The sequence below is a fragment of the Theropithecus gelada genome, chromosome 9 (assembly GCF_003255815.1).
Source record: "Theropithecus gelada isolate Dixy chromosome 9, Tgel_1.0, whole genome shotgun sequence".
NCBI classification, from domain to species: domain Eukaryota; kingdom Metazoa; phylum Chordata; class Mammalia; order Primates; family Cercopithecidae; genus Theropithecus; species Theropithecus gelada.
The window spans coordinates 77,478,663-77,550,751 of NC_037677.1; positions in this window are offsets into that span (position 1 = coordinate 77,478,663).

The following is a 72,089-nucleotide window of genomic DNA, read 5'->3' on the forward strand; positions in this document are numbered from 1 at the left end:
ATTACCTTCAGGCTATGTGTATAAGCTATATATAAAACATAAATAATTTTTTTGTTTAGAATTGGTTGACATGCCCAATATAGCTCATTATATATATTCTAAAATCTGAAAAAAGAATGGAAATTCAAAACATTTCTGATTTTGGATAAGGAATGCTCAATCTGTATTAAAATAATTTTTCTTGTAGAAAGAATGCTAATATTTACATGTTTACTTACTTGGGCATTTTAATTAAGCAGTTAAATTTATGCATTTGTTCATAAAAATTAAGACCACATAAAATGTTTAAGGAAAAAGCTATTAGTATTTATACTGCAGGATAATGACAGAGGATGACTAGATAGGTTATACATAGGTAAAGATTAAGATAGCAATATAATAGATCTCCATATAGCTAGACATATTTAGATGTGGAAGAGTGGTAAAAAAAGAAAACAAACAATCTAGACTTAATAAGTTAAAACTCTGCTTCAAGTATTTTGCAAGGAGTCCACTGCTTCTGCACTCATTTAATTCTCACACCTCTCATGTCAGAAATTAATGAACTTAATTTAAGGAAAATAGTAGTAAGAAGCTAAATGAACTTCTCAATTGCCAGAGGTTTTACTGGTATGTAGCAGTCTTAATAATAGATACTGTTAGGACCTCATGGCATTAGATACTGATTAAAGCTTTCAAAAGGAATAAATGACTACTCAAATATATTTAAAGAGCAAAATCCTCTAGAGAAAAAAATAAATGACGTTCCTTAATAGTCACAAATTTCTATCTAATTTTAAAATTAAAATTCCAATCTGCAATGTAAGATTTTTCTCTTTTCTAATTTTTATGAATAAATAACGATTATACATACGTATGGGGTACATGTGATATTTTGATACATGCAAACAACTTTTAATGGTCAAATCTTTATAATAACTCAAAAATAGCAAATTCTGAGGAGAATATACTAGAAAAAAAAATGAACCTAAATCAGTGCCTCTGCAGGAATAATTCATTAACCACTTACACTTATTATTAGCTCTTATAGCAAGCTGTAAACTAGAACACTGAAAAATAAAAGATTGACACGGAAAGGACTGGTGAAGTGAGAAGAACCATTTTTCTGGTAACTTGCCTGCTCACATGGAGAAACCAAAGTTGTAGGAACTGAAACAGTTTGTAACAGTTCTGAATTCCATCTCTGATGCTGGAATCATAGAAGTAGGTTCTAAGAATTTTTTTTCAATATCCCTCCTAGTATCTTTCCCCAACATCTATGTTTTCAAAAACTAACATTCATAGCATTGTTTCTCCACTATAGAAACGGCTCATGACCTTTTTCTCACTGAAGTTGTCTGGGTAAGAAGTCTGGGGACAATGAGCTATCGTGGGAATGATCTCTTCTGTAGCAAAATTGATGAATTCATTATAGTTCTTGAAATGACTGTTCATCCAGGGTTCCATGTGACAATGGTAACTGTCTTAAAGAAGTCTAGCAGTCATAACACAGCCATGTTTTCCCTACTCCAAACCCATATAGGAGAGGAGAATCATTTATTATGGCAAATGCTTTTGTCTTAACTGCTTAATATTTTATATTACAATTGTTACTAAATATTAATACATCAGTAGGCCAGAATAAATGAAAAAGAGGTATTCTGTTGTGTTCACATTAGCCACAGTTCACATGTTAGTTAGGTATATCTTATGGACAATAATTTAATGTGGCCAAATACAATTCCAAGAGTTAGGTGTTAACCATACTTCAATAAAATACTCTGTCTTTTTGTAGGTATGAGGAACTTCCTATTAGAAAAGTGATTTATTTTGAGATATAATCCATACTATAATAGCTACATGGAAAAAGAACTAAAAGTATATTGGACAAAATGAATAAAGAGCAAAACACATGTTGACTCTGATGAAAATAATGTCTGAGTGATAAGAGCTGCTTATGCAAGTTAGGCTTCATTTTTGTATGAATTGATTAAATTCTTATCACTGGAGGCAGCGAAAGGGAAGGGGACTTTTAAAGGATTCTGTATAGGGAACAGCTTTGAGCTCTTCAGCAATCTTAGAGTAACTAAATCACATGTAATATAAAATTTTCTCTCCAAATATTTTGAAGGTAAAAAGTCAATAAATATTAAGTTATAAAATATACCTGCGGGATCATACTTTCTGTAGCAAATATTTGAGAAACAGTCAGAGACTTAATTTATATGCAAGACAATGATTTAAATACTGACAGCACTTTATGGTGTCTAATAAGTTTTCTGTTTTCCAAATCAATTTGACTTATATTACCACAACTAATCATTACTTTGTGAAACCAAGATAAATGTGTTGGCATAATTATCATCTCATTTATGTGGACTAAGAAATTTGAACAAAGAGAAATTATGTGACTTACCTGACATTACACAAATGATAGAGTTGATACCACCATCCTAAAATCTCTGCCTTTTAGTTGTGTTTTTCTCCTGGTATAAAATGCTGCTCTCCTTTTTAATTATTAGGAATATTGAGTGAGACTGACTTGTTGTTATTTGCATCAGATGTATTAGAAATCAGTTTCATTATTATTTGCTTTGGACAAATTTGTGTAGGGAATTTTCTTTATAAATAAAAGTAAGAGTTTATAAACATGTAAAAATTTCATGACTTTTTAATCATGTTTTTAAAATTAAGAACTATAACATAAAAAACTTGTATAAATATGAAATATTTGTTAATATGTATTTTGCAAATAATTTTATGTATTATATCTATCCATATTAAGAGATTTATTTCAACAATGTTTATTATAAAAATGATACTTACATTTTGTTAATCCAAACAAGAGCTTTTAAAAAATTACTTTCCAACTGCCCCATTCTCTTCTCTGCTACTTTCTAAAGGCATTCATTAATTCCTACAAAGTTTTCTAGAATTTTCTGATGTACATGAAAACATTTATGGAAATGTGCTATTGATTTAATATTATGTCTATTTAATACCCAGTTTTTTACATAGTGTTATATCATAAGTCTTTTGGTTTTCTAAATTAGATATAGAATATATTTCATTATATGACTTTTTCGTTTGGCTCCTCCAACTCTTCTTTCTTTAGTTTTTCTTCTACTTCATTTGGTGTTCCATTTCAGATTATTTTATTTATTTCTTCCTAGCTTCTAAATTTTGGAGTTTGTATTGAATTGATGCTGGGTTTAGATTCTTAAATCACTTCCTGCCTTTATCTAAACTCATTGCCTAGGTAATATTATTTGTATCTTGGATTTGAAAGTCATTTGTAAAATTATAATAATATAATCAAAATATAATCATTACATAATCAAAATGTAATATATAATAATTTCTAAAACTTCCAAATCAATATCTTCAGATCTGATATGTCTACTGAATTCTAGATTCACAGATACCATGAACTAGTTAAGGTTGCCTCTTAGATATTTAAGTAGGCTCTCTAATGGAACACAATCAAAATAGAATTATTGATTCCCACTCCCAAATTTGTTCATGTTAGAACTTACACCATTCAATAAATGGAACCTCCAGTTTTTCAGTAGCTCAAGCAAAAATCTTATGTATTAATAACACGTTTAGCTCCTCTATTTCTTTTTTTTTTTTTTTGAGACGGAGTCTCGCTCTGTCGCCCAGGCTGGAGTGCAGTGGCCGGATCTCAGCTCACTGCAAGCTCCGCCTCCCGGGTTCACGCCATTCTCCTGCCTCAGCCTCCAGAGTAGCTGGGACTACAGGCGCCCGCCACCTCGCCCGGCTAGTTTTTTGTATTTTTTAGTAGAGACGGGGTTTCACCGGGTTAGCCAGGATGGTCTCGATCTCCTGACCTTGTGATCCGCCCGTCTCGGCCTCCCAAAGTGCTGGGATTACAGGCTTGAGCCACCGCGCCCGGCCTCCTCTATTTCTTACACTTTATATTCAATTAATTAGTGAATTCCTTCCATTCTATTTTAAATATAGGATTTAACATCTTTTAACTCTTTCTGCTTCCTTTGCTTTGGTTCAAGAGAATATCCTAGCTCTCACTTTTATTAGGTTATAAGTTTCTGTTTTTCATGATTTTACCCTGGATTTTACTGAGAATTATTTCCTGGCAGAGCATTGTAGCTTGATTTTTGAACTCACTGTTGCATGGAGCGTAAGAAAAATTAGGCCACAGTGAAGATGAAGATGCAGCTTTTTCTACCTTCAGTGGGCTTCACTAAAAAGACAGGAGAAGTGACAAGAAACACGAGGAAGGCTATGGATCTAATAAACAAATTTGAGGCTCCTCCTGTGTCCGTGGTTAGACTTTAGCTGTTTCTAAGAAGGGGTATCCCCTAATAGCCTTTAACAGAGTAATCTGCAAAAAGCATTATCTCCTCCCTGTAAAATTGGAATCTTTAAGGAAAAATAATTCTAGTTTTGGACTTACAGGTTTATTGGACTGGCTTGAGTGTAAAGTCTGAGAACATAAAGCACTTAAGCCACTTATTCATGCAGAATCATTGAAGTTAACTAAGTAAAACTTCTTCACATGAGGTTTCTATTAGTGATGTAGGATTTTTTGCTTCTTAGTTCAGCTAAAATCTGGGTTCTTATCACAGAACTAGGAATAATTAGGCACGCGGACACATTGAAAGGCGAGAAGAGCGGTATTTATTAAAGGAAAGCTCTTGGGGAATAAAAAGGGGTCCTGCCAACAGGCTCTCACCTCACAGACTGAATACCAGGCCACCACACAGGAGCTGAAGAGGCCCAGCTCCTCCCCTCTGCATAAGGCCGGGAATCCCTGGTGGCTCCACACCATTCTCCCAGTTCACAGGCGGGCCCCCAGTCCATTGTGGGCATGCCCAGACAAGGCCCTAGGCAGGTTCCCTTATCTTCTTCCTGAATCTATCATTAAGAAATGTTTCCAGTAGGCTACATTGCAGTAAACTTAAAAAACGTGTGTCTCAGCTCTAAGTTGCCTTTATAGAGTACTTATAGGTTGCAGAACTTTTTCACATATTTTAACATTTTTTATTTTACTTATTAGTTCTTTTAATTATATTTACTTATTGATTACCTGAGATCTCTCAGGAAAATTTGCTTGTTTCTTTAGATAAGTTACTAATGAGACAGATGCAGCCTCTTTCTTCATTGACCTCACACTTTCACTTGCTTAACCTGCTTTTACTTTTTCCACATTACACACCCACTTAGTGGGCCACATTTTGCATTGTTCTGTATTTTTCTCCTTGTATTATTTTCCTATTGATATTTTCTCTTCTTAGAATATATTACCTAATCCTTGCAAATGATATCTTACCTATCCTCAAAGGACAAGTTTAGTCTCTGTTTGGAATCCTTTTGTGGTTTTCCTGGCTAGAAATATGTTCTTCCTCTTGTGAACTCAAACGTGCCAAATATATACATCTTTATTTAGACACTTCACTTTTTATCCAGTTAAAATGATGGTAAGAGTTTATTTCCAATCTGCCTTATTCTTTTGTTTGCCTCTTAATGGCATGAAATTTATCTTGTTGATCATTGTACCTCATTACCACTACTGTTATGATGCCTGGAATAGTATTAAAAAGTTAACTAATGAATGCCCTTCCTCAGTTTCCCATCTCTGTGCAGCCTGGAAATTCTCTCATAAGTAAGTGAGGGAAATCATATGCTCTTCTCACTTACCTTGGTTCTCAGGAATTTTTGTGATCCATTGCCTGATGGTTAGTATTTAAAAAAAAAAACAACATTCTTTCATTTATTTATTTTGTTTTTATTTGGTTGTTTTTACTTGGAAAGGTAAATTTAGTCTTGGTTGCTCCATCTTTTCCAGATGCAAGTCTCACAATCAGTTACATTTAAGGCAAGAAAGGGGAGACTTGAATTTAGTCATCTCCCTTATTATGAAGATGACTGATAAACTGTTAACCTACCAAGAATTGAAACAGAGAGAACTGCGGAAAGCTGAGATGAAGTTGGTGCAAAGACAGACAGCTCACATGGTGTAATCCATGCCCCAGTGAGTATTATCTTTTATTCTGTATATATTATACTGCATGTTTTATCTGGGGGATTTGTTGATCCCCAAACATACTTAGTTATTCCCCTTTTGTGTCTAATGAAAGACAGTAAGTCTAATTTATAATGTCAAGTGCAAGGTGGGCCCTCTCTTCCCCTGACAGCTCTGAAGATTTTTGAATGCTTTTCTCTGTGAACGAGAACAAGGTGCACAAAGAAAATTTCCTTATTGGTCCACATGTAGCTATGTATGTTTTCTCTTAATCTCAAAGAACAACCTAATCCTGAAGAGGAGATGTATCTACAAGTGTTTATTAATTAACACTCACTTTTTTATTTATATTATATAAGAGGAAGATATAGTCACTTTTCTCAAAATATGATTGTTGTTACTAACATTGGTGGTAACTTTCCCACGTGCTACACTGGATCCACTACAAAGTTGTATAGATATACATATTTAGTGATCTTTTTATAGACCAATTAAAGGAAAAACAAAAGCAAGTTAGTTACATCATTACTCTCCTAACCCCAAATCAACCAGTAAACAAACACTGGTATCCTTACCCCCATTTCATCCAGCTCTATGAACTGCCAGGGTGAGCTGATCCACTTATCTCTGAACCTAACAATTTCCTTACATTAGTCCACTTTGTATTCTTTTAATTGAGAGCAAAGTTTCCTTCTCAAGAGCACTTTCTTCTCCCTCATTTTCCAAGACTGAAATTATCCAAAGTTTTTCCTATTCCTTTTTCTCCTCCTGGGAAAAGTTGGTATTTGTATAGAGCTGCTAAATTTTCGACTGAAAACTTTTTCTTCTAAGTAAAGAGGGAAACTCTAAAATCAGGAATACAGGTTGCCAGGAGTCAGGGATTCTATACAAGCAAGTAAATAAACTGTAACTTATGCTATTTAAAAAATACATTCTGACAATGGCACACCTGTCATTATCACATTTGAGAGCAATTATCACAAAATGTATGACAAATTATATCATTTCACCCACTTTACCCATCCTTTTAGAGGATATTCTACTATTAATAGATAGTTTACTATTTTACTACTTTAAGGGAGATTACACTATAAATAATTCCCAGTTTAGGTGCTGCCAATGTTAAGAAGGCACATTGTTGCAGCTGATTTACTTAATATTCTGCACGTGTGTTATACAATGTAATATTAACAAGAAAATAATTATACTATATAAAATGCATCAGTAATTATTCCTGTAAATATAAATCTGTTTACAACCCTTGTAAATAAGTCAATTAGAGGATAATTATGTGTAACATTAATTCTAATTACAACAACAACAAAAATTTTCATAGATAGGTGAAATCAATTATAAACTCTGGCAATTAAAGAAGAATTAACTTAGAAGCAGGAGTCTTATGTGAGTTTTGAGGGATAACTAATAATTTGACAAATGGAGGAAAAGTAGAAAATGAAATTTTCTTGCATACAGGACAAAAGTGAGAAGCAGTAGTCCCTTCTCCAGTGCTAAGGCCAATTTTCATATTTAGTTAACTTATGCTATTCTTTGAATTATGCCCTCCACTGCCAAATTCATATGTTGAAGTCCCAACTACCAATGTGACAGTATTTGGAGTTTCACTCTTTGGGAAATAATTAACTTTAGATGATGTCATGAGGGTAAGGCTCTCATGATGAGATTAGTATTCCTGTAAAAGATATCAAAGAGCTTACCCTCTTCCTCTTGTCACCATGTGAGGACATAGTGAGAAAACAAGTCAGGAAGAGTCTTCAACAGACCTCAACAAAGCCGGCACCCTGAACTCAGACTTCTGGCTTGCAAAGTTGTGAGAAAATAAATTTCTGTTGTTTAAGCTACCCAGTTTATGGTGTTTTGTTATGGGAAACCTAGCTGATTAGTAGAACATACATACACAATCATTACTGGCTCCATAGAGCAGAATCAGTTTGAAGATCCTGCTGTTTTAGAACCTACCCAAACACTGGATGGCAACAGAAGGCAACCAATTCATTTGATTTTTTTACTTCTGAGCAAAAAATCAGAGACGGGGAAATCTCATTTCCGCTTAGTTTAGCTTAGCTTATCGAATAAGCAGCCCATTCTATACTTGATGTGTTATCCTCCTACCTCTCAATGCCATGCGGCCACATGTACACACACATACACACACACACACACAGTTCATTAGAAAATTTTTTGGATTATGGAACTTTGGGCTCAGATTCATTAATGTCTTTCAGTTTTTTTAAAACATAAATTCAATTCTCATTTTGATTTTCAAAATCCTTACTATTTTCCCCTCAAAAATATGTTCATTCTTAGGACTATTACTCTATTTTAGAACTACAAGAATACAAAACTTATCGTACATATACCTATAAATTACAGATAAAGGTATTGCTCCTGAGATGTCTATAGACTTTTTCCCAGCCTCACTCACATTTGGGTTGAAAATATGTGACTAGCTCTGGTCTGCTGGCTATGAGCAAAATGGCATGCATATAACTATGGAGTATGGCAATTAAAAGCCCGTGTGCTTCCTCCATCTCTCTCTTTCCCAGTGTGATGAACATGGAAAGAAACGTGTTTCCGATGGCATAACCACATATGGAGAAAGGATGCTTAACCTGCATTTAAACTTTACCTGAATGACAAATAAGTTTATTGCATTAAGCCATTAATAATCTTGGGTTTGTTTGTTATAGCAGTTAACAGTATTTACCTTATCTTTTACAACATCTATATTCAAGATTCAGGTACAATCTGGAGTTTCTGCCTCCCCATTTCTCTGCCTTTAGGAAGCCTACATATTCTTCACTGTCCAAAACTAATCTCACATGTCTTACATGTCTTCCTAATCTTGTCACATCAGATGGGAAGATTATTCTGTTTTCCCTTTCATAGTCCATTGCATTTTCTGTCTGCAACACTTACAGTTGACCCTTGAACAATGTGGGTGTTAAGGGTACTGACAACCCATGCAGTTTGACTTCTATAAAACTTAACTATTAATAGTCTGTGGTTGACCAGAAGTCTTACCAGTAATATAAAGAGTTTATTAATACATATTATGTATTTTATATGGATCATATACTTTATTCTTACAATAAGTAAGCTAGAGAAAAAATATTAGTAAGGAAATAATAAAAAAAATATATTTACTATTGATTAAATGGAAGTGGATTATCTTAAAAGTCTTCATCCTTATAATCTTCACGTTGAGTAGGCTGAGAAGGGGGAGAAAGAGAACATCTTGGTCCTACTGTCTTAGACGTGGTAGAGGCAGAAGAAAATCTGTGCATAGGTGGACCTGTCAAGTCCAAATCCATGTTGTTCCAGGCTCTACTGTAATTGACATTTACTGTCAATATCCCAGATTATGGTTGGTAATATTTACTCCTTTGAATGTGTATGCTTGCCTTTCCCCGACATGTTATAGATAGATTTTTTTCACTCAGATAATTTTTTTAAATGGCATTTTTTTCTAATGTTATCTGGAATGTACCTTCAGTCTCCCAGTTCAAGTAAATTGAAATTGATGCAAGAAAATAGGCTAAATGGTTATAAATAATAATAAGCCAGTGCTTTTCCTTTGTGTGATTAAGAGGAAATTTAAATAATAATCTAGTGATAATATCTAGGGAAAATGATTAATTATTCACAGTTGTACTCAAGATTGGAAAAATAAACAATATATCTCATTAATCGTGGTTAAGTATTTGGCTGACAATCTCTCATTCACCATTGTGAATGTGAAGACATTTTGCCTGCAAACAATCGACTTGGGGTTGTGGTGACCGTAAAATAACTTCCAAAATTACCTTTAAATATCTTTACCTCAAAAATTATTCTGTAATTATTCCACAGCCACTGCTCAAGGCTTTGTAAAGAACAGGATTATCCAGAAACATAGGGCAAGTTTGTCTTTTAAGTCACAGGTATTATCATAACAGATGAATAGTTTTAAAATTACTGACATTAAAGTGAGTGATTTGCCCTAGATTCAAATATGGGGATATTAAATCCCTTTAAACATAATAGTTTCTATTTATGAGATCAGTGTGTTTTCTCTGTCTAATCTATGTTTTTTAAGCTTATTGAGATGATTATTTTTATTAAATCTTCTCTTTTGAATAGATCAAAATCCTTTTATTTGACCCAAAAGGGAGACTCTCTATCTTGTCCTACATATAGGTGGCCATTTGAAAGGGAAGAGGGCTGCTTCTTTCCAGATCTGTGATTTCGCCTCTGGGTTGTAAGCTTCTGAGTATCAAATAATGTTTTACTCATACTCATTACATTTTGTTTTCTGCTATAAGGAAGCAGAAAGAACACCCAAGGAATTCTGTGATAGCCTTTCCAAGGTGATTTGGTCTGATGTTGACCAATAAGGAGCTTCACCCAGAGAATATTAGAAAACATGAATCATTTTCCAAACTGAATTGTAGAAACTAAGTTAACAGGAGGCCTACCTTGTTTTATTCCCTTTCTCTGAAAGGTCAAAATATATTTGAAGTGCACTAGGGAAGTCAGCTGTGCAAAGAGATCCTGAGCTAATGCTTTCATAGAGTGGATAATCACTATCATTGCCAAATGGGAATTTTGTAAACTGGCTTTTCAGAGAGCAAGGACTCTCCGGAGTGCACTGCCAGTAACTTTGGAGCAATTGCAATTCTTTCTGGTACATATTCTAGCATGCATGTGCAATTTTAAAATACATCAAATCTTAATATTCAAAAAAAGAAAGAAACAAACAAACAGTTCTTCCAGCTCATTCCCATTTATGCTCTCTTATCCCATGTCCAGTTCCTGAAAGCTTGCTCTTCTTCCTACCATTCTCCCTATTCCCAGTCTCCTTTCTTCTTTTGCTCAAACCTCCCCTGAGGACATTTAAAAAAAATTAGAAAAAAAATATGTGTGAAAATATAAGTACAATGAATTGTGTGAAAATATGCTTTGATTTGTCGTATGGTAAAGGAATTGGGATTTAAGGTACTAAATTACATTTATTATACTAAGATACTCAAATCATTATTAAAAAGATAATGTTATTTTAGATTAAAATGACACTTTAAAATTTAATTATTTTAAAAGTCAGCTCATTATTATTTAGAAAAAAACAGTATATCAACACCAATAAATAAATACATTTCCTTTTATAATTTCTAGGCCTAAGAATTATTATCATTATCCAGCCAAAAAAAAAAAAATAGGTTGTGTTCATAATGTTATTCAAGATTGAGAAGAATTTTGATATTCTGAATCAATTACAAAGGATTTTTAACCAAAATGCTGGGTCCTAGTCATGAACCCTAGTGACAGTTTTGCCATGGTACTCTAAATATATTTCCATTTAATCGGATATTTTTAAATGAGCTACCAATTATTCTCAGATTATGTTCTTAATCAGTTGCAATTATTTAGTAGAGGTAAACTGATTTCAGCTTCTTTGTCTCTGTGGCTTCTGTGAATTGATTCCAGGCAACATTTTTTCTTCACTCTACTTAAATCTGTAAATCTGTGTTATGTCACTCTCCCAGGGCATTATAATTTTTTCCCTTGAAAGAGAGAAGCATTTTGAACTGAATGGTTGTCCTTACTTATAATGGCAGCAAAGCTGTTTGGGAAGACATTGAATCACTTCTCTATGCTTTTCAGTTTTGTATTTATTATTATTATTATTATTATTATTTAGACGGAGTCTCTGTCGCCGGCTGGAGTGCAGTGCCGCGATCTCGGCTCACTGCAAGCTCCGCCTCCCGGGTTCAAGCCATTTTCCTGCCTCAGGTTCCCTAGAAGCTGGGACTACAGGCGCCTGCCTACACGCCCGGCTAATTTTTTGTATTTTTAGTAGAGTCGGGGTTTCACTGTGTTAACCAGGATGGTCTCGATTTCCTGACCTCGTGATCTGCCCATCTCGGCCTCCCAAAGTGCTGGGATTACAGGTGTGAGTCACCGCACCCGGCCTGCTTTTCAGTTTTTAATTGGACAAACTCAATGATGCGCCAGTTAAAGAATAGTTCACATTGCTGCAGCTATCAAAGAACCCAAAGCCTCGATATAAAAAATATCTCATCTCCTATCTTGTAATATTTGTTTCATCACCAAGCATCATCCTTCCATGGCAACATGGAAGAATGGGATATATTTATGTGGCAAATTGATCACAAAATTTATCATCCACACTGGGATACTTTTGTGAGTTAAAGAGGGAATTATTAATAATCATTACAGAAAGAAAACTGGTGGAAATTGGAATTGTTAAGGTGATCAGGCCATAGGCTACCTTAATTTGGGGGAAAAGCCTCTCTTTGATTTTCGTTTATGTTGTGGTCTCTAATCTCTAGCAATGCCCTGGTCTGTTTCTTTCTGCCTTGGTTCTTCTGCTTTCTCTTTGCTAAAGTAGACTCAGTTATATCCCCTTTCTACTGCTCTAATGAAAGTGAACAGTTGAGGCTGTTCTTTATATGATAATGGTGAAGATTAAGTGAGTTAATACCTTAAAGTCTTAGGAACTGTGACTATCACATAGTAAGTATTAAATAATTCATCACTATTATGAGGAGTGATATGACATTATTTAATAACTATTGTGCTATGCTAACTGAACTTCAGTGTGCATCATTTATTAGTGATACATACAGTTGTAATATGTCTGATGTTGAATTTTCTTATAACCACACTCTCAGACAAGAAAGTACAAATATTTTATTTGGGAGATGATCAAGGAAGCACAGGTGTTAGATAAAATAAAGTAATATGGAGATTGGAAAAAGGCCAATAACGTGTGTTAATGAGTATTTATCACTCTATGCTCAGTCCTGCTTGGGATCCTCTGGGAATCAAAGTAGAATATATCTCAAAATTGCCACCCACACCCACCTATAACTGGAAGGCTGGGACATTTGTCCATTAACTTTTACTCCACTGTGGTTCAAGGTTGCCTCTAGGAGCATTATACCTCCCTTCATTTCTACAATGCCAGTGATCAACTTTTTTGAATTAGACTTAACTGGAGTCAAGAAAAAGCTCATCCAATTTATCCAGAATGCCTGAGAAATTGAAATTTTTTTTTCACACTGTAAAGGAGTTACATAAAGAACGTTTGAAATGCAAGCAATTCCGGCCGGGCGCGGTGGCTCAACCCTGTAATCCCAGCACTTTGGGAGGCCAAGACGGGCGGATCACGAGGTCAGGAGATCGAGACCATGCTGGCTAACACGGTGAAACCCCGTCTCTACTAAAAAATACAAAAAATTAGCCGGGCGAGGTGGCGGGCGCCTGTGGTCCCAGCTACTCGGGAGGCTGAGGCGGAAGAATGGCGTGAACCCAGGAGGCGGAGCTTGCAGTGAGCTGAGATCCGGCCACTGCACTCCAGTCTGGGCGACAGAGCGAGACTCCGTCTCAAAAAAAAAAAAAAAAAAAAAAGAAAGAAATGCAAGCAATTCCAAATATATATTTTAACCAAATTACTTTGCCCATGAAGCAGTTCCACATAGGTATAATACTGACTGTGTACATAGAAAATGTTAGTAATCGCTGGTGCTAAAGAAGAGAATAGATATGGAGATAGTCCTTCTATAGTAATATACTTTTTTTTTTCTAAAATGTATAAGGCTGCATAAGCCTTTGTCTGCAACAAATACTAAAACTCTTTTAAAGTACTGGCTATTTTTATTTAGGCCTCATCTATTTATGTTTTGGGTTTGTCTGTTTTGTCTTTTCTAATAGATGGTAAGCTACTTTAGTGAAAAAAATGAGATTTCTTTCACTGTGTCATGGTAGAAATTAGCAAGTGCCTAGCAAGCTGTATTTAAGTCAGTGAGTAAAGAAGGGTGGAAATAGCATAGAATGCAAAAACAAACAAAATCTAGCATTTAAAAATAATACTTTACATTTATTGAGTGCCTTATATATGTTATATATTTTATTTTTATTTTCTAATTTCATCATATTAATCTTTGGTAAGCATTATTAGCTCTATTTTATAGGTGAGATAATTGAGGCTTGAATTGGGTAACGTGCTCAAGTTTTCATAGCTAGAAAATATCAAAGCCTACACATGAAAATGTATATTTTTTAAAAGTCCAAACATATATATAATACTTCATGTTGTCTTACACAAAAGGAAGGAATGGGGGAAAACAAAATAAGGGTAAAGCAGTGAATGAAGCAAGTAAAGGAAGGAAAGAGAAAAGGAAAGAGGAATGGAAGGAAAGACAGAAGAAGGGAGAGATTACATGGTTTGTTCTTATGTGAGTAGCTATCATATTCTTTATTGATGCTGATATGGTTTGGCTGCGTCCCCACCCAAATCTCATCTTGAATTGTAACTCCCACAATTCCCACATGTTGTGAGAGGAACCTAGTGGGAGGTGATGGAATTATGGGGGCAGATCTTTCCTACGCTGTTCTTGTAATAGTGAATGAGTCCCACAAGTTCTGATGGTATTAAAAACAGGAGTTTCTCTGCACAAGCTCTCTTTTTTTGCCTGCTGCCATCTGTGTAATACGTGATTTGCTCCTTCTTGCCTTCCACCGTGATTTTGAGAGCTCTTCAGTGACAAAGAACTGTGATTCCAATTAAACCTCTTTTGCATATTGCCAGTCTCATGTTTGTCATAGTCACTTGCATGAAAATGGACTAATACAGCAAATTGGTTCCAGTAGAGTGGGGCATTGCTGAAAAGATACTCAAAAATGTGGAAGCGACTTTGGAACTGAATAACAAGCAGATGTTGGAACAGTTTGGAGGGCTCAAAAGAAGACAGGAAAATGTGGAAACATTTAGAACTTTCTTGAGAATGGCTTTGCCCAAAATGCTGATAGTGACATGGAAAGAGAAAGTCCAGGCTGAGGTGGTCTCAGATGGAAATGAGAAGTTGTTGGAAACTGGAGCAAAGGTGATTCTTGTTATGTTTTTTAGCAAAGAGACTGGCAGCATTTTGCCCCTGCCCTAGACATTTGTGGAACTTCGAACTTGGGGGAGATGATTTAGGGTATCTAGCAAAAGAAATTTCTAAGCAGCAAAGCATTCAAGAGGTGACTTGGGTACTATTAAAGGAATTCAGTTTTATAAGGGAAGCAGAGCATACAAGTTTGGAAAATTTGCAGCCTGGCAATGTGACAGAAAAGAAAATCCCATTTCCTGAGAAGAAATTCAAACCCACTGAAGAAATTTGCATAAGTAACAAGGAGACAAATGTTAATCCCCAAGACAGTGGGCAAAGTATCTCCAGGTCATGTTAGAAGTCTTCACAGCAGCTCCTCCCATCACAGGCCCAAGGCCTAGGAGGAAAAAGTGGTTTTGTGGGCCGTTCCCAGGATCCCTGTGCTGTGTGCAGCATAGAGACTTGGTGCCCTGCATCATAGCAGCTCCACCCATGGGTGAAAGGGGCCAACATAGAGATTGGGCTTAAGAGGGTGCAAGCCTCAAGCCTTGGCAGCTTCCATGTGGTGTTGAGCCTGCAAGTGCACAGAGGTCAAAACCTGGGGTTTGGGAACCTCTGCCTAGATTTCAGAGGATATATGGAAATGTCTGTATGTCCAGGCAGAAATATGCTGCAGGGGCAGGGCTCTCATGGATAACCTCTGCTACGGCAGTGTGGAAGGGAAATGTGGGGTCCCCAAAGAGAGTCCCTACTGGGGCACTGCCTAGTGGAGCTGTGACAAGGGAGCCACCATTCTCCAGATGCCAGAATGGTAGACCCACTGAGAGCTTGCACCATGTGCCTGGAAAAGCCACAGACACTCGATGTTGGCCCATAGAAGTGGCTGGGAGGGAGGCTATACCCTGCAAAGCCACAGGGGTGGAGTTGCCCGAGACCATGGGAATCCCCTTCTTGCATCAGGGTGACCTGGATGTGAGACATAGAGTCTAGGGAGATACTTTTGCAGCATTAAGATTTGACTGCCCCACTGGATTTCAAACTTGCATGGGGCCTGTAGCCCCTTTATTTTGACCAATTTCTCCCATTTTGTACAGCTCTATTTATCCAGTGCTTATATTCCTATTGTATCTAGGAAATAACTAACTTGCTTTTGATTTTACAGGTTTGTAGGCAGAAAGGACTTGCTTTGTCTCAGGTGATGTTGGATTGTGGACTTTTGAGTTAATGCTGAAATGAGTTAAGACTTTGGGGGACTGTTGGGAAGGCATGACTGGTTTTGAAATGTCAGGACATGAGATTTGGGAGGAGGGGCCAAGGCTAAATGATATGGCTTGCCTGTGTTCCCACCCAAATCTTATCTTGAATTGTAACTCCCACAATTCCCACATGTTGTGAGAGGAACCTGGCGGGAGATGATTGAATTATGGGGGTGGGTCTTTCTTGTGCTGTTCTCATGATAGTGAATGAGTCTCACAAGATCTCATGGGACTGTAAACTAATTCAACCATTGTGTAAAACAGTGTGGCGATTCCTCAAGGATCTAGAACTAGAAATATCATTTGACCCACCCATCCCACTACTGGGGATATACCCAAAGGATTATAAGTCATGCTGCTATAAAGACACATGCACATGTGTGTTTATTGTGGCACTATTCACAATAGCAAAGACATGGAATCAACCCAAATGTCCATCAGTGACAGACTGGATTAAGAAAATGTGGCACATATACACCATGGAATACTATGCAGCCATAAAAAAGGATGAGTTGATGTCCTTTGTAGGGACATGGATGCAGCTGGAAACTATCATTCTCAGCAAACTATCGAAAGAACAGAAAACCAAATTCCGCATGTTCTCACTCATAGGTGGGAATTGAACAACGAGACCACCTGGACACAGAAAGCGGATCATCACACACCAGGTCCTATTGTGCGGGGGCGGGGGGAGGGAGCGATAGCATTAGGAGATATACCTAATGTAAATGACAAGTTATTGGGTGTGGCACACCAACATGGCACATGTATACTTATGTAACAAACCTGCATGTTGTGCATATGTACCACAGAACTTAAAGTATAATTTAAAAAAAAAAAACAAGAGTTTCTCTGCACAAGCTCTCTTTTTTTACCTACAGCCGTCCATGTAAGATGTGACTTGCTCCTCCTTGCCTTCCACCATGATTGTGAAGCCTCCTCAGCCATGTGGAGCTGCAAATGGTGGTTTTTGCATATGAAAATAAAATGTCTCAGAAGAAGTCATACAGAAATGAGACACAGTTTCCCAAAGAGGAGTTTTGTGACATATCTCTGTGATAGAATATGATTTCCATATTTAACATAATTAAAATTAGAATACATGGTCAATTAATTGGGCAAGGATCATGACTTTGGGAAAAAAGTAAACTATATCAATCAAAGTATCAACATAAAAATAATTTCAGATTTTTGTTTTACTAATAGACCAGCTCCAGGATCATTTTGGTAAATTTCTGCACAAAAGGGAAAGATGTATTTCCAAGTGCTCAATTCTTTACTAAGAGTCTAAACCTGCACGTTTCAGTTTTCTGTCATAGTATGATTTATTGCTTTAATTTTCAACTCAAATTTTAGGATTTTCAGGAAAGGATCTTCAGCAAGACCTTCATTTGGTATTTGTTTTCCTTCAAACCTCATTATGGCTTGAGGATATTTACTTTATCAGAGAGATAAAGCAAAGCCAATGTTTGTCGGAGTCGATAAGTGTCAAATGTCATCACATCTTTAATACTCCATGATAAGTGCACATGTTCACTGTCTAGATAATTTGGAGAGCTTAAGACCTTTACTTTTTAAAAATTGTTCTGACTTAAGGGTCAGATTCTTGTAGAGTCTGGATATATTTGCAAATAATTATTTGGAAATTGGATTCTCTCTGTAATGAAGAGAAGGCATTAAGATAAGTTTTCTACTGACTTACATGAATTCTTAGTTGAAAGAAAGGAAAACAAAAGTAAAAAGAAGTGGCAAAAAAAATAGAGAATATACAGGTAAAGATAATATGACCTTTTATAAATAGCTTCACTATCTTCCAAAAAGGCAAAAATGGCTTTATGGATACAACTTCACTCACTGAGAGGAAAAAAAAAAAAAGACCAAAATTTCCCAAAAGTGTTCATGAATACAGCTCCCTCTCCTTTGATATTACCATACATCTTTTCTTTGAATAATGATACAGGGAATCTGGATGAGGCTTTCTCAGTATTTATGCAAGTTCTTTACATCTATTCATTTTATAAACATTTATTGGGTACCTACTAGAGACCAAAGAATGAAGGCAAAGGATACTCACCATCCTATAAGGTAGATAATCTGTACTTTGATCTGGAAAATGGGTATTGAAAGTCCTGAAACTTTCTTAAAAGCCTGTATTAAGTGATCGATGAATGAGGTTCAGATGATTTCTTGTATGTTTACTTGTCTGACCTCGCTTTCACAATTTTTAATAGAGATATTTCACGGATTTTCTTCTATTCATCCAAGGAATATCCCTCTCCACAGCACTGTAGCTGCAACTACAGGTGATGAAGATGCTTTAAGTTTACGTTCATCTGCAGATAGTCTGTATCCACTTGATTCCTCTCAGTCTTAGTAGTGTTCATAAGACAACATGACAGCTTAGACAATAGTTAATTGTTACTCCCTACAAGTTTCCTTGGAATCTTATTGAGGTGACTCAATGGCATTAACAGAAAAGAAAGCAACAAGAATTTAAAAACTTAAAATATAATGCAAAAACTGCGGACAAAATTTTCTCTACTGTTAGCCTTAGTAAGAACACTGATGTGAAAATGGCGTAGTAAAAAAGTGAGTGTTTGGTGGCAATGGAGAAAAGGACAATTTTCGCTACTTAACACTTGTAAAGTTATTGCAGTGCCACTAGGCACAAACTATACAAGAAATGGCTTCCTGAGAGATTATTTAAAGGCATATATTATTGAGACTTAACAGAAAGAACAATATTTTAAATCTCTTCTTCGCCTGTGCCTCAGGAAGAAAAAAAAAATCAAAGCTAATATATAAAAGTGACATGAATTAGATCCATGGTCTATGTATCCTTGGGCACTTAATATCTTAATAAATTTCATGTCAGGAAGATTATGAATTTTTTGGTGTTATTATACAAGTATTTTTCCAATTATCTACTTAATGAAAAAGACAAATGTCAGGAAAACTACAAACACACAAAGCATTAAACACTATGTATTTGTGTTATACAAGTTGCATCTAAGAACAGTATCATATTAAAAAAGCTCTCATACCAATTTAAAATGGGATAAACTTCTCATGTAACAGGAAAAAGCCATATATTAATTTCAAGAAGAAAATAATTCAGAAAAAATCATGATATTAAAGTTTGTACTTCATAAATTTTGTTAGTTGACTGAGGAAAATAATTTCTGAGAGAATAGACTTTAGATTGGACAGAAGAACAATCTTAACGAAAATAAAGAGCATAAACTAAATTGATAACTGCTGGATCAGTAGCTGAAATGAATGATAAAGTTGCAGATGTTTATACAAGTTATAACACATGAACTCTGAAAGCAGGCTTTGTTGATTTCAGTACCAATTTTTCTAACTATGGGGTGTACGACTTTACTCAAGATACTAAATCTATTTACCTCATTGTACCACCTGTAAAAATAAAAACAATAACAGTATGGATTTTATATGGTGGTACTTAGGCACTTAGAACAGTGGTTAGCCTAAAGCAAGATGTAAATAAGTGGTAGTTGCTGTCGCTGCTGTTATTTTAAAAGAAGTAGGTTCAGAGTGGGCAACTAAGACAGATGCTGGAAGATGACTGATACATGGAAGCGTGAATGTAATAAGAGAGGAAATCAATTAAATATTTGCCTATCTCATAAGTAAGTGAAAAAAAAGCCATTGGCAAATTCAGGTCATTTGTCTCACACACACACACACACACACACACACACACACTTCTTCATAAATCAGGACATGTTTAAAACACGAGAAAAAATAGAGGTATATTTTAAAAGTATGTAGAATTATTTTAAGAAGTCAAAACAAATTTTTTAAAAAAGGAAAATATGAAATAAAGCTAAAAGCATCTAAAAGATTTAAAATACCTATGTTTTATAATACATAGATGTGCATGAAAATGTAATTCTCTATTGACTTTGATAAAGTATTTGTGTTTAAGGTACAAGATAGTTGCTGCTACTTTTTTTTAATTTTTCACTATCCTTTGTTGTTATCTTACTAAAAATGTAAGACTCAAGACAAGTCATTCTCAGACCCTCGCTCAAAATCACTCAAAAGAACATTTTCTCTTCCTTCCTTAAACAAAAACATTTGGCAAATCTTGTTACCAGAATAAGTGTGCAGAGAGGGAATGAGGAGAAAGTCGGTGGAGCGGTGGCAGGGGCGGGTTAGAGTATTGAGAGGCAAACAGAGGTGACTTTCAACAAATTTAGATTGAATCTGCACATAATACAATAGAAACATTTTCAATCCCTGGGAAGATTGCAAATGAATCCAGAACAGCGGACAATGAAGCACTTTGGGAGGCCGAGATGGGCGGATCACGAGGTCAGGAGATCGAGACCATCCTGGCTAACACGGTGAAACCCCGTCTCTACTAAGAAATACAAAAAATAGCCGGGCGAGGTGGCAGCGCCTGCAGTCCCAGCTACTCGGGAGGCTGAGGCCGGAGAATGGCGTGAACCCGGGAGGCGGAGCTTGCGTGAGCTGAGATCCGGCCACTGCACTCCAGCCAGGGCGACAGCGCGAGACTCCGTCTCAAAAAAAAAAAAAAAGAAAACAGCTTTGGAGTTAACAATGCACTGGGTAAAATAAATACTCATGTTATCAATCAAAGGGCAATAGAAAAAAAAATTATAAAGCAAATGAAACTTTGCTTGAAATGAAAGCTTTTCAAGATAATTAACATGAAATTAAAATGCTCTAAACAAGAGCAAGGCCTTTACCATTTCTGAAAAGTTAAATAAAGAGGTGTTTAAACAAGCACTTAATTTGAGATTTCAATTCCGTTTGAGCATGACCTTTGTTAGAAACATTTAAAATAGCATCGCATGGAGAAAGAGAGCCTTACATGAGAGCTGTATTGAGCTACAAAATGGGAGGAAGGCATAGGAAATGGTACACTCATAGCTAGAAATGTGATGCTGTGGTATTTTCATGTATGAATGGACAAGTACTGTTACATTCCTTGTAAAATATTATTGACTTATGGTTTTACCATTATCATAAACTCACATACATATATTCATAATGGTTATTTAGTGGATATTTAATTGTTTTTAACTAATTGTTATTTAACTAGAAATTTTGTGTGTGTGTGTGCGGAATTTCAGGTGGGTCTTCTGTATCTAAAGGAAACATGTTTGCTATTTGTCAAAAAAAAAGAAAAAAAAGAAAAGAAAAAAAAGCTTTGGGAAAAACATATGCATTTGAAAATTTGGGACTGTAGTGCTCCTAAAAAAAGCCAAATGATGAGTGTGATGTCTTAAAACACCACATCCAAGGTGAAATGACCAAAGACAGCTTAATTAAAATTCATGACAAAGCATAAAAGGCTTGCTTAAAAATAAATAACAATAAAAACAAGTTTTTTTTAAACTGTCACTTACATAGACCACTAGTTAGACTAATAAAGAAGATTCAAATAAACACTTTCAGAAATGATAACGAGGATACTATCACTGACCCTGCAAAAATACAAATGACCATCAGAGAATATTATAAACATCTTTATGCAAATAAACTAGAAAATCTAGAAAAAAATGGATAAATTCCTGGACATACACACCCTCCCAAAATTGAACCAGGAAGAAGCTGAATCCCTGAATAGACCAATAACAAGTTCTGAAATGGAGACAGTAATAAATAGTAAAGGTTTAATTCCAGAATGTGTAATGAACTTAAGCAAATTTACAAAAAAACTCAACCACATTAAAAAGTGGACAAAGGCCATAAACAGACACTACTCAAAAGAAGGCATACATATAGCCAACAAACATAAAAAAGCTCAATATCACTAATCATTAGAGAAATGCAAATGAAAGCCACAATGAGATACCATCTCACATCAGTCAAAATGACTACTATTTTTTTTTTTTTTTTTGTGAGACGGAGTCTCGCTTTGTCACCCAGGCTGTAGTGCAGTGGCCAGATCTCAGCTCACTGCAAGCTCCGCCTCCCAGGTTTATGCCATTCTCCTGCCTCAGCCTCCCGAGTAGCTGGGACTACAGGCGCCCGCCACCTCGCCCGGCTAAGTTTTTGTATTTTTAGTAGAGACGGGGTTTCACTGTGTTAGCCAGGATGGTCTCGATCTCCTGACCTCGTGATCCGCCCGTCTTGGCCTCCCAAAGTGCTGGGATTACAGGCTTGAGCCACCGCGCCCGGCTAATGACTACTATTAAGAAGTTAAAAAACAACAGATGCTGGCGAGGTTGCGGAGAAATAGAAACACTTTTACACTGTTGGTGGGAATATAAGTAAATCAGTTCGACCATTGTGGAGGACAGTGTGGGGGTTCCTTAAAGATTTATTACCAGAAATATCATTTGACCCAGCAATCCCATTAGTGGGTATATACCCAAAGGAATATAAATCATTCTGTTATAAAGATATATGCGCACGTATGTTCATTGCAGCACTATTCACAATGGCAAAGACATGGAATCAACCCAAATGCCCATTAATAATAGACTGGATTAAAAAATATGGCACATGTACACCATGGAATACTATGCAGCTATAAAAAGAAATGAATTCATGTCCTTTGCCGGGACATGGATTAAGCTGGAAGCCATTATCCTCAGCATCCTCATGCAGGATTAGAAAACCAAGCACCACATGTTCTCATGTATAAGTGGGAGCTGAACAATGAGAACAACTGGACACAGAAAGGGGAAAAACATACACTGGGTCCTGTTGGGGGAGGGTGGGATGGGAGAGAGCATCAAGAATAATAGCTATTGCATGCCAGGCTTAATACCTAGGTGATGGGTCGATAGGTGCAGCAAACCACCATGGAACAGGTTTACCTATGCAACAAACCTGAACATCCTGCACATGTACTCAATAAGTTAAAAAAAAAAAAAAAGTCACTTACATACACCACCAACCAGCTCTATAATAGAAAGTACATACATGTATTAATATATGTATCGGTCTGTCACATATATTAAATTATGTCATGGAAGGTACACTAATCCTTATTAAAATGATGGTGCTCTGTATTACTATTATTCTATTTGGATACTTTGAACATGTTAGAAAGGAAGTGTTATAACCTAAAACTCCCTGGACTTCAGGTTTTACAAAGTGAAGATAATATTAGTGTAAATTTCACAGGTTGTTTGAGAAAGGAAGTTATTTCTGTTTCAACCAATGCAGAGAAAAACCTATATTAAATATTTATTTCTTGTTTTCCTATTTTATTATCCCAGGATTATAGTTTAATCTGGAAGAAGGTTGGTCAAGTTTATGTAACTTCAATAGTACATATCAGGCAATTTTCTCAGTTATCTACATAAACTATAACTCACTATGATAATGGCAAGGTCTTCATGAATTGCAGTCCGCCTTGTAATTTGCATTTGCTGCTATTCTGGTTTGCCATACCACAGTGATTACAACATGTGTCCTGGGAAACTGTGTGAGATTCGGCAAATTTGTAACTGTATTATGGTTCAGTTTTCTCATCTCTTAAATGGAGATGAAAGAACATGCTCATGGGGTAGTAGGGAGGAATTAATGAAATCATTATGTAACACACCGTTGCTGGATTGTGTGTCCGGAATTGGTGGGTTCTTGGTCTCGCTGACTTCAATAATGAAGCTGTGGACCCTCATGGTGAGTGTTACAGTTCTTAAAGATGGTGTGTCCAGAGTTTGTTCCTTCAGATGTTCAGACGTGTCTGGACTTCCTTCCTTCTGGTGGGTTCATGGTCTTCCTGGCTTCAGGAGTGAAGCTGCAAAACTTCGCAGTGAGTGTTACAGCTCTTAAAGGTGGCACGTCTGGAGTTGTTAGTTGCTTCTGGCTGGAGTTTTTCATCCCTCCCGGTGGGTTCGTGGTCTCGTGGTCTCGCTGGCTTCAGGAGTGAAGCTGCAGACCTTCACGGTGAGTGTTACAGCTCATAAAGGAGGCACACCTGGAATTGTTCTTTCCTTCTGGTGGGTTCATGGTCTTGCTGACTTCAACAGTGAAGCTGCAGATCTTCATGGTGAGTTACAGCTCATAAAGGCAACCTGGACCCAAAGAGTAAGCAACAGCAAGATTTATTGAGAAGAGTGAAACAACAAACCTCCCACAGGGAGGAAAGAGACCCCCAAGGGCTCCTGCTCCTGGCTGGGCAGCCTGCTTTTATTCCCTTATCCGGTCCACTCACATCCTGATGATTGGTCCATTTTACAGAGAACTGATTGGTCCGTTTTACAGAGAGCTGATTGGTGCATTTACAAACCTTGAGCTAGACACAGAGTGCTGATTGGTGCATCTAAAATCCTTTAGCTAGACACAAAAGTTCTCCAAGTCCCCACTAGATTAGCTAGACAGGGAGCACTGATTGGTGCATTTACAAACCTTGAGCTAGACACAAAGTGCTGACTGGTTTATTTACAATTCTCCAGCTAGACATAAAAGTTCTCCAAGTTCCCACCAAAATAGCTGATTGGTGCAGCCACAAACCCCAAGCTAGACACAGAGTGCTGATTGGTGCATATACAATCCTCCAGCTACACATAAAAGTTCTCCAAGTCCCCACCCAACTCAGGAGCCCAGCTGACTTCCCCTAGTGGATCATGCGCCAGGGCCTCAGGCGAAGCTGCCCATCAGTCCAGTGTCATGCACCGGCACTCCTCAGCCCTTGGGCAGTTGATGGGACCGGGTGCCCCATGGAGCAAGGGACGGCGCCAGTTGGGGAGGCTGGGGCTGTGCAGGAGCCCATGGGGGGCGGGCGAGGGCGGGGAGGCTCGGGCACGGCGGGCTGCAGGTCTGGAGCCCTGCTGGGCAGGGAAGTGGCTAAGGCCTGGCGAGAATTCGAGCGCGCGGGCAGGCCAGCACTGGTGGGGTACCTGGCACACCCTCTGTAGCTGCTGGCCGGGTGCTAAGCCTCTCACTGGCTAGGGCCGGCGGTGCTGGCCAGCTGCTCTGAGTGCGGGCCGCCGAGCCTGCGCCCACCGGGAGCTCGCGCTGGCATGTGAGAGCCCCATGCAGCCCCGCCCCCTCGTGCCTCTCCCCCTACACCTCCCTGCAAGCAGAGGCAGGTGTCTCTGGCCGGCCAGCCCAGAAAGGGGCTCCCAGAGTGCAATGGCGGGCTGAAGGGCTCCTCAAGCACTGCCAGAGTGGACACCGAGGCTGAGGAGGTGCTGAGAGCTAGGGCTGCTAGCATGTTGTCACCTCTCAATAGGAGTATTTAATAAACAACTATCATTAGTAATTATATTTCTATTCTTTACTACTTTTTTTGTTTATAAGCAATATTTGATATATCAGATATCTATCTTTAATAGTATTTGTAGCATTGGATTTCTCCAGAAGTTGCCTCTTTCAGTCCTTGTCATTCACACTTTGAACAGACATAAAGCACTTACTGTGTTCTAGGCTTGTGTGCAAAGTGCTTGGTATACAAAAGTCTCACCTGGCTATCTTTTCTTTACTGTATTTGACTTACTGGTTATGATTCAGACTAGACTGATACATTACAGAGACTCTCAGAAAAAATGTTTTCTAGAAAATAAGAACAGGACATTCATCTTTTTTTTTTTTTTTTTTTGAGACGGAGTCTCGCTCTGTGGCCCAGGCTGGAGTGCGGTGGCGCGATCTCGGCTGACTGAAACCTCCGTCTCCCAGGTTCAAACAATTCTTCTGCCTCAGCCTCCTGATTAGCTGGGACTACATGTGCATGCCACTATGCCCGGCTAATTTTTTATATTTTTAGTAGAGACAGGGTTTCACCCTATTAGCCAGGATGGTCTCTATCTCCTGACCTCGTGCTCCGCCCACCTTAACCTCGCAAAGTGCTGGGATTACAAGCATGAGCTACAGTGCCCGGCCTCATCTTTCTTAATACATTTCATCTGAGGGGACAGTGGCAATCCATGTGACACAATACTGAATAATAAGATAAATTTACTAATACTCTCCTCTAGTTCTAATGATACAAATATGTAAACTATAGATTATTCTTAAATAAGTTTCCCTCTATACTGCTTCTCTGTCTTGTCTGAATTGGCCAGTTTTATGGGCTTCTCAGTTCCCTCTGATTCGGTCTTCTTGTTCCCCAAATAAACATAAAACCGCATGTAACAAAGCACAGGTGCAAACGATTTGAAAACTCATGAGATCTTGTTTTGATTAATTCAGTAGAAGGAAATCTTAAGTGTTGAATCTGGGAGATCGGACACTTGTATTTGTCACAGAAGGGAATAGCGTAACTTATAATTTATTTTACATAAACACACATACATGCAAACACATATACAAAGAGTCTTTTAAAGAGGAAGCTCTCTAGGTTGGGTAAGATAATTATTTTAGGCGAAGGAATTAAAAGTTTTATGACCATGGTTTGTTTGACTGATATATTTATTTGGTTGCTCATCAAGTTGGATATATGTTGGAATTTTAGAATTGAGAGAAATGACTATTTCAGCATTCCTAAACATAAGTGTATTCACAAGAGATGGTTGTGAAACTTCAAAACTGTGAGAGAAAAGTGTCTTTCTGGTGTGTTTCTTGAGAACTACAGTCATGCCGTGCATAATCACATTTCAGTCAATGATACACTGAATATATGATAGTGGTTCCATAAGAGTATAATACCATATTTTTACCCTACCTTTTCTATTGGTAGATGTGTTTAGATGCACAACTGTTGTTATGTTATAATTGCCTACAGTATTCAATATAGAAATGCACTATACACATTATTAGCCTTGAAGGCATACCATAAAGCCTGAGAGTGTAGTAACCTATATCAGCAGTCCTCAGCCTTGAAGGCATTCCATAAAGCCTGAGAGTGTAGTAACCTATATCAGCAGTCCTCAACCTTTTAGGCACCAGGGAACAGTTTTCCGGAAGACAGTTTTTCCATGGATGGGAAATGTAGGGGATGGTTTTGGGATGAAACTGCTTCACCTCAGATCATCAGGCCTTATTCGGATTCTCATAAGGAGCGTGCAACCTAAACCCATCGCATGCCCAGTTCACAATGGAGTTCCAACTCCTATGAGAATCTAATGCTTCCACTGATCTGACAGGAGGCGGATCTCAGGTGGAAATGCTCTCTTGCAAGCGGCTCGCCTCCTGCTGTGCAGCCAAATTCATAACAAGCCAGGGACATCAGCAGCCTGGGGATTGGGGACCCCTGGTCTACACCATCTAGATTTGTGAAAATAAACTCTATGATGAAGGCACAACAATGATACCATCTATTAGCATATTTCTCACAATGCATCCCTGTTGTTAAAGGAGGCATGATTGTGAACTTCTTTCCCATTTAAAATGTAGTGTGCCAAACAACCACTATGACACTTTCAATATCTGTTCCAGCCCTTCTTATCAAACATACTCATTTTCATTCTAACTATTTGGATTTTAGAATCACACTTGACTTTAGTCTTTTCTGATTTGTGAAGAAGAATGGACATGGAAGAATGCAGGTGGCCAAAAACTAGACAAAGCCATCAGAATACAAATTTTCATTCCAGAAATAAATTAGCTATTTGCAAACATATGAGTATATAGAGATCAGCTCAAAGCAAATGCTAAATATTAATAATTATTATAAAAACTCAGGTACCAGCCAGGATCCTCCCTGTTTCTTTTTTTTTTTTTTTTTGAGACGGAGTCTCGCGCTGTGTCACCCAGGCTGGAGTGCAGTGGCGCGATCTCGGCTCACTGCAAGCTCCGCCTCCCAGGTTCACGCCATTCTCCTGCCTCAGCCTCCGAGTAGCTGGGACTACAGGCGCCCGCCACCACGCCCGGCTAGTTTTTTGTATTTTTAGTAGAGACGGGGTTTCACCATGTTAGCCAGGATGGTCTCGATCTCCTGACCTCGTGATCCGCCCGCCTCGGCCTCCCAAAGTGCTGGGATTACAGGCTTGAGCCACCGCGCCCGGCCTCCTCCCTGTTTCTTGAAATACAATTAGAAATACATGGAATGGCCCCAATTTTATAGATTTTAGATGTCCAAAACCCTTACAAAGATTTTGAGTTTCACATGTGAATATATTATTAATTCACAATGGCTACAGGTATTTTAAGTCAAAGATTATATTTAATTTTTCACCTATATTCTGCATATTTAAGAACAGATAGGAAGGATTCAGTTAAGTTACACTAATGGTAACATCTAAGTTAAAGGAGTAATGTCTTGTGCATGCTAGCATTCAAACCAATAGTCTTTAAATTGAATTGAGTGAATTCCTAAAAATAGGAGACTTTGTTATTTGGAGCAATAAACTTAGTAAATAAATTGTAAATTAGGTATGCAAGATAAATCTAGTGATTTATTGTATGACAGAGGACTTATAATTGAAAATTCTGTATGGCTTACTTGATAATTTCCTATGGGGGTAAATTTTATGCTAAGGATTTTCACTGCAAAAGTAAAAACAAAACAGAAAAGCAAAACCAAAGGAGTTGGAGAGAACCTTTTAGAAGTGGTGGATACTTTTATAGCATTGAATGTGATGATGGCTTAACAAATGTATATTTATTGCCAAACACATCAAGTTGTATACACTAAATACCTACATCATTTTGTATTTCAATCATACCTTAATAAAGCAGTTTAAAAATTATTGATATATAACTATTGCTATAAACTAAGAATAACTAACATAAGAAAAAGAAACACACAAATTTAAGTTTGGTTTTGTATTTAATGTAAATCATATGAGAAATACCACAGAGTGGTAAGTCTGACTTACTCATCTAATTAAGTAATTAGAAAGTAGTAAAGTTTCAGGTTTTTAATGTCTAAGTACAGACAGCCAAGAAAGAAAGGTAAAACACAGAAGAATAGTTGAAGTTTAAAAAGGCACTTGGTAAACCTAAAATCTTCCACAGCATGCAAGTCAAATAAAATTGTTTCTTGATCTTAACATGAAGAGAAAATAACCAATATCTCCTACATTGGTCTGTGTACTACTCTGAATTATCTTGCAACATCAATAGTATATTTGGCAGTTGAGCACAAAGCATTGAGGCAGGTGGCCTTGTGGTCAGGATGTTAGTGACATCTCAGATTCTGAACTCCATTCCTATCCTGTCTTATTTATGTTGGAAAAGAATGACTTTCGTTAAGGGAAAGAAAAATGATACAGTACTAAAATTATTAACTTCATATATAAGAGAGTGAAAAAAACATAGCCAGTGAACTCCAGATCATCTGATCTTAGACAAGAACCAGAGGAAAAGGTGTCTTCTGGGTCAGCCTGCCTCAATACTGTGATATATTTTGAGAGTTTACTTTTGCATTTCTTAACCCTATTCCTGTCACTTTAGAGGAGAATATTTTGAACCTACCATCTGCATGTTGTAGGTAACATGTACTTCAGTGAATTCAATAAAATGTCACACTGGTGTATTTCTGACTCTGTCAGCAACCAAAATAAGCTATTTTTCTCTTTAAATGTGTTTCAGTTTTTCCAATGGTGAAATATATCAGCTTCTTACCAGCTGAGAAAGATGCTGTGAGTATAAAACATTTTGCTAAAGGTCAGAGAGTGGCTGAAATTTACATAGTTTGAATTTTAAAAATTTAGAAGAAATATATTTTAATTGGATCAAATAGGTTATGGTATTAGTAAATCCATTTCAGATCCTTTATTGACATGCTAATATAGTGACTTGTGTAATGTAACAGAAAAGACTATCATGTACAGGTTAACTTCAAAATCATTCCAGGATAAAAATAAAAGGTTTACTTATGACTGTTTATTTGTAGATCACATACTTAATTTTTTCTGCTGTTTCTGCTTTTACTTCATCATCATCATCACAAAATTCAGCCTTTACTAAAGTGAAAGCACTGAATAAAAAATAAATTATAACTTGGGAGAATCTGTCATATAATGATGTGCATAACATCCGTCCATTCACATTTTTGTATTTTATTGTAGTCCACTGCCAGGAGAATCTTTCAATTTGTGTTTGATTGGTACTTTAGGGAGAATAATAGCTCTCAAATCTTGACTCCCTGGAACTGATGAATATGTTACCTTATATGGCAAAAGGGGTTTGCAGATGTGATTATGTTATGGACCTTGAAATGGGAAAGTATTCCTGAATTAACTGGGTAGACTCAATGTGATAACAAGGGTCCTTATAAAGGAACGAAGGAGGCAGAGGGGTCAAAGATGTGACTACAAAAGAAGAGGTCAGTTGGAGTGGTACGATTGCTGGAAGTGAGCTATGAACCAAGGAATGTGGGCAGATTCTAGAAGATGGAAAAGGAAAGAAATGATTTCTCTCCTAGAGCCTCTACTCTACAAGGAAAGCAGCCTTTCCAGCACCTTGATTTTAGCCCTATAATATTCATTTCCCACTTTTGAGCTCCAAAGCAATAAGAAAATAAATTTGTGCTGTTTTAAAATATGGAATTTTTGGTAATTTATTTTTCAGCAGCAATAAGAATCTAACACAATTGGTGATTAATTTTGAGTTCTAGGAGAAGATCACATGTTACTCAGTAAAAAATTATGTAGCTCACATGAGAGTGTGTATATAACAGATAAACAGTATAGCAGGAGGAATACTTTTTCCCCTTGTAGAGAAAATCGAATACCATTCATATTCTTCCCAGGAAGGAATTGTTTACCCTTTGAATCAATATATCAGTCACTTTTCCCTACTCTTTAAACACTTTTTTTCTCACTTTTACAGCATGCAACAGAGGTCAGGCTGCTTTCAGAAATAGCAATAGGTGTATTAAAGACGGCAGTTAGCAGAAAGCTTATTAACATGGAGCAAGAAATCATTCTCAAATATACACTTAGTGACAGACATTTCGGAATCCTACTGGAGGATTAGGACCCTGAAATAAACTTAGTGGTTCTAGAATATGTGTTTAATATCTGAGTTTTGAGAAACAGATAGAAACTCTAATTCATATAGTCCTTTCATTAAAAAAAAAAAATTATTTTCACTGCTGATTGTAGTGGACCAGGGAGAGCGTGAGCCACTAAAGCAATCAGAATAACTTAACACAAGCAAAGAAGAAGAGATATCACATCAGATAGAACTCAGAAAATAGTCTCTCTCACACATGATTTAAAATTTTTACCATTTTCTTCATTGTGAAGTATTAGAGTTTAAAACCTGCGTTCTTATTTATTTACCATCTACATCAACGTGGGCTCTGGGATTCCTATTTTATTTCATGGGTCTTAATCCTTTACTATAATTATTTTGATATTGAAATTGTCCCAGACTTGGAAGAGGCCAAATCTGCTCTTAGAAACCTGCCATTTCCACAAACAAACAAACAAACAAACAAACAAAAAAACTGGCCTAGACTCTTTCAAAGCATCAACATCTTGAAAGAAAAAAATTGCAGCAACATTCTATATTTAAAAAAGAATAAAGACATGGCATATGAATATAATGCCTTTACAAGATTTTATTTTGTCATAAATAATATTATTGGGACAGACCATATCTGAATAAAATATATAAATTAGGAAATAGTGTTTTATTAATGTTAATTTTCTTATTTTCAAAATCTTATTTTGGGAATTTGAGATACAGGGGTTTTTTTTGTTTGTTTTAAAGAAATATGCACGAAAGTACTAAGAAAAAGAGACACAAAGACATAAGACTGAAATGTACTTATAGAAAGACTGTACTATAGAAAAATGTTATATTTGAGTAATGTTAATATTCTGTAATTACTTATGAGATTCTTGGAACTTGTCTGTCTGAAATTTAACCAGATTTAAAAAATAAAAACATGTAAGTGAATATATATCATTTATAGATTTGTATACAAAAATGAATTTCAGTAACTCATGGTGTTCATACATCAAAGTAAGATTTTAACCATTAAAAGCTACTTGTTTATGGCGTGTGTGTGCATGCGCGTGTGCAAGTTATCTTCCATAACAGTAAAGATTATGTTCATCTTTAAGTGATTGAAAACTCAAATAATAAAAACTAAATAAGACAGAAGAAGTTTTTTACTTGCCAAAATAGAATCTGGAAATAAGCAGTCCAGGACTGCATGTAGTCACTGTTACCATTGGGAATAAATGTTCCCCAAATATTTTCTCATGAGTTTTTGCCTTATGACCCAAGGTGGCTGCTCAGATTTTAGCCACGACACCACATTTGAGTGAGCATTAAAAATGAAGGAAAAACGAAGACACATATCCTGTCCCATTAAAGATAGTTCCCAAAGCAAAACAAGATGCCTCTGCTTGTATCCCTTTGACCAGAACGGAGTCACAATGCCACGGTGTTTGATTAGAAGCCTTTGGCATGAAGTTTTAAATCCTATATGACTACGTTTACAAATAAAAATTGGGGATTTTCTAAGGAAGAATGAAGGGAAAATTAGATGTCTAGAGACAGATCAGATATCTGATATACTGCTATAAATGGTGCGGTAAACAGCCTCACAGTCTCATAGTCAATTATGGACCTTACTGGAATGTTAAAAAGAATGCAGAGGTAAAATTAGGAAGCACTTAGATAATTATTGCTTTAGCAAAGATCAAGCCTGCCTATTTTTATACTAAAATTACACTAGTGTGTAAAGTTACTAGATGTAATAAATACAAGTACAAGAAGCCCAGTTAAATTTGAATTTCATTCAATCACAAAAAGGAGTAAAATTCTGATTCATGATACAAAATAGGTGAAACTTAGGCTAAGCAAAAGAAGCCAGTACATAGGTCACACACTGCATGATCCTATCTACATAAAATATCGAGAATGGGCAAATCTGTGAAGACAGACAGCTAATAAGTAGTTGCCAAGGAATGATGGTAAAGAAGGCATGGGTAGTGACTGCTAATTGGTACAAAGTTTCTTTTTGGAATGATAAAAGTGTGCTGGAATTAAATAGTGGAGACACTGGCACAAATTCAAAATATTATAAAATACCAGTAAATTAAACAGTTTGAGAATAAATTTCATGGTGTACAAATTTATAACAATACAAATTTATAATAAAAAGTTAAACAAAACCATACAAACAGTATGCTAGCCAAATTTAGTCTGTAGGCCATACACTGCCAACCCTTGCCCTGCACTAGTTGGGATCAACTTGGGAGACTTAAAAACCTGCAGATACTGGACCTTGCACCCTCTGATACTGATTCAGTTGGTCTAGGATGGTGTTTTTGTTTGACGCTTCCCAGAGGATTCTAGTGTGTATCCATGGCTAAGATAAACAAATTATCTACAGTAGTGTTTTCTAGCTTCAGGTTTAGCCTGGATCTTTTGCAAACCATTGTGGGAAGCAGAGTGTTGATTCCCCAAAGATGTTCAAATCCGAATTCCAGGAATATGTGAACAAGGTAACTTACATCAAAAAGGAACTTTGCATATGTGAATCAATTAAGTACCTAGGGATAAGAGAGTTATTCTGGATTACATGGGTAGGTTCAAGCTAAACTCACTGGGTCCTTAAAAGCAGAGAGCCTTTTGTGGCTATAATCCGAGGAAGAGTTGAATACAAGCGGTTGAAGAGATGCATCTTGTCTAGTTTTAAAATTCAGAAAGAAGGCCATAAGCCAAGGCCTATGGATGACTTTTAGAAGGTGGAAACCTCAAGACAATTAATGATTTCCTAGAGCCTCCAGAGAGGAACATAGCTTTGCTGACACCTTGATTTTAAACTACAAACTTCTAACCAGCAAGCAATAAGATAAATTCCTTTTGTTTTAAGCCAAAATAAAATTGAGTATTTTATCAACGGGTTTTTTGCTTTGTTTTGTTTTTTCTTTTTTTCAGTGTAAATATGTCACATAATATTTGGGGCATATTTATACTAAATATTTACAGGTTGTTTATTTGTAATTTAAATTTAGTTGAATCTCTTGTATTTTACCAGATGACACTACTGGTGTGCTTATTGAAAACAAATAAAAATCAGCTGAAAGGTTAAAGTTCCTGGAATCTGTGTTTGTAATAGACTTGTTGAATCTTATAATGGTGCACAAAAAATACACATATAAATACTGCAAATATTGGCCATCTTATGGTATTATAGAAAACCTTGTAGTACTTTGCTTAAGTGATAAATTTGAAAAACTTAATGCTCAGCTAATATTTAGTGTCAAAAATATTTTCCTGTGTAAATTTACATACTTGTAACCTCAAAATTTTATGAAAAAATAAATACTCTACTTTTTGTTGTAAGTACTAATAAAAATATATGGAAAATATATATCAAATTCGAATATGGTGATATCTTAGATTCCTAGCAGTCACTTTTGCCAATACAAAATTCCAAATCAAAGAGTAATTCATCATTAAATTTATTAACTTAAACTCAAATTTGTACTTTGTTTCTCAAAAATTTAATTCAGTGAAAAAATATTCAAGTACTATAGAATGTAAATGTGATGTAGATCTTTGGAGAGTTAAGCCAGTGAAATCTTTTTACTTTAGGGAAATGGCTGATGGAATTTTAAAAGTAAGAATATAAATCAACAGTGTCATCATTATTCTGAAAGACTACTATGGTAATGACAGCAATTATTTTTAAAGGACTATTTTGAAACATGTAGAACTGAACCTTAATAATTTAGCTGTCTCTGCATAAATGTGCTCTTTCATGCGTGAGAATTATGTTACTCATCTAGACTCATGAGTACTGATGTGTCTGCACTAATCCATCCCTGTTGATTTTCTCAGTTCTCCTTCTGATGAATGGTACATAGAGTGAGCAGGCTTATTTGGGGTTAGCTAAATATGATATGTTGCAATGCTTCCTGATAAGTAGAAGGAGGAGACTAAAACTTACCCTTTAGCATCACATTTCCCTCTCTTAAAAGTTTAATCAATTTCCTCCAAGTTGTCAGAAGTCTTGTATTTATAGATTTAATAAATAAATTTAAATGAAGAGTGTGTTGGTCATGTGATTCCAGAAGTAAAGTCAATACAAGTGGGTTATATATTTCTCTGTTTGCAAATATTGCTTATCTTTGACTTTGATTTGAATAACTGCATCTCACTTTTGCAAATTTGAGAGTGACTCTTGGACCAAAGCAGCAATATTTTATCTTGTCCCTTGGTGTGGTCTAAGGGGTATTCCTAAAAAATAATCTGTATTAAACGGAAAATCTGTGGTCCTGCTCCAGAACCTTTCAAATTACCATTATAATTTTATCCTATAGCAGGAGTTGGCAAAGTTTTTTTGAAAAAGAACGATAAGGTCTTCGTTACAACTATGTATCTTAGTTTTTATAGAACTAAAGAAGCCATAGAGAATGTGTAAATATGAATGGATGTGGCTGTGTTCCAGTAAACTTTATTTACAAATATAGGCAATAGAACAATTTTTTGTTTCCTGGGAACTGTAGTGTGCTTACACCGATTAAAAAAAAAAAAGGCTTCTTTAGGAAGCTTTGATAAATTTCAAACCCTTTGTAAAAGAACCATATTAAACTTCATCTATTTTTGATAGAACGTAAATTTAAGGGCAAAGCAATAATCAAAAATATGTTTTAGACAATGCAAATTATATAGGAAATGAACAGATATTATAAACCCAAAAGCTCAATTATGATTAGGAAACTCTAATTTTAAAAAGTTAATTAGCTTTCCTTGATCTAGGATTTCTGTTTCTAATATGCTAACATGTACTATAGAGCTCCAAGATTTAGTTATAATTTGAATTGTTTCTCGGGGTACCTTAGTTTTGCAGTGCACATGTGACATTTATAAACCGAGCAGTAGTAAAGAACATAGTCCACATGGGCAGCCATGCTAGGACATTGGTACAACACTATAGGAAGCCAGAGTTTAAAACATTCTTGAGATTGTGATCCAAAAGAGAAGGCAGAGCATAGAAGAGCCAAAGATGGAATGTAGATGACGAATTGCTCTTCTGCCTCAGACTGAAATTGAGCTTCCAATAGTGATAATATCCTGAGCAGTGAATGAAGATTAAAAGTTATAGAAAGATTTTTATATGGATGATAACTGAGAATTGATTTACAAATAAAGTATGCATTTGGTCAGAAAAAGTTAGTATCAGATACCAAAAACGGACACAACTCGAAAGAGTAAATCTTAAATGGGGCATTACATTTATTGCATAATGTTAATATTTAACCTTCATTAGAAATATGCTTTTTGATATATTGTTCATGAAATTATTTGCTTTTTGTCTGCCTCTAGCATCAGCCTCTTTCATTCTAGAAGAATTATTGCAGTGATATTTCCTTAGCAGGAGAATAAGCCCAGACTTTAATGAGAGAGAAATACTTTTTTACACGAATTTCAAAACAACATTTTTTTTCTAAATACCTTTCTGCTGTTTATAGAGAAATTCCATTGCACAGGTAAAAATATTCAGCCAGCTCTGAAAATACAATGCCTCATAAAGATGAATGATGTGGAAAAGTTGTTACACTTCTAGAGTGCTTATAATGATGAAAATTGTGATGTTGCAAAGGAGAAAATCATAACAGGCATTCATACTTTGGGAAGACTATTTTTAAAACCTACAAATAAACCATAGAATTCCTAAAACTACCTTTGGAAAATTAAAGTTATATAATTTAAGTATATATAATTTAAGTATCTAATTATCTATATGTAAATTATAATTTAATATTTTACTTTAAATTTTTATGATATTAATAAAAAATAATTGCCATTGTCTTGCCTACACCTTCGTTTACTTCTGCTATTTTCCTTATTCCCCATATGGCATATTCCAAGCACCAAGTAGTGCGTGAGATCCTGAACGCAGAACAGGACACACTGCCACTCTAAGTTCTTTTCCTGCTTTTCAGAAGCTTCCATTCTACACTGCAAAATTTTAGGCTTCTTATATTACTTCTAATTATCCCACATGCTTGATAAAGTCTAATTCTTCTTAAGTATTTTACGTTTCACTACCTCGTTTCTTCCACACCCCTGTGTAATTATTCATGCTATTCTCTAGAGCTTCAGGGGAAAATAACTTATCTAAGTCCTAGCAAAGTACACTAACTAATGTGAAACTCCTTGTTGGTATTTTTTTTAATTTAAAAGTTACACGGGTCATCTAAGTTCTTTGTCTCATTTTAACTTTAATAATTGCTTTTGTACCATATTCACAAACTATACATTTATCTTTATTTTCCTTCATTTATCTACTGTATTATTCTCCACGTCCTTACTGATTCTGTTGTTTTTCATGTTTTTATGTGTTTCCATACCTTGATAGAGATTCCAATGGCCTGGAATTCTTGTCATTTTGATTTTTTAGATGGACATTCTACATATTTAATCACAGAATGATAGTTTTTGGGTAATTCGTACAGCTGTGGGGATATTACCTGTACCTATTCATTTAACAAATGAACAACTTGAGTTTGAGAGAAAGAGTCACACAAATCCTCATAGAACTCAGATGTCAAGGCTCCATATTCACAATACTTTCCAATCTTTTATGGTAGAAGTACAATCATAGAATAATTTTTGGTAGTAGAAATAGTAGCAAAAAGCTACATTTGTGGAGTCACTGATATGTTTCAGATATACTTGTATTAATTCTAATTCTTGCACACATATTGCACAATTGAATTTCTCATACGTACTTAATGTGGGAAACTCAGAATCAGAGGAGATAAATATTCATGTGGACAATTCTACTTTATAGTTAGGTATGTCTGATTCAATAATCTTATATTTTTCAAAATAATTTACTACTTCTCTGAGATCAACTTTTGGAAGATATTTCAACAAGCAGTGTTTGAAATGTAATTCATGTGTCCAGAACTAGAATTCATAATTGCTGAGAAATTCTGAGGAAAGTGAGAAAATATACTTCATGTCAATATATTGCCCCCAATTCATTGATAATCAGTTGTCAGTTACTCTGGAGAAACTAGCTCAGTCGCCTTACTTTATATGCTGTCTCATCATCCAAGTTAAAAATGTGATATCCTCTAATCTAAAAGTTCTCTTTTTGAAAATCCCATGTGTATCTACTTATCACAAATAAAGAGCATATATCTCATATTTTTACAGAATGATAGAGTCCCAGATGGTGGTAATTGGAATGAAACAGCTACTCATCATGTCTCTCTGATGAACTATTCAGGATTAAGGATGATAACAAAACTTCAAAAGACTGACTGTAATAATAGATCCCAGTACTGTCTGTTATTGTTAATGATGACACTTGCTATTTTACTAGAATTAAGTTTTTGGGCTACTCTGAGGATGCTTAAGTCTTTAATGATCTTTTTATCATAGCAGAAAAAGTTGAAAACAACCAAATTCACCCAAATACATTGGATGCAGCGATCAAGACTAGAGAGGTGCATTGGTTTCGTTCTGAAGCATTAACTCTTTTGTCCCAGACTGATGTCTGATGGACTGCTGACAGGCTCAGGAGTAGGATTTTTTGCTCAACCAGGCAAGATTTACACTTGCTTCACTGAGATAATCCTTCAGCCTGGACCCATGTTAGGTTTATGGTTGGTAAATTGGAAAACATAGAAAAAGCACATTCTGAAATTTTCCACAATTCTGGAAAACACTCTTGTCCATTTAAGCACAATTCTAGGGAGAAATGTACACTTAAATGTCCTTTACCATCTCTCACAATACTGACTGCTTGAAGAAGGTGATGTGGCTGTGTATGCCCGATGAGAAGAATCCAGCATCTGGAATAAGCCAACCATGTTACTTAACTGCTCCAAGAGATTTTTCATAACCATGAATGATGATGAAAATGCTCATCTACATTCACCAGAAAATTATAAGGCCGGTGAATCTACCATTTATTTTGGAAATACCTATTCACGAGTTTGGTGTCACAGTACCACTTTTGGGAAAAAATATCTATATATATATTTATATAATTATATGTATAATCATAGGTATATATGAATTTTATAAACATAAACATCAAGCTCTCTTTTATCTTTAAATCTGGGTACAACAACTTGTAATTATGCCATCTCCTTACTGGATAAGCTCCAGGTAAATTACTTTATATTATTTAATTAAAATAATAAAAAATAACATATTTCTGACTATGTACATTTAGGGAGAATCCAATGGGAACAAGATGTAGGTCATTTGTAAACTGAGTATTTAAATAACATGACCTCTTACCCATAGTTTTCAATGAGGTCAAGATCAGTATATTTCATAAAGAGATTATGTCATCTAAATACTTAGTTCACAAATAAACATAGTACTAAGAAATTGAAAGATTAGAAGATAAAAATAATGACAATTTGTAAGTGTTTAACATAAGTTCACTTTCATATTTGGTCATCTCTCAAAATAAAATTAAGGGTTGCTTTTAGGGTAGGCCACTGTACTCTCGCTTGCCCAGTACAATTGTGATGTTTATTCATGCTGCTGCCTTTACTGGGAAATTTGTTGCCCTTTAGCTTCTACTCATCTGGTTGGTACACAATATTCAGGATCCTGATCAGTCCCCAGCTCCTGTAGGAAATAATTTCCTCTTACTAGTCCACATTAAGATGTTTTCACTCTAAATTCTTATTAACATGAGAATATGCCCCATGCTTTTCAGTCTTCAAATACATGTACTGCATTATATTTCTCCTGAAACAATATTTGAGCTGCAGGATCCAGACAAAGTTTGCACTTTGTAACTTGAAAAAGCCTGTAGAACACTCATAGGCATAGTATAAGGTTCAAAGATTAGTAGATTGACTGTAGTTTCGTAAAGCATACTTATTTAATGTTTCTTTGCAAAATTTACTGTGCAGGTACCGATTCCTTTTAGGATATAGGAGGTTGAAAAAAAAAGGTCACTGTCACATTTAAAACAAGAAAAAAGCAGAAAATAAACAAAATTATAATCTTTTCATCTGAAAACTGAGGGATCAAGGCAAGCAAGTAGACTAAACTACAAATGTCTACAACATACTTGAAGGGAAGAAGGAACACATGAGTAGGACACAGTCCATTTTATATATGACAGACACAGGAGAAAGAGTTGGAAGCTATAGAAGTGGATAAAAAAAGAAAATGACTGAAATACCACAAATTGTTAAGGGCCAAGAATGGACTTGCATTTAGAATTCTGTTCAAACTGGGTACATAAGAATTTCACACTTTTTGCCATCACTCTACCATGGACCTTCGCTGGGTAGGTATTGATAAGAAATATTTACAGTAGAAAACTGAGACTGTCCCCTTTGAGCTATGAATAGTTAAGGACTTGACAAGGTCTGAGGGAGTAACATATAATATTGGAAAAATTAACTTTTCATTTGGAAAGAAACTTCAAGAATTTCTTCCAAACCTACACAAAATGATCGTGAATTGGTTTGTCAGACAGGAAGTAAAACCTAAAACTATAAAAGTTTTAGAAAAAAAAATACATAGAAAGAAACATTTGAGACTTTGCAGGAGACAGAGAATTTTTAGGCTATAGGGAGCATTATCATAAAAGAAAATATTTGATAATTCAGAATCAATGAAACATAATTTTCTGCTTGTTGTAATACATTATTAAGAAAACCAAAAGACATGACACAGATTAAAATAAAATATTTTAAAAGATTTATGTAGAAGCATGATATGGGTTTCTCAACATAAAAAGATGAACTCAATAGTACAAATTATCTAATATCAAAAAGTGAGGGAATATTTGAAAAGTAACCTCAGAATAAATGCTCAACATCATTGGATATCAGGTAAAAGCAAATTAAAAACAAAATGATATACCAATATACATGCATAAGAATAGCAAAAAATAGAAGATGCTGCAAATATGAAATGTAGGCAAGGATATGGAAAGAGATTGAACAATAAGAAATGGCGTTCTTTTTATTCTCAAAAAGACAATAAAAATGGTACAGCCAGTTTTTTTTTTTTTAAAAAGAAGTGTTTGGAAGTATTTATTAAAGTTGACATTTTCTTCATACATAACTTATTTATTTATATATTCATTTATTCATTCATTTGTTTTAGGGACTGGTCTAGCTCTGTCATGCAGGCTGGAATGCAGAGGTGTGATCATTGCTCACTGTAGCCTCAAACTCCCTTGCTTAAGTAATCCTCCTGCCTCAGCTTCCCTAGAAGCTAGACCTACAGGCACATGCACCACACCTGGCTATTTTATCTTTAAAAAAAATTTTTAAAGACAGGTTCTTGCTATGTTGCCCCGGCTGGTCTCAAACACCTGGGCTCAACTCCTGCCTCGGCCTGAATTACAGATGTAAGCCACTGCATCTGGCACACATGACTAATTTATTCTACTACCAAGATAAGTGAAATCATATGCCTACCTAGATTTGTACACAAATATTCATAGCAGCAAAATTTATAATAGGTAATACTGCAAAGAATACATCTATTCACCAAGAGTTGTATAGGAAAGATGGTTTGTCCACGTAATGAAATATTACTCAGAAATAAAATGAAAGACATTAATGCTACATGAAACAACATGAATTAATCTCAAAACAGCATGCTAAGTGAAAGAAATGAGACACAAAATAATTAAATATCCTATTTACACAACAAATAGAAAATTAGATCAACAGAAAATAGACAAGTTGTTGCCTAAGGCCAGGAGTAGGGGCAGAAATTGACTGCCAAGAGACATACAAGAATATTATTGGAGTATAGAAATATTCTAAAATTTGGTTATGTTGATGGTTGCACATCTGCAAATATTTACCAAATATCATCAGACTTTATACTTAAAATAAGTGAAATTTATTGTGAATACATACCTCAAGAAAGCTGCAACAATACCATTTACTTTAGCATTAGGGACATGAAAATACACAAAGATTTTTAAAAATCTAAAATATTACTGAGAAATTTTAAAAATCTAAATCAATTTAGAGATGTGATGATTTCGTGGATGGAAGACTTAATATTGTTAATATGATAATTCTTCGCAGTTGCTTTATGGATTCAAAGATACTTGACAAACTAATAGTTTAATACATGTGGAGAAGCTAAGGACCTAGACTCATCAAACCATTTTCAATTAAACATATACAGATGGCAAACTTAAAATAGCTGATTTTAAGACTTACTATAAAGGGGCAATAATCAAAAGAGAGTAGAATCAGCCTAAGATGTACATTTAATCAATGGATTAGAATAGTTACGAGAAAAATGTGTTTGTGTGTTCAATTGATTTTCCAAAACTCATGTCAAGATAATCAAATGGGCAAAATAGTCTTGTCAGCAAAGATAATGGAAAAACTAAATACTCTATAAAAATAAAATCTGACACCATATACAAAGTCATAGATCTAAGTATAGAAACTAAAAATAATAACACTTGCAGAAGAATAGTTAGAAGACAGTATTTGGTGCCTTGGATTAAAGATTTTTTTTAAATAGGACAAAATAGTATGGACTACAAATGGGAAACAATGACCATCTGAGGTATATCAAAATTAGGAAATAGTGCTGTTTGTAAGATATTGTTAAGTGAATGTAAACGCCAGTCACAGACTGAGAGAAATATTCACGTAACAAATATCTAATAAAAGACTGCTATCTAGAAAATCTACAGAACACTTAATTTTAAAAAAAATAGATACCCAACGAAAGAAACTGGACAACAGATATGAATAGTCACTTAAAAAACATGTAGCAATGGCAAATAAGAACATGAAAATATGTTCAACATTATTAAACATCAGGGAAATGCAAATTAAATCCATGATAAAATTTCTACATTCTTACTAAAATTTCAAAAATTTAAAGGTTTCATTTTTAAATTTCTATCTAAATTATCATATAATCATGTTGTTTTTTTCTTTTCATGTTCAGTTTCATGAATTTTAACAATCTGTTTTTCTATCATTACAGTTTGTATATTCAGGGATAAATAAGTATATGTTCTATCAAACAGTATGCAATTGTTTTTATAATGGCTTATTTCACTCAATGTATAGAAAGTGCTTGAGATTCACCTGCCCACTTTCTGGCATTGTAACAACAATTCCTGTTACTGCTAAGAAGTATTCAAGAATTGATACAATTCAAAGGACAATACCAATGTATTGGGATCGTATGAATAAATTTGAACTGTTAACATTTTTATGGTGGGAATGTGAAATTATACAGCTACTTTAGAAATAACCTGGCAGTTTTTCAATAATACAATTTTGTACACACTTACCTGATGACCAGCACTTCCATTCTTAAGCATTTATCAAAAATAAATGAAAATATATATCAGCACAAAGACCTTTAATGAATATTGATAAGACCTTCATTTGTGATAATTAAAATGATAAAGATGTAAATGCTCCCCATTTGTGGTGCATTCATACAGTGGGACAACGTGTAGCAAGAAGAAGAAGATGACTACTGATAAATGCAACAACACGGATGCATCTCAAAAGCATTACGGTAAACGAAAGAAGCCATAAATAACTTACTGTACTTTGCATTTCTGAAAAAGCAAAATTACAGATATAAAAACACAAGAGCATTTACTAGGACCTGACAATGTAGGGAAGGGTCTATGGAGAAGAAGAGACTTACTACAAGGGAATGTATGGAAACTGCTAGGTATGGTGAAATATAAATCTTGATTAAAAATTAATAATTTTTTTCTGTATGGACAGGGTCTCACTATGTTGCCCAGGCTGTTCTCAGACTTCTGGCCTCAAGTGACCCTCCTAACTCCATCTCCCAAAGTACTAGGATTACAGACATGAGCCACTGTGCCCAGCCAAATCTTGATTTATGACTATATACATTTTTTGAAAATTTACCAAACTGTACACCTAATAATGGTGAAAGTTATTGTATGTAAATTTTACCATAATTTAACAAAATGTCTTCAACATAGCTTTGTTTTCCAGAATGATTTAGGTATAAGTCCTAAAAGAACTAGACAATTTTAATAAGACTACACTGAACACAAGGATTACAGTATCAGGGAAAGAGACTTTCTCTTGTAAGGAATATCTTTAAATGGGCTATAATCATATTTTAATTATGCCATAATTACATTATATATTTTCTATTTTTTACTGTCAAATGAGTTATGAAGGTAAATATGTAATTAGGTTTATCTGTTTTTTTTTTTTTTTACAAAAATAAGTCATAGTCTTATCTCGTGAAGTTGCTTTTTTTTTTCACACAAACAGGTCATAGTCTTCTTTTCAATAACTGTCATTCTCTAAAAAGAGGTAGTACATTTTAAATATATATGTCTTACAGAAGTCATATTCACAAAATATTATTTCCTTGTTATGTGAAGCAATGTAAGTTAATTTATCATATTTCTATAGGCTTCATGCTCATTCAATATTTGCAGGTTTTCTTAGTCTTTTTTTTAGTCTATTTCATACTGCTATAAAGAACTGTCTAAGACTGGGTAATTTATAAAGGAAAGAGGTTTAATTGACTCACAGTTCAGCATGACTGGGGAGGCCTCAGGAAATTTACACTCATGGCAGAAGGTGAAGGGGAAGCAAGACACCTTCTTCATAAGGCAGCACAATGGAGAAATGCCAAGCAAAGCAGGAAGAGCCCTCCTATAAAAACAAATTAACTTCATCAAAATTTATAATTTGATTTATAGCTGGACATAAAACCTAAAACTATAAAACGAAAACAAAAACAAAACAAAACAAAAAACCATCAGATCTCTTGAGAACTCACTCATTCTCACGAGAACAGCATGGAGGAAACCTCCCCCAGGGTTCAATTGCCTCCACTTAGTCTCTCTCTTGACACATGGAGATTAGGGAGATTATGGGGATTATAATTCAAGATGAGATTTGGGTGGGGACACAAACCTAAGCATATCATGCCTATATAGGTATTTGTGATTATTCAAGACATCTATGCTGCTGAGAATGGGTAAAAACACTAGCTATTTACAATTCACTACATGTAAAGAACTTGAATAGTTCTCAGATTTTTTTGTTTGTTTTATTTTTATAATTACACAATGTGGGAATGATAAGGTGCTTCATTTTGAGAATTTCCCTTTTCAACCATCAATGCATGAATTAATTAATGCAACACATTTGAATACATATTATGCCAGCTTCTGCCAACATAACGGGCTCTGACAATGTAACAGTAAGCAAAACAGAAAGGCTCTTTCCTTCATGTGGTTTACATTTTAGTGAGGGTAATAAGCAAATAAATAGGCACATGATCTAATTCTAAAATTTATTTTCTAAATTTCTAAAATCAAAAATCTTTGAAAACTGAAAGCCATTTTTCTAACTTATTATCTGGTAAAACTGAATCTAGACTGACACAAACCACTTTACATATATATCATTCTTAGTGTGCCTATGCATACATGTCATTACTGAGATGTCAATACGTTTGATTAGAGCTTGCTGTCGCAAACCTTATTGAATATCCCAGGTATAAAATCTACATCCCGTAACAATTTCAGATGAAGGTTGTGTCTAGTTTAACATCACATGCTGATCATTTCTATGAAGGAAAATAAAGCAGTGTAAGTTGATAGAAAGGGGTAAAGGCTGTCATTGTAGATCATTTTGACAGGCTGCCCTATTTATTGATGTGACATTTGAGCAAAGACCTGAAAATAAAGTGAGAGAATTAAATGAGAAAATTCTTCCAGGCAGAGAGAACTGTAATGTCATGGCAAGAGAGGTGGAGGTAAGCTTGATGCAGAAAAAGAAAGCAACAAGACCACGAACAGATGCTATGAGGTTGACTTTGAAAATGAAGGAAAATACTACGAGCCAAGGGATGCAGCTCTAGAAGCTGGAAAAAGCAAAGAAATACTGTTCCTTGGATAGAACCTCCAGAGGGTCACTGAAACTGACTTGGGACTTCTTCTCACCAGAACAGTAAGAGAATAAATGCATGTGATTTAAACCACATGCAGTAATTAGTCACAACAGGTATACAAAGCTAATACAATTTTTAAAAGAGCCACATAGCCCTGTCTTTTCATAAAAATCTGCAAGAAAGGATAGAAAAATAGAGACCATGGCCGGGCACAGTGGCTCACGCCTGTAATCCCAGCACTTTGGGAGGCCGAGGCCGGCGGATCACAAGGTCAGGAGATCGAGACCACGGTGAAACCACGTCTCTACTAAAAATACAAAAAAAAAAAAAAAAATTAGCTGGACGCCGTGGCGGGCGCCTGTAGTCCCAGCTACTCAGGAGGCTGAGGCAGGAGAATGGCGTGAACCTGGGAGGCGGAGCTTGCAGTGAGCCAATATCAGGCCACTGCACTCCAGCCTGGGCGACAGAGCAAGACTCCCTCTCAAAAAAAAAAAAAAAAAAGAAGAAGAAGAAGAAGAAGAATAGAGACCATTTTGAAATGTATTGTTGAAATCCAGGCAAAGAAACAGGATGTTGGCGATTGATATGCACTATTCAATTTTTGATAGATTTATTTTTATGTATTCTGTATTTTTTTAAAAAAATAGATTCTTACATTTTATTTTAAGATTTATTGAGGCTAACAGAATGAAATATACTTTTTAAAGTTGACTTTGCATCCTGCAATACTGTGAAATTGACATTCATTCTAATAGATTATTTGTAAATTATTTGATGCTGTTTATGTATGTTATGATGTTACCTGCAAATAATGGCAGATCTCACCATTTCACTGCAATATGTATAATTTTTATTTCTTTATCTTGTGTTGTTGCTTTAGCATTTCTATGACCATGTTAAAAAGTGACAATATTGGATATTTTTTCCTGTAACTTAAGGGGAAATATTTACTATTTCACCATTAAGAATTAATTTAGCTCTATTACTTATTATTGTATACAATAAATACAATACAATACTCACTTCAGTTATTAGTTTGTTGAGACTTTTTCATGAAAGACTTTGAATTTTATTAAATTTATCTAAAATTAATTTTCTTAAATTCATCTATACAATATATTAAATTTAGCTAGCATTTTTTATTCAACTAATGTGGTAAATTATGTTGAATAATTTTTAAATGTTAGACCAACTGTACACTCCTGGAATAAAATCCAGAATAAGGCTGTACTCACATTTTTCTTTATGTATATTGTGTCGTGATTTGCTTATGCTTAACTTATATGTTTATTTGCATCAATGTTCAGAAGAAGTACTGGCTTGTCATTTTCCTTTTTGGTAATATGCTTGTTCAGTTTATAATATCAAGATAATGTTCTCATAAAATAAGTTTAGATGTGTCCCTTTTCTTTCTATTCTCTGTTTTTTAATGTATTCTTTCTTCCCTAAGTGATTGACAATATTCACCAGTAGTTATCTTGTCATGGAGTTTTCTCTGTGGCACTTTTGTTATTTTGTCCTGTTTATTTTTTTGTTGTTGTTTTTAAAAATTTATTTTAAAAACATTGTATTTTAAAGTATCATTATTCTAAAAACAATTTACAAAACAAACCCTTAAGTTGTTTTATTGTCATAGAACTACAGGTGTCCATTTTAATATAAGGAAACAATCATTAGCACATGCTTTTAATGTGAATTAAAACTTGTATTATTTAAATTTTCAGATAGTGGCCATAGAAACAGACAAATGTATCTCCCATGTGTTTTTTTTCATATAGCTGCATTTGCACCAGCCTTGCTCATAAAACCATTTCAAAGCTATCAATAATTAATTTAAATAATTTATATACATGCTTCAAATTCACATTACATTTTATTTAACAACTACAAAAATATATCTATACACACTACTGGAAGCCCTGAAATCCTTTCACTCTACTTACGCTAAAATGTGAATTTGTATTTTGCTGTATCAGGTGCCAGCTTGGCTTCAGCATTCCATAGTAGAGAGCTGATATTTGGAATTTGTGGACTCTATGGATTCATATCAGCTTTTTCTAAAACAATGTACATGTTTCTACATCTTTGTACTTTTAGTTAATTAGGGTTTGATATTTAAAACATTTCTATCATAAGCTATATAACGCTGTTGCATTGTAATTTTTGTTTAAAAAATTCTGTCTTTATATACAGTAAAACTTTTAGAAAAGAATAGCTTTAATTTAGCCTCTGAACCTACATACACACACACACACACACACACACACATACACACACACATATATATAGTTTTGTAACAGGAAGACTTCAGAAACTATCAAAATTAGAATGACATAAAGTTCAAAGAGAAAACAAAAAGCAGAGCTCAAAAGATATTTTGCACATTTCCATGTCTTTGCTTCTTACAACAAAGAAGACAAAATTGTAACACAAGTCATAAGAAAAAAATGGCTTTTATTCCCTCTTGCCTGAAGCTATTGGTTTGAAAGTTGAGCTTTGAAGTAGATGCTTTCTAAAGCATTTATATTGAAAATAAAGAAAAATATATGTATTGTGCAGAATCTTTCTAATTGTAGTATATTTCTTTTATAAAAAAATGTCATACTACAGAAGACTTAAAAGTCAAATGAACTCCACATAAATTTGAGTTGAAGGCAGTGATTTTTTCACCTAATTTCAATACATAATATACAGGCAATAAAATCTTCAAAGGTGGTTTCTAAAGGAATAATTTCCTTTGAGTTGTGTTAATAATAAAAGTGGCCTTCATTTGCTTCCAGAAACCCAGAGGCAAAAGTTACTCCTAACACATAGCAATATTTGAATATCTCTTGAAGGCAAGAATGACACATTGTTAGTTCTCACCTGTCAAGCATACAACAAATTCATAAATGATTCTTTAATAATGATAAATTATTAAAAAGAGGTAAAGAGATACAGCAGAAAGAACTGGAAAGCAGGAAAAAGGACTGTGGTTCTGGATTTGCTGCTCGTTGCTTGGGTACTTACATTTCTGAGTCAATTAACGTCTCCCTGCCTCTTGATGTTGGTTAGAAATCAAGGTTGCATTGATGATTTGTAAGGTCCCTTCTAGTAAGAACACAGTTGACAAGGGACTCATTTACAAATTCAAGCATGCAAAAAGAAGTAACTTCTAATTTTTATATATTGAACTTAATACTTTAGGCCTATTCTGCCTGATTTAACGTAGGTTAATTCCAGGTAAAACATTTTAGGTTAGGTTTAAATGCAGTTCCTAGGGAATTTTTTTCCTCTTCATCATTGTTCCTTGGTTGACATCTACATTGTCATAAATTTAGCTGCATTGTCAGATCATTTGTTGGTGCCTCTCAGTGCTGTGAGCTGCAGAGGTATATACATCCTTCGGTATGGATGTTGCCACTGCCAGCCTTTATGCTGATATCCTCTGAAATACCTGCATCTTCATTTCCATAGCTCCCTCTTGTTACATTTCTATTCTACTAATACAGTATGTTCATAATATGTTCATGTCAAGTGGATTTTGTCTCTTCTAACACATGCAAATATGTTAGGGTGATAGGAAAATCCTGCTGCTCTCTCACGTCATTCTAGAAACTGGAGAAGCCTTGTTGGCTGCCTCAATTAACTTCATCTTAGATACAGCTCCCTTTTTTTTTTTTTTTTTTTTTTTTTTTTTAGTCTCTTTCTGTTTCTGTTGTCTCTTTCTGTTGCCCAGGCTGGAGTGCACTGTCATGATTTCGGCTCACTGCAACCTCCACCTTCCGGGTTCAAGCGATCTTCCTGCCTCAGCCTCTTGAGTAGCTGGGATTACAGGCACACACCACCATGCCCGGATAGTTTTTGTATTTTTAGTAGAGACAGGGTTTCACCACGTTGGTCAGGCTGATCTCGAACTCCTGACCTCGTGATCCGCCTGCCTCTGCCTCCCAAAATGTTGGGATTACAGGCATGAGCCACCACGCCCGGCCCATACAACTCACTTCTATACATCTCCCCATTGAATGTCCATGTAGCTGGACATTGTCAGATTATCTAACCTACCTGGAAATCGTTTTGTATCTCCTCACCAAGACAGGAATACAATCTAAGGAGTGGACAGGCTGAACATTTTCTTCAGAGAGACACCTCAGGGTCCTAATTTATTGCTTTATTTTCTTTTATTTTTTTAATTTAATTTTTCATTTTCACTTAGCTTATAGATTTTGTTTGTTTTATTTTGTTTTGTTTTGTTGTTTTGTTTGAGACAGAGTTTCACTCTTGTTTCTCAAGCTGGAGTGCAATGGCATGATCTCAACTCCTCCTCTTCCTGGGTTCAAGCGATTCTCCTGCCTCAGCCTCCCGAGTAACTAGGATTACAGGTGCATGCCACCGTTCCTGACTAATTTTTTTGTATTTTTAGTAGACACGGGGTTTCACCATGTTAACCAGGCTGGTCTCGAACTCCTGACCTCAGATAGTCCTCCTGGCTTGGCCTCCCAAAGTGCTGGGATTACAGGCGTGTGAGTCACCACAGGCATTCAGCTTCTAGAATTTTTTTTTTTTTTTTTTTTTTTTTTTGAGACGGTCTAGCTGGAGTGCAGTGGCGCGATTTCGGCTCACTGCAAGCTCCGCCTCTGGGTTCACCCCATTCTCCTGCCTCAGCCTCCTGAGTAGCTGGGACTACAGGCGCCCGCCACCATGCCCCACTAATTTTTTGTATTTTTAGTAGAGACGGGGTTTCACCGTGTTAGCCAGGATGGTCTCTATCTCCTGATCTCATGATCCGCCCACCTCTGCCTCCCAAAGTGCTGGGATTACAGGAGTGAGCCACCACGCCCAGTCTAGAATTTTTAAATTACAGTTGTTTGTGCTTAAGAAGGAGGAAGGTCAAAAAGATCATATCAGATATTCTTCTCTACATAATTATTAAGACAGAACTTTAGCACATGATGTTCAGGATTTGATTTTTTTTTTTTTTTTTCCTAATACTATTGACATATGCCAAAAAGTACTGCCATTTTGAATCTCAACCGTTTGTTGCATTTTTTTTTTTCCTACTTTGTCCTGAGAATATTAAAGATGGGTAGGTGGATTTGGCTTCTTGGGCCTGAGGAAGTCCAAATGCACAAAATGACCAGCATGTGCAAATGTGCTAGGTAATAGTAAAACTATTTTTCTTCAAATAACTTGCAATACAATTTATTTGCCTCAGTTTTTAAAGCATGATGCTTTTGGCTAGTGATTATTATTTACTTTATATACACACAAAGTTGACGAAAGTACAGAATTATACATATATATTTATATATTATTTTTAATTCTGGAAAATCCTGAGTGTATTTAGCTGGGAAATTCTGCATGTACTTGGCTGGGAAATTCTGTGTACTTAGCTCTTTCCAAAAAGAGAAGAGAACTGTGTGCATTATTTCATATTCCATTTCTGAAATATCCTGATTCATAGATGTGTGTTTCAGGAAAACATAGTAATGATTTGGGCTTAAAATGGTGCCTTTCCATGAACAATGTCAAAAGTAACTCACAACAACCCCCTAAAGCCCAGCATGTTATTAAAGTTTGTTCATAAGTCCATAAATATGGGCATTAATGAAAGTCTATACCAAACTATAATCAGAATTGTAAAATGCTGAGGAATCTTATTTATTAAAATGTTGTTGTCAAATAACAGAGTAAGCTATAAATTATTCAAAGACCATTGAGCATAACAAGTATTTGATATTATGTAATAACTAGGGACATTTTAATAAAGGGGAAGCTCCAATTATGTTTTGTAATTGAATATTTGTTTTATGATGTTTCATTATATTGGTTCATTGTTAATGCTACGAGATGACTATTCTCAGAAGAAATAAACTTTCACCGTGGATTGGGAATTAGAAACAACAGAAAGAATGATAAATAAATTCATCATAAGAATTGAAACGGATTTTGGTTTTCAAAAATCAAGCTTGATTTCTTGTCAAACCTTTGTGGGTTTCTTGTCATGATGTGTGAGAAAGTCCAGTAACATTTTCCAAATATTTCTGGAAACAACACTTTATACATCATCATTATCACTAGACATTAAGATTGACAGATTATAATATGGTAACCAATGAGTCAGATAAAATATACATGAACACTAATCAAAGAATCAATTTCATTATCATTTGAAACAACATAAATAAAAATGAATGAATATAATAATTTATACAAAGGAACCATACATGTAATTTTTAAAATAACTTAAAAGATTATTTAAATTTTTCTATTTAAATATATTTTCAAATGAGAATTTTTATTCCTAAAATAATGAAAAATGAGCTAGCTTCTATTTGCTTGCTCAATATTTTAAATGCAAACAAGTCCCCTACTTGAAAAAGAACTGAGTCTAAACACTCTTGGTATACGTGTGTGAGCTAATAACCCCAATCTATTTTACTACAAGCACAAAGGTTTGTTTAAATTTTCCTACTCACTGCCCATGTTTTCTCCATTTTTACAACTTTCTCCTTTGTAAGTACAAGCATGTTACATGATTGTGTATAAAAACTGAAAATATAAACTCAAATTCAAATTTAAATTAATTAAAATTATATAAAATTAATCTGTCACACTAGTCACATACCTAAGCCTCAATAACTGCATGTGACTATTGGCAACTATAACAGACAGTGCATATATAGAAACTTTCTTTATTGCTGATGGTTCTATTGTACGATGCTACCTTAAACAATTTTGAAACTATTTTTAATGATTGCATAACATCCCATTATGTTGTTGCATCCTAATTATTTAATTATTCCTACATTGCTGTATATTTTCCATGCTTGCATAGCGACATCTTTAGTTCTTTTTGTTGATATGGTAGTTGTGGTTGTGGTCGTGGTTTTGTTATTAGATATGATGCAATAGTAAATCATATATAACATTTTTACATTTTTATTTTAGAAATGTTCTTACATTAACATTTTTTTTCTTCTGCATTCATAACTGAAGTTTCTATAGCAGAAGTATTGGCTACGGTACAGAAGTCTAAAGAACTACAACTCTAAGTAATGGGGAAAGAGTGAATTATTTTGAGTTTTAAATAGAGTTGGTAGGAGACATTTAAGTAATTATACATTGGGGTTTGTTTAAGAGTATTTAAGTTTTGTGGCCCTAAGGTAATTGTGAGCTCACAGTACTAAGTGAGCTCAGTACTTGAATGGCTTGAATGGTGTTAGATGTGTGCGTTGAATACACTATCATACAGACCTTGGAGACAGAATGTTTCCTCAAATAATCAGCTTTTGTCTGGATCACTGTTCTGAACAAACATTTTGAAAAAATCTCGGAGGAGGTAATGGTTATAAGCTATAATTACGGGAGAGAAAACGTTGAATGGATTAGTTCATTACTACAAAGTTTCTATAAAGTTTCAAAAAGATTTTGATTTTTACAAAGAATCTCTAAAGCTCCTTTTTTTTCTTTTTAACTTGCATATTTTTTCTTTCCAACTTCTATTTTAGCTTTAAGGGGTACATGCACAGATTTCTTACATAGGTAAATTGCGTGTTGCAGGGATTTGGTGTACAGATAATTTTGTCATTCACGTAATCAGCATAATATCCAATAGGTAGTTTTCCAATCCTCACCCTTCTCCCAGCCTTCACCCTTAAGTAGAGTCCCGTGTCCACTGTTCCCATCTTTGTGCCCATGTGTACTCAATGTTTAGCTCCCACTTGCAAGTGAGAACATACGGTATTTGGTTTTCTGTTCCTGCATTAACCTTCTTAGGATAATGGTCTTTGGCTCCATTCATGTTGCTACAAAAGACACAATTTCATTCTTTTTTATGATTGCATAGTACCCCATGGTGTATATGTACCATATTCTCTTTATCCAGTCCACTGTTGATGGGCATCTCGGTTGATTCCATGCCTTTGCTATTGTGAATAGTGCTGCTATGAATATACATGTGCATGTGTCTTTATGGTAGAATGATGTATATTCCTTTGTGTATATATCCAGTAATAGGATAGCTGGGTTGAATGGTTTTCTATTTTAAGTTCTTTGAGAAATTTCCAAACTGCTTTCCTCAGTGTCTGAACTACATTCCCACAAGCAGTGTATAAGCATTCCTTTTACTGTGTAACCTTGTTAGCAACTGTTACTTTTTGACTTTTTGATAAAAAAGAATGCTACCAGCCATTATGATTGGTGTGAGATGATATTTCATCATGGTTTTAATTTACATTTCTCTAATAATCAGTGATACGAAGCATTTTTCATATGCTTATTGGCCATGTGCATATTTTCTTCTGAGAAATGTCTGTTTATGTTTTTTACCCATTCCTTAATGGGGTTGTTAGTTTGTTGTTTGTTGATTTATTTGAGTTCCTTATAGATTCTGGATATTAGACCTTTGCCAGATGCATAGTTTGCGAATATTTTCTCCCATTCTGTAGGTTGTCTGTTTACTCTATTGATAGTTTATTTTGCTGTTTAGCTTGCAATTTTTTAAATTACTTCTATTTTTCTTGATTTCTAAGTAACATATCTTGATTGTGAGAGATAAGTTGTCTAGATGACAAACTTTAGTGGCAACAAGAACTTCACTCAGTTATGGATTCTGAGTTATCCGAGACAGTTTTTGGCCCATCTCTGAATTTCAAACTCCAAACTCCTCAGCCTGGTTTAGTGCCATAAGCATTATTAGTTGCTTTAGAGTTAAGTAGTTTTAGTTTCAGATTCAAGCTTTAGCACATACTAACTGTGTGACTTTGGGCAAATTATGTAACTTATAGTGCTCCTCCTTCATGAGGTCTAAATGAGAAAATAAAAAATAAATACTTAGCATGGTGAAATGGTCAGTAATTATGAGCTGTTGTTGTCATTGAAGGGGCTGAATTCAATTAATCATTGAAGAAATATCTTCTATCTTTTAATTTTAACCTTGTCAGCAACTGTTATTTTTACATAGGTCCAGAGATAAAGTCACTTTTCTTAATTCTCACAATTAAAGTACAATAGACCAAGAATGTGTTTCTCTTATATTTTATAGCCTTTTTTTCCCTGAAGATTTTAAGTCTATATCTAGTTTACTTCCTAGTCATATGAATCCATGAATCCACTCTTTGTCACCCATTCCAAATACTTGTGAATTCACTAATAAGGAGGAAACCAGGTTGAATTACAAAGTACCCGCAGTCCTAGTTCATAAAAAAATTAACAAAAAACAGTGCTGAGAGCCCCTTTATATTCACTGGCTCTGGTGTTGTTGTAAATAAGTGCTTGAGATGGAGTACTTTATAGAGAAGAGAGGTTTAATTGCCTCACAGTTTTGGAGGCTGTATAAGAAGCATGATGCTGACATCTGCTCAGCTTCTGGAAAGGCCTCAGGAAACTTACAATCATTGCAGAAGGTGAAGGAGGAGCAGGGAAGTCATGTAGCCAGAGAATGAGCAAGACAGAGGGAAGGAGGTGCCACACACTTTTAAACAACCAGATCTCATGAAAGCTCACTATCACAAGAACAGCACCAAGAGATGCTACTAAACCATTCATGAGAAATCTACTCCTATGATCTATCCAATCACCTCCTCCAAGCCCCACTTTTAATATTGGAAATTATAATCCAACAAAAGATTTGGGTTGGCACACAGATCCAAACCATATCACCTTATCACATATATCTGTAGTCCAGCCAGGAATGAAACTATTACAAATACTGATGTCAGAATCTACTGAAAGTCATTGTACTAAAAAAAAAAAAAAAAAAAAAAAAAAAAAAACAAATCCTGTAGAAAGAATGGTACTAATGAGATTGGAAAAAGGGGAGATATGGGATTTAGTTACTACTTTTATTCAGGTTATATTATATTTAGGGAGTCAAGGAAAAAGTGGTTATTACTGGCACTCATTTTATGGTCCCAGCTGATTTTTAATGCCAAACAGTAAGTGGAGTCTAAAAAATTTAATTATTAAGTTAAAAAACAATACATAAAGTACATATGCCTTCATCCAAAGATAACCAGGCCACAATTTGCAAATATCAGTGTAGAGTGTAAGGTTTATAAAATAATACATTTTGTATCCAATTCATTCTTACTTAAACTTTCTTGAGGAATTAATCCTCAAAAAATCAAGGAAAATAGAAAAATAAATGTGAAAAATTTATTTTATCATAAAATTATAAAATTTTCATCTATGGCAAAGATTGAAAATAGGTATGAAACTTTCCAATCCTAGGTCAAAAAAAGGTGATGCACATATTTTCCATCCATTGTCTATTTTCTTACTGCCAAGTCACTCTTGCTATTGAACCCTTGCAGAATTCCAGTTTCAGATCCAGATGACATGAGACTAGACCATCAGACCTTATAAGACCTATTGCTTAATATGTGCCTTGCATATTGCATATGCTTTATTAAGCATTTCAATATATTACCAATTCTCATAATTACCCTAAGAACCAGGAACTATTATCACCACCTTTCTACATTTGACAAAACTGAGGGTTAGTTCACTTAGATGATGTGCCTGAGGGCATAGCTAATTAGTTTGTCGACATGCGTTCCAACAGAAAATTGCCACCATCAAAATTCAGGAAGGCTAGAAAGGCCTCAATGATTCAAGGTTTTAAAGGTTTGTTAAATTATTGGAGAGTGAGGGCACTCTAGTTTTCAACATTATCAAGGCCCAAGTAAGAAATAAGTGAGCATCCTGCATGTTGTCATGAATGGCAAGATCTCCTTTTCTAAGGCAGAATAATATCCTATTGTGTATTTATATATACATAGACCATAGTTTTTTATCTAGTCATCTTTTGACAGACACTTCAGTTGTTTCCATATTATGGTTATTGTGAATAATGCTGTAGTGAACATGGGAATGCAATATTTTTATAAAGTGGTGATTTAATTTCCTCTGTGTATATATGCAAAAGAGGGATTGCTAGATCATATGGTAGTTCAATTTTTAATTTCTTTAGAAACTTTCATACCATTTTCCTCAATAATTGGACCAGTTTACATTTCCACCAGCAGTGTGTAAGGGTTCTGCTTTCTCCACTGCCTTGCTGATACTGTTAGCTCTTGTCTTCTTGATAATAGCCATACCAACAGAAATTAGGTGATACCTTATTGTGGTTTTGATTTGTATCTTCCTGATGACTAATGAGGAAGCAGCATTTTTATATACCTGTCAACATAAAATGGATGACAGTTATAAAAAAGGAATGTGTGTTCAGGTCCTTTGTGTAGTTTTTATATTAGGTTGTTTGTTCTAAAAATATGCTCAACATCAGAGAATGATTATCACAGAAATGCAAATCAAAACTACAATGAGATATGATCTTACCCCAGTTAAAATGGTTTTTATCCAAATGACAGGCAATAACAAATGCTGATGAGGAGAGGGAGAAAAGAGAACTTTTGTACACTGTTGATGGGAATATAAATTAGTAAAACCATGATGGAGAACAGTTTAGAGGTTCCTCAAAAAACTAAAAATAGAGCTACAATTCACTAATCTCACTGTTGAGTATATATCCAAAAGAATGTAAATGAGTGTATTCAAGATATATCTGTACCCTCATGTTTGTTGCAGCACTACTCACAATAACCAATATTTGGAAGAAACCCAGGTGTCCATCATCAGATGAATGTAAAAAGAAAACGTACATGTACACAATGGAGTACTATGCAGCCATAAAAAATAATAAGGTACCATCATTTGCAACAACATGGATGGACCTTGAGGTCGTTATGTTAAGTGAAAAAAGCCAGTCACAGAAAGTCGACATTGCACCTTCTCATTTACTTGCGGGAGCTTAAAAATAAAACAATTAAACTCTTGGAAATAGAGAGCAGAAGGATGGTTACGAGAGTCTGCGAAGGATAGTGGCGGGGATGGGGGGATGTGGAGATGGTTAATGCGTACAAAAAATAATTAAAAAGAATGAATAGGACCTAGTATTTGCTAGCACAACAGTTTTACTGTAGTCAAAAACAATTTAATTGTACATTTAAATATAACTAAAATAGTATAATTGGATTGCTTGTAACAAAACAGATAAATGCTTTAGGGGACAGAACTCTGTTTACTCTGATGTGATTATCATGCATTGCATGCCTGATATCAAAATATCTCCTGTAACCCATAGATATATACACCTACTATGTAGCCATAAAAAATAAGAATAAAAGAAAAATTTTTTTAAAATCAAGTTATTTGGGGTTTTGTGTTTGTTTTCTATTGAGTTGTGTGAGTTCCTTATGTATTTTGGAAATTAACCCTTTATCAGATATATGGTTTGCAAATATTTTCTCCCATACCACAGGCTGACATTTCATTTTGTTTCCTTTGACGTACAGAGCGTTTCAGTTTGATATAATTTCATTTGTAATTTATCTTGTATTGCTTGTGCTTTGGTCATCCTATCTAAAAAACATTGCTAGGTCCAATATCAATAAGATTTTTTTTTCCTTTTTGTTATAAGATTTTATGGTTTCAGGACTCACATTTAGGTCTTTAATCAATTTGTGTTGATTATTTGAGTTGCTTGTATATAATGCAAGAAAAGGACCTAATTTCATTCTTTTGCTTGTGGAAATCCAGTTTTTCCAAGACTATTTATTTGAGAGCCTATCATTTCTCTATCATGCCTTCTGTGCATCCTTATTGAAAATTAGTTGACCAGTTGACTTCACATACTTTTGTGCTCTATCTTAAAAATGAGAGCTAAGATTTACTTTATTCTGAAATGTAACAGTAGAACCAATAAATGAAACCAAGAAGCAGATTTCCCAGTGTCAGAAAAAATTTACAACTGGAAGGAAAATAGAATGGAGCTTTTACTATTTCACAAAGTTCATGTCACCCTTAAACACAAAATTTTTAGGGTTTCATATTTTATTATTTAAATGAGCTAATAATCATTTTATCTACTTTGTGAAAAAATAGATCATTTACTAACAGAATGTGCTCAGTTAATGTTAAATATTTATTAAAATGTAAAAATGTTCCTAAGAGATTCTCTGGTACAAGAGCAAAACATTTCTGTTTAAACTTCAACACTGTTCCTCCAAGTTAATTAATTTACTTGCCAAATACATATATATCAAATATTATATACTTAAATATTTATATATGTATAAAACATTATATAGTATATGATAAAGTGTTATATATCATATTCTATATAAATATATACCACATAATAAATCTCTTCTGCTAAATGATAGAGCATACAATCTATTCATTCCCAGAAGAATTTTGTTGAAAAGTTATAATTTATGTTTAATATTTTGCTGATTTCTACTTTCTGAATCACATAATCAAGAGATGTCTTTTGTCTTTTTTTTTTTTTTTTTTTTTTCTAGACAGAGCATCACACTTTTCACCCAGGCTAGAGTGCAGTGGCACATTCTCAAGTACCTGCAACCTCCACTTCCAGGGTTCAAGCAATTCTCCTACCTCAGCCTCTAAGTAGCTGGGATTACAAACATGCACCACCATGCTCGGCTAATTTTTTACATTTTTAGTAGAGATGGGGATTCAGCATGTTGGCCAGGCTGGTCTCGAATTCCTGACCTCAAGTGTTCTACCCGCCTTGGCCTCCCAAAATGCTGGGATTACATGTGTGAGCCACTGCACCCAGCCAAGAGATGTCTTTAAATGATGTTCTTTCATAAGAATCTTCAAATGCAATTGTGAGGCTTAGAACACCAATAATTTCTCTGACCTGAAGATAGCAAAGCTATACAAAACAACAAACCATTATCATAAGTAAAGAAGATCACCAAAATTCTTTAAAAGATAGGGTGAAAAATGGTCAGAAAATTTTCAGGAAACTACTTTCCCTGTCACTGGGATAAATGTTACTCATTTTACTGTCTTTAGAAATAAATTTCAAGTTTTTTCTGAAAACTTTTAAAAGACATTTTAAAAAACCAAATTCTTGAGTATAGAGTCTATCTTCAAGCACAGTTGAGTATCTAAAGCACATCTGAGTAGCTTTCATTTAAAATATTCTAGATATAGTTTCATTGTTTTCAGCTGATCCTTGATCTTGTTGTATTCAAGTTAACCTAAGTTTGAAAAAAATTGGAAGAAATAATTGAAAGAAAAGGCAAGTAAAAATCAACCATTATGGAAAACAGTATGGCGATTCCTCAAGGATCTAGAACTAGATGTACCATATGACCCAGCCATCCCATTACTGGGTATATACCCAAAGGATTATAAATCATGCTGCTATAAAGACACATGCACATGTATGTTTATTGCGGCACTATTCACAATAGCAAAGACTTGGAATCAACCCAAATGTCCATCAGTGACAGACTGGATTAAGAAAATGTGGCACATATACACCATGGAATATTATGCAGCTATAAAAAAGGATGAGTTTGTGTCCTTTGTAGGGACATGGATGCAGCTGGAAACCATCATTCTTGGCAAACTATCACAAGAACAGAAAACCAAACACCGCATGTTCTCACTCATAGGTGGGAACTGAACAATGAGATCACTTGGACTCGGGAAGGGGAACATCACACACCGGGGCCTATCATGGGGAGGGGGGAGGGGGGAGGGATTGCACTGGGATTTATACCTGATGTAAATGACGAGTTGATGGGTGCTGATGAGTTGATGGGTGCAGCACAGCAACATGGCACAAGTACACATATGTAACAAACCTGCACATTATGCACATGTACCCTAGAACTTAAAGTATAGTAATAATAAAAAATTAATTAAAAAAAAAAAAGAAAAAGAAAATGGTGACACATCAAAGACCTCCAGTCAGGGTTACAAAGCAAGTTTCTAACGATAATTCTAAAAGATATTTGAAGATTGCAGACTTATCACAAAGTAATTTCTTATTTTATCCTGTATATGCCCTATAATAATCTCTTGATGCAATGGTGGGGTTGGGGGAGGGAATAAACAGATGCAAGAGGATTATCTTAACTCATACTTTTTATACAGATATGAAATATTTTGGATAATGTATCTGTCATAAAACACACTCAAATACCTAAGAGTTAATACTAAAATGAGAATTTATCACTCTACTTCAACTGCCATAAAACCATTGGTTAAATATTCTATTCTAATATTCTATTTCAATTCAACTCTTATATTCTTAGAGAATAATACTTCCGCCGGGCGCGGTGGCTCAAGCCTGTAATCCCAGCACTTTGGGAGGCCGAGACGGGCGGATCACGAGATCGGGAGATCGAGACCATTCTGGCTAACACGGTGAAACCTCGTGTCTACTAAAAAATACAAAAAACTAGCCGGGCGAGGTGGCGGGCGCCTGTAGTCCCAGCTACTCAGGAGGCTGAGGCAGGAGAATGGCGTAAACCCGGGAGGCGGAGCTTGCAGTGAGCTGAGATCCGGCCACTGCACTCCAGCCTGGGCGACAGAGCGAGACTCCGTCTCAGAAAAATAAAAAGAAAAAAAAAAAGAGAATAATACTTCCAGATTTGTATTCAAGTTGATATTAACATTTGAAACTGTATTGATAATAAAAAGACAGTATTAAAAGTTATTGTATATCTGGTACTTTTCCAAGCAGTGCATCTGTCATAAATTTAGTATTCTCCTTGTTGACTATGATATCCAAAAATGCATATTGTAAAATATGGTTTTAGTTTACTAAGTGAAAACATTTACAGGAGTGTCTGCTAAGTTCTTTATAACTAAAACCAGATCGTAAAAAAATAAAAAAATAAAAAAAATAAAAAAATCTGTAATGATTTAACTTATCCAGACTAGATTGTTCATCATTACAGCACCAAGTTTTAAGACATAGGATTATCTGGTGACTAATACTACTTCAGAAAATAATTTGTCAAACTCTACTTCAACTAAACATTTCTGAAGGTGTTTTTTCAAGAGTTTCTGTTTAATGCAAACTGGTCAATTAATCGACAGTAATTAAATGTTTATCCTGAATATACTGTCTATAGTTTGCTAATGGTGTCATTAATAGTATATAAAATACAGTTGCTGACACAGTGTATACACTTCCACTTGAATTGTCTAGAAGGATTGTCTCTATTTTGGTTTTCATCCTGAAACGTAACCCCTTTTTATCACCTTTGTTTTATGTGTCTGTATTAAGGTGTCTATTTTTGCATACCATGCTAGTCTAATGTATTTTGGTGATTTCATGAATCCTTTGATATTATTAACTAAGTATATACAATGTTTTAGTGCAAAGGCCTTGAGGCTGGAGAATGCTTGAATATTTTTAGCAAAAGCAAAAGTAGAGGAAGTCAAAGTGAAATAAGTGAGGAGACGATTACTAGGAGATAAAATTTGAGAATTATGAGGATCATATTTTCTAGAGCCTGAAAGATCTTCACGTTGACTTAATCTTTTACTCTGCATCTTTATTAGAGAAAGCCACCGGGGTATTTGGAAGAATGGTGCGATCTGACCTGAATTATGTTTTTAATGGATGATTCTGGCTTCTGGGTTGTCGAGAAAAAACTTTAGCAAGGCAAACACTGAAGCATTGAGACTTGTTGGGAAGCTACTGAAGTGTTCTAATTGAGAGTTATTGTACATTTGACTATCATAGAAGTTGGAAGTAGTGTGAAATGATGCAATTTTGAATACATTTACAGATAGAACTTATCTTTGAGGTCTGTACTGTGGGTCGAAGCAATGGATTATGTTGCTATGGGTTTGAATATTCATATCACTTCCATAATTCAGATTGAGACTTAATTCCCGCTGTGGTTGTATTAAGAGTTGGGGCCTTTTGGGAAGTGATTAAGTCATGAGGACTTCATTCTCATGAATGGATTAGTGCCTTATAAAAGGACTAGAGGAACTACCATTTGACCTCAGCTTTGCCCCTTCATCCCTTCACCTAGAAGGGATGTGGACACCTAGACAGCACCAATCGACGGGAAATAGGCTTTCACCAGACACTGAAGAGAACCTGCTGGCATGTTGAGCTTGGGCTTCCCAGCCTCTAGAACTATAAGAGATAAATTTTCATTATTAATAAATTATCATATCTCTGGTATTGTGTTGTATTAGCACAAACATACTAAGAAACATGAATAACTCAAGGTGTTTGACCTGAGTGACTAAAGGATGAACCATTATATGATATGAAGAAGACTGAGAAAGAGACATATTTTGGGGAGTGAAGGAAGAGAGATAGATCACAGTTTCAGCTTTGGAAGTGGAAAGGTTGGAATTCTTATTAGAGGGACACGTGAAGGTGACTAATAGGAGGCAAAGTATATGAGGTTGAAACTTGGAGAGAGGTCATGGTTGGGGACATAAATTTGGTAATATCCATTAGATAGTATTTAAAACAGTGAGACTGGAGAAAATTACAATGAGATTAAAAATAAATGTAAAAGAATTTCAAAAATGAATCTCTGGTACATACTGAAATTAGAAGGTCAGGAGATGAGAAGGAACCAAAAAAGGAGACAAACATCAATTCATGAGGTAGCAGCAAAATCAGGAGATTGTCATATCCTGGTTTTTCTGACTTTAAAAGTTAGAGAGTAATCTCTAATGTCAAATGCTACTAGTGGCAAAATTAGATTAAGACTGATTACTGACCATCGGATTCTGAAATCAAGATGTTGATGACCACTAAAACAACAGTTTTGGTAGATTATTGAAGCAAAAACTGATTGACACAGTTTGGAGGGAGATAGGAGAGAATTTGAGAACAATAAGAGCAGATTATCAGAACAGAGAAGTAGAACAGTGGTTACAGAAGGAAACATCAATAGGTTTTTGGTGTATTTGATTTTATTTTGGTTTGTTTTGTTTTTCTTAAGATGAACCAAATAACACTATCTTTTTTTAAAAATTGTACTTCAAGTTCCGGAATACATGTGCAGAATGTGCAGGTTTGTTATATAGGTATCCATGAGCCATGGCGGTTTGCTGCAGCCATCAACCCATCATCTAGTTTTTAACGTGCATTAGGTATTTGTCCTAATGTTCTCCCTCCCCTCGTCCCTGACCCCCTGACAGGCCCTGGTGTGTGATGTTCCCCTCTCTGTGTCCATGTGTTCTCATTGTTCAACTCTCACTTATGAGTGAGGACGTGCAATGTTTGGTTTTCTGTTCCTGTGTTAGTTTGCTGAGAATGATGGTTTCCAGCTTCATCCGTGTCCCTGCAAAGGACATGATCTCATTCTTTTTTATGGCTGCATAGTATTCCATGGTGTATATGTGCCATATTTTCTTTATCCAATCTATCATTGATGGGCATTTGGGTTGGTTCCAAGTCTTTGCTATTGTGAATAGTGCTGCAATAAACATACCTGTGCATGTGTCTTTTTAGTAGAATGATTTATAATCCTTTGGGTATCTAACCAGTAATGGGATTGCTGCATGAAATGGAATTTCTGGTTTTAGATCCTTGAGGAATGGCTACACTGTCTTCCACAATGGTTGAACTAATTTGCATTCCCACCAACAGCAATAAAGCATTCCTATTCCTCCAGAATCTACAAGGAACTTAAATAAATTTATGAGAAAAACAAACAACCCCATGAAAAAGTGGGTGAAGGATATGAACAGACACTTCTCAGAGGAAGATATTTATGTGGCCAACAAACATGAAAAAAAGCTCATCATCACAAGTCATTAGAGAAATGCAAGTCAAAACCACAAATAACAATGTCTTTCATTGATGGAAGCAATCCATTAGTGAAAAAAAAATTAATGATGAAGGAAAAAAAGTGTTTAATTTTCTTTTCTTTTTTTTTTTTTTTTTTTTTTGAGACGGAGTCTCGCTGTGCTCCCAGGCTGGAATGCAGTGGCGTGATCTCGGCTCACTGCAAGCTCCGCCTCCCAGGTTCACGCCATTCTCCCGCCTCAGCCTCCCAAGTAGCTGAGACTACAGGCGCCCGCCACCACGCCCGGCTAGTTTTTTGTATTTTTAGTAGAGACGGGGTTTCACCATGTTAGCCAGGATAGTCTCGATCTCCTGACCTCGTGATCCACCCGCCTCGGCCTCCCAAAGTGCTGGGATTACAGGCTTGAGCCACCGCGCCCGGCCAAGTGTTTAATTTTCTAAAGCAATATTATTAAGCAGGCAGGAAAGAATGACATCTAGGAAGAAAGTGGCCTTAAATAGGAGCATAAAAAGTTTTACACAGCAAGAGAGAAGTCAGGTTAAATGGTCATAAATGTTGTTCAGTGGGTTGATTGTGGTGAAAAAGGAATGATTACTTAAAGAAAAAAATGATTATCATGTTTTCCAGTAAAATAGGAAACAAGTACATCAACTAAATAGAGAATAGTGCAGCAATGCTGGAATTTTGAGGAAAATGAGAAGTTTGAAAAGTCATCAGAGGCCCAGAAGCGTTAATCAATTAGGTATTATAGTGTGATTTCTAGTTAAATTTAAGGGCCTATAAGAGCTTTGTAGTCATAAAATTAAAGTGAGATAAGCTTCATCATTCTCCTCTTCCTTTCTCCTTCCTTCTTCCTCCTTCTCCTCTTCCTTCTCCTTTTTGTTCTTGTAAGTTCATTGGAACACCTGTAGGCATGAAGTAACTTTAAAATTGGACATAACCTGTGTGAAGGTTTGGCCAAATGAGACAGAAAGAGAAGGTCAAGAAATTTGTAATGTATGCAATGAAGTAATTGAAATAATTGAACTTAGCATTTACACTAGTAGGAAAGAGAAAAATGGAAGGAGAAATGTGAAAGATTGTGAAAAGTTAAGATTAATCAATTGAGGTTAAATCAAAGTCAAAATATTATTGATATCAAGGTCCTAGTACTAGACATGCAGAATTAGGTTCAAAGTGTGCATTGATTGAAATTGAGATAATAACAATTTGCATTTGCTGCAAATGACAAGGTCACTGCTGTGCCCATGATATTAAAGATGATGAGTGTAATGGAGGTAAAATTTAACTACTACCCTCTTAGGGTTTTTTGGAACCAATAATTAAATTGACATAGGACAGATCAATGGAGAAAAGCATACAGATTTATTTAATATAAATTTTATGCGACACAGAACACCACATAAAGAAATGAAGAGCCGAAGATATAATTGAACACACATACTGAATTGGACAAAAGGTAGTAAGTTGTGAAAACGCAAATAAATTATGTGGAGAGGATACGAGATAAAAGTTTCTTTGACAAATTCTTCACAGAACTCTCTCATCTCAACTTCTTATTCTTGATGATAACAATGTTATTTTCCTCCTACTATAAAGAGGAGATTTTTTCACATAGACTTTTCATCTCTGGCTTTTATGAAATAACAATAAGTTCAGAGTGATCTTCTTATAAGTTCTGTTTTCCAAGTATGTTAACTCAAAACAGCTGATATAGCAGAATGGCATATCTTGGGATGGCATACTTTTAACTCACTATAAGCTTATTGTAGAGCATCTTTCATCTCACTAAATTAAATGAAAATCAGCCTTTAAATTGCTGCATCATATCACTGATTTTTGTAAATTAATAAATTTTTTAAGAGAAAATTTAGGTTCATAAAAACTCGAGCAGAATGTAGAGTTCCCACATACTTCCTTTCCAACCCATTCCCCCCATCATGCCACACACAAACACGGCTTTCCCCACTATCAACATCCTGCACTAGAATGTAAATTTGACACTGCCAATGAGCCTGCAATGACACATAATTATCACCCAAAATCCATAGTATGCATTAAGTTCATCCTTGATTGTATATTCTATGGGTTTGAGCAAATATGTAATGGCATGTATCCACCACCATAGTATCATACATAATAGAAATCCTAAATCCTAATGCCCTAAAATTCCTTTGTAATCTGCCTATTTTACCCCTCCCTTCCCTGTACCCCATCCCTGAGTAATAGCTACTGATTATTTTACAGTCACCATAGTTTTGGGTTTTCCTACTTAGCAAGATACTGTTAAGGTTCATCTATGTCTTATCATGGGTTCATAGCTTAATTTTTGGTTGTTAAATAACGTTACACTGTGGATATGTACATTTTATTTATATATTTATGCATTGAATTATATCTTTGTGGCTTCCAAATTTTGACAATTATAAATAAAGCTGCTTTTAACATCCCAGTGCAGCATTTGTGTGGATATAAATTCTCAAATTATTTCAGAAAATAACAAGGAGTTTATGGCTGAATTACACAACAAGAGTGAATTTAGTTTTGTAAGAATCTGCCAAACTATCTTCCAAAGTGGCTGTACCATTTTGCATCTGCACCAGTGATACAAGAGAGTTTCTGTTGTTCCACATCCTCACCAGCAGTTGATGTTGTCAGTGGTCTAAATTTTAGACATTATAATACATGTGTAGTGGTACTAATTGTTGTTTTAATTTGCAATTCTTTAATGACATGTGATGTTGAACATCTTCACATATGTTTATTTGCCCCTTGCATATCTTCCTTGGTTAGGTGTCTATTTAGATCTTTTGCTTATTTTTTGTTTGTTTGTTTGTTTTTTGAGACAGTCTCACTCTGTCACCCAGGCTGGACTGCAATGGCGCCATCTCAGCTTACTCCCGATTTCTATCTATTCTCCTGCGTCAGCCTCCCGAGTAGCTGGGATTATAGGCGTGCAGCACTGTGCTCAGCTAATTTTTGTACTTTTAGTGGAGACAGGGTTTTACCATGTTGGCCAGGGTGGTCTTGAACTCCTAACCTCAGGTGATCTGCCCACCTCAGTCTCCCAAAGTGCTAGGATTATGGGCATGAGCCGCCGCGCCTGGCCTATTTTGCCCATTTTTAATTTTATTTTTCTCCTTATTGTTGACTTTAAAGACTACTTTGTATATGATACATTAACAATCCTTTATCAGATGTGTCTTTTGCAAATATTTTCCCCAGTTTGTGTCTTGTTTTTTTCGTTATATTAGCAGTTTCTACTACATACTGTAATTTTAATGAAGTCCACTTATCAATTTTATTTCATACTTCATGGTTTTAGTGTTTATACAAAAAGTTGCCACTAAATGTAAAGTCATCTAGATTTTTTCCTGTGTAATTTTATAGGATTTTTATCATTTTTGCATGTTACATTTAGGGGTATTATCCACCTTGAGTAAATTTTTGTAAAAGTTTTAAAGTCTATGCCTATATTTGTTTTTTTGCATACAGATGTGCATATAGATATTCTAGATATTAACCATTTGTTAAAAAGACTATCCTTAAATTGCTTTTGCTCATTTGTCAAACATCAGCTAACTATATTTATGTAAGTCTATTTTTGTGATCTCTATTTTATTCCGTTTATTTGTCTATTTTTACACAAATAGCATACTATCTTTATTATAGCTGCTTGCTAAGTCTTGAAGTCAGGTAGTGTCAATCCTCCAACTTTGTTCTCCTTCAATATTAAGTTGGTTATACTGCATCTTTTGAATTTCCATATAAACTTTAGAATCAGCTTGTCTCTATCCAGAAAATAATTTTCTTGGGATTTTTATTGAGATTGCATTGAGTCTATAGATCAATTTGAGGATAACTAATTTATGGACAATATTGAGTCTTCCTTTTCATGTACGTAGAATACTTATCCAATTTTTAAAGATATGCTTAGTTTATTTTATCAGATATATTTTTCTTATATAGATATTTCATACATTTTGTTAGATTTAAGCAAGTATTTCTCTTTTGGTGCTAATGTAAATGATATTGTGTTTTTAATTTCAAATTACAATTATTTACTGATGGTACACAAAAAGGCAATTGACTTTTTTATACTATGTATCCTGCAACCTGGCAATTTCTTATTCCAGGAATTTTGTTGTTGTGGTTGTTATTGTTATTGTTAATTCTTTGGGATTTCTACATAGACAATTGTGTCATCTGTGAAAAGACATTTGTATTTTTTTCTCAGTTTGCATAACTTTTATTTCTTTTGCTGGTCTTAAGTTTTCATTAGCTAGGACCTTTAAGTACACTATTGAATAGAAATCATGAGACTAACCAAAGACTCTTAAAATATTACAGTTCAGATTCTGTGTTTCATTATTTATGAGAGAAACTTTTATTTGTATTATAACATCTCTGAAAATCTAGATGAGCTCCATCATTAATGAAAATTTTTAAAAAACATTGTGTCAATTCGAGTGTTTCTTTTTTCTTTTTAATGTTTATAAAATGATTATGTCTTAAAATAAAAGCTAAATTTGTTCTAATTAAATGCAGTAGTGTAAGTGGCAAAAAATAACTATTACAAGATTAAATATGTTCTTTAGAAAATTGAAGCCTGGCAGAAATTCATATTTTATTTATGCAAATAATATGTTGAATGGCCTTATTATGGGTCTTGAACCACTGTTCCAGTGACTATGCCAATTTTCTTTTGGTTTCTATTGCTTTATTCTGTCTGTGTCTTCAGAGACTACCCTCCATACATTTTTCCCTTTACTTATTTAAATAGTACTGACATTTTTACATTGGAATCCCAATTTCTAAAAGAGGTTTTTTTCTTTTCCTTGTCATTATTCACCTTTATGTTATACAGCATGTGATAACTTTACAGGTCCTACCACAGAAGGTAGGTGAATTCTGAATACATAGCAGATATTCAGTACCTACAATGATAATATTTGTTTAACAAGGAAAGTGAGAATGCCAAAAGTCATTTTCTTCCCAGTGTATGAATAAATAACTTCTGTTCTTGCCTATGACATGCCTCCTATGTAACAGGACTAAATAACCAACTCGGATGCAAAATTATATTTCACCATAGGGGATAAACTCTTTTGTTTACTATAATTGCAATTGTTTGACACGCAACAAATTGCGTAAAGAATAGGAGATTAAAGTTTAAAGAACAAGATTGAGAAGCTTCCTCATACACACCTAAACACTCATATGTTAGGGAATTGTGGGTGTATATATGGTTTTATTTTAAGACTAGTTATGTGTTTTAGAGGAGAGATATAGGATTTGGAATTTTTAAAAGCTATAGTTTTTAGTTTGTTTTAGTTTAGGTGACTTAATCTTTCAATGCTTCAGATATGCCACAATAAAACAAGTGCAACATATATGTATATTATATGCATATATTATATATATAGTTATATATACATCTATTATATATAATTATATAATATATATTCTATATTACATGCATCATATATATTATATATTATATATACATCATGTATGTATGATATATTATATATACACACCTGCTCAAACCCATAGAATATATATTATATATAGATATATATGTGTGTGTGTGTGTGTATATATAATCACTAGTCATTAGAGAAATGCAGATCAGGGGGCGGAGCAAGATGGCCGAATAGGAACAGCTCCAGTCTCCAACTCCCAGCGCGAGCTACACAGAAGACCGGTGATTTCTGCATTTTCAACCAAGGTACTGGGTTCATCTCACTGGGGAGTGCCGGACGATCAGTGCTGGTCAGCTGCTGCAGCCCGACCAGCTAGAGCTGAAGCAGGGCGAGGCATTGCCTCACCTGGGAAGCACAAGGGGGAAGGGAATCCCTTTTCCTAGCCAGGGAAGTGAGACACACAACACCTGGAAAATCGGGTAACTCCCACCCCAATACTGCGCTTTAAGCAAACAGGCACACCAGGAGATCATATCCCACACCTGGCCAGGAGGGTCCCACACCCACGGAGCCTGCCTCATTGCTAGCACAGCAGTCTGCAATCTACCAGCAAGGCAGCAGCGAGGCTGGGGGAGGGGCGCCCGCCATTGCTGAGGCTTAAGTAGGTAAACAAAGCTGCTGGGAAGCTCGAACTGGGTGGAGCTCACAGCAGCTCAAGGAAACCTGCCTGTCTCTGTAGACTCCACCTCTGGGGACAGGGCACAGTAAATAATAACAAACACAGCAGAAAGGTCTGCAGATGCAAACGACTCTGTCTGACAGCTTTGAAGACAGCAGTGGATCTCCCAACACGGAGGTTGAGATCTGAGAAGGGACAGACTCCCTGCTCAAGTGGGTCCCTGACCCCTGAGTAGCCTAACTGGGAGACATCCCCCACTAGGGGCAGTCTGACACCCCACACCCCACAGGGTGGAGTACACCCCTGAGAGGAAGCTTCCAAAGCAAGAATCAGACAGGTACACTCGCTGTTCAGAAATATTCTATCTTCTGCAGCCTCTGCTGCTGATACCCAGGCAAACAGGGTCTGGAGTGGACCTCCAGCAATCTCCAACAGACCTACAGCTGAGGGTCCTGACTGTTAGAAGGAAAACTATCAAACAGGAAGGACACCTACACCAAAACCCCATCAGTACATCACCATCATCAAAGACCAGAGGCAGATAAAACCACAAAGATGGGGAAAAAGCAGGGCAGAAAAGCTGGAAATTCAAAAAATAAGAGTGCATCTCCCCTGGCAAAGGAGCACAGCTCATCGCCAGCAATGGATCAAAGCTGGACGGAGAATGACTTTGACGAGATGAGAGAAGAAGGCTTCAGTCCATCAAACTTCTCAGAGCTAAAGGAGGAATTACGTACCCAGCGCAAAGAAACTAAAAATCTTGAAAAAAAAGTGGAAGAATTGATGGCTAGAGTAATTAATGCAGAGAAGGTCATAAACGAAATGAAAGAGATGAAAACCATGACATGAGAAATACGTGACAAATGCACAAGCTTCAGTAACCGACTCGATCAACTGGAAGAAAGAGTATCAGCGATTGAGGATCAAATGAATGAAATGAAGCGAGAAGAGAAACCAAAAGAACAAAGAAGAAAAAGAAATGAACAAAACCTGCAAGAAGTATGGGATTATGTAAAAAGACCAACTCTACATCTGATTGGGGTGCCTGAAAGTTAGGGGGAAAATGGAAGCAAGTTGGAAAACACTCTTCAGGATATCATCCAGGAGAACTTCCCCAACCTAGTAGGACAGGCCAACATTCAAATCCAGGAAATACAGAGAACGCCACAAAGATACTCCTCCAGAAGAGCAACTCCAAGACACATAATTGCCAGATTCACCAAAGTTGAAATGAAGGAAAAAATCTTAAGGGCAGCCAGAGAGAAAGGTCGGGTTACCCACAAAGGGAAGCCCATCAGACTCACAGCAGATCTCTCGGCAGAAACTCTCCAAGCCAGAAGAGAGTGGGGGCCAATATTCAACATTCTTAAAGAAAAGAATTTTAAACCCAGAATTTCATATCCAGCCAAACTAAGTTTCATAAGTGAAGGAGAAATAAAATCCTTTACAGATAAGCAAATGCTTAGAGATTTTGTCACCACTAGGCCTAGGCCTGCCTTACAAGAGACCCTGAAGGAAGCACTAAACATGGAAAGGAACAACC